The sequence below is a fragment of the Eleutherodactylus coqui genome, chromosome 6, assembly GCF_035609145.1.
Source record: "Eleutherodactylus coqui strain aEleCoq1 chromosome 6, aEleCoq1.hap1, whole genome shotgun sequence".
NCBI lineage: Eukaryota > Metazoa > Chordata > Amphibia > Anura > Eleutherodactylidae > Eleutherodactylus > Eleutherodactylus coqui.
The window spans coordinates 49,100,110-49,172,198 of NC_089842.1; the positions used below are offsets into that span (position 1 = coordinate 49,100,110).

A 72,089-nucleotide genomic window follows, 5' to 3' on the forward strand; every position below is an offset into this window, starting at 1 on the left:
CATTTTGCCAAAATTGCTACGCTCAGGCGGGTGCAAAGACTTCCTCTCGTGTGAAGGGGCCTTTCTGCAGACCATTTCCTCTCTCCCTGCTGTCACAATGCAGAACATAGGAACTTCCATGAACCTCTCCCCTCAGTCAGTGACTGCAGCCTCCACGGGTTAACTAGCAGCAGGTTACCATAACTACACACAACTGGTAGGCAACAGAAGCCCAGAAGCCCCCGCATAGCTAGTTACTCCGATTAGCAGAAGCTGTTTAACTGCGCATGCGCACCACATCTCCTCGTCGCCGTTCTGAAAGCCTGTTGCCCGCTGTAATAAAGTTCGCGCATTTTGAAGCGCGTAGCACGCCGGGAGTTGTAGTCTTCTGCATGTCTGCCTTTTGTTTCACTGTAGTCCAGTGCGCTGACAGGCTAATCCCAGGACGGGGGTGTCCTTCACAGCAGGAGCCCCTGGGCTGTCAGGCATAATCTAACAGCTGTACGGAGGGAAGGGTAAGTAGGACACTGGACATGCTGTCACTTCTCTCAGGGGTGCCCATGAATTGGGATTATTTATGGCAGGGGTGTCCTTGGCTTACATTACTGGAGATGACAGATATGGCCCAAGCAGTGGACTGACCTCTCAATGCCAGGACCAGATGAGATGGTCTGCAAGTCCTGATCCTCTGCACCGACTGCCCCTAAACTGGCCACAGTAGTGTTGGCATAGCCACAGGGTGCAGAGGCTGGCATCTGTCCCTGGTACTGGAAAGGGATCACAATGCCTGCTGCTGCATAAGAGGATGGGGTAGTATAAATGAGCTTTGTGGGGTCCCGCGCCCCTTTTTGTAGAGGACCCCGCAGGTTTAACTTTACACCGGACTAAAGAACGTTTTACAGGAAAAATAGAGACAAAAAGTTGAGAAACTTTGTAACTACTTGTAACACTGCTGTATTTGTGCACGCGCAACTGAACATACCTTGTGGGGGCAAACAGTACAGTGAACTACGCCAATATGTGCAGAAGAAAGCATTGTGCATTCCTGTAAAACGCAGTACTCAGGTGCGCGCAAATCTGCTTACACGGGCGTATACTCCTTTACACACATTTGCGCCACATATTTGCCCATCATGTGTTGTGTTTTTGCAAGTTTTTTTTCTGTCCTTTCCATGCAGGTTTTTGCATTTAAAAAACCATGCAACTGCGGTCCCCGCTATTTAAATGGCCAATTAGTGTAATTAGTTCCATATGTTCTATTTCCCTGCGCAAACGTGCAGAAAAAAATAGAGCATGCTGCATTTTTTTTTTTTGCACAACAGAATTGCGCGTGCACGCCGGTGTCCGAACCTATTGAAATCAATGGATCTATTGACCATCTATTGTACGCAAATACAGTTGTGTGAATCCGGCCTTAACTTGTGCTGCAGGTCGTTCTGCTCCATTCACTGCCAATGTGAGAACTCTGCAGGAAACCGTATGTGTTAGTGATGTGATCGCTCTGCTCTGACCGCGGCCCGGCCATCTGACCTCCCATAAGGCACTGCTGTGGGGAAACTGGAATCCAGCAGAATTCCCAATTTAGCTGTGTGTCTGATCAGAGACTTCAGATTATTACAAGTCTGTAAAGTATTTGCAAACATGTTGATCAAAGTGATAATACATTATGGCCGCCTGCAGACGAGCGGGTCGGATCCAGCAGCGAGAATTCTTGCCGCGGGACCTGACCCGAGAGCCTGCAGGGACGAGCGCGTACTCACCCGCGCCTGGCGGCCCCGGCTCTTTTATGTGCCGGCTGCCGCGCAGCCGGTGCATGCGCAGACCGGAGCCGGCGGCCGGGTGAGTGCGTGCCCCGCACAAAAATAGGACATGCCGCGGTTTGTTTGCCGCGCGAGATTTCGCACGGCCAAACCGCGGCCGTCTGCATAGGAGTGCGTATTGTAATGCACTCCTATGCAAACTTTCAGTGGCGGAAATCCCGCGGGAAATACCGCCGCGGGATTTCCGCCCGTGTGCAGGTGGCCTATGTAATACAGAACATTCACAGAAATGTACAGGAAAAACTGCATCTAAACACGTTTTTTAATCATATGTGCGGTATACATTTTAATACACTGATCCATTTTTGATATGAAAAATGTATGCGGAAACTTTTTTCCACTCCGCTTTCAAGAGTTGTAACTTCTTTACTTTTCCATCTATATAGCCACCTGTTTTTTTTTTCTCCCGCAGGACAAGTTGTATATTTTTCAATGATACTATTTAATGTACTGAAAAACTTTTTAAAATGTCTAATGTTTAAATGTCTGGGTTTTCACGCCAAGCCGATATACGGTGTCCTCAACTGCACGGGGGGGGGGGGGGGGAGGAGGATGGAAGAGCCAGGAGCAGGAACTGAGCTCCCGCCCCCTCTCTGCCTCCTCTCCGCCCCCTCTCTGCCCCTCTGCACTATTTGCAATGAAAGGAGGCAGGATGGGGTGGGGCTAGGTTTTGAGAATTAGCCCTGCCCCACCTCTCCTCATTGCAAATAGTGCAGAGGGGCGGAGAGGAGGCAGAGAGGGGGCGGGAGCTCAGAGCACTGCTCCTGGCTCTTCCAGGCATGAAAACCCAGCCGATATACGTTCGTCTGAATCCAGCCTTAGGGTGCATTCACACGAACGTATATCGGCTTGGTTTTCACGCTGAGCCGATATACGTCGTCTCTCTCTGCAGGGGGGGGGGAGCCTGGAAGAGCCGGAAGCAGTGCTCTGAGCTCCCGCCCCCTCTCTGCCTCCTCTCCGCCCCTCTGCACTATTTGCAATGGAGAGAGGCGGGATGGGGGCGGGGCTAATTGTCATCACTTAGTCCCACCCCCGTCCCACCCCTTTCATTGCAAATAGTGCAGAGGGGCAGAGAGGGGGTGGAGAGGAGGCAGAGAGGGGGCGGGAGCTCAGTTCCTGCTCCTGGCTCTTCCATCTCCCCCCTGCAGATGAGGACGACGTATATCGGCTCGGCGTGAAAACCCAGCCGATATACGGTCGTCTGAATCCAGCCTAAGGGTGACTACCCACCACAGTTTTTTTTTTTCACTGCGAAATTCGCAGCGTTTTTTTTTTCTGCAGGGGTCTATGGGACTTGTAATGTTAAAATCGCGATCGCGCAAAATCGCAATTTACCGCGATTTTAACAGTGAAAACGCAGTGAAAAAAACTTTAGTGGGTAGTCACCCTTAGGCGGGCTTCACAGGAGCGTACATATTTGTATTTGTGCACGCATAAGTGCGTTTTTTTTGCCGAATGTACAATGTTTTTTTTGCGTATGCAGCTTTGTGCCTCCCTTGTGACTTCTATGGGGACTGCAGGAAAATAGAGCATGTTTTTTTTGCAGGACCGTAATGCGCAGGAAGTTATGCACATATGAAAGACCCAATTAAAATCAATGGTTACTATTTTCTGTGTATTGCACATGCAAATTTTACGCACACAAATACGCCCCTGTGAATCTTACCTAAGTGGGGAGAAATGGGGAAAAAATGCAATTTTGCTATTTTTGGGGAGGTTTTGTTCTACAGCGTACAAAAGTTAACTTTATTCCGTGGCTCAGTAGGATTACGACCAAATCTATACATTTTTTCTTGTTGTACTACTTATTTTTAAATTGCTTTCTATCGCCATCTTATAACCACCATAGCCTTTTTATTTTTCCATAGATGAGCTTGTGCAGCCTTGTTTTTTGCGGGATGACTTGTAGTTTCTAGTGGCACCATTTGGAGTTACATACAACTTTGTTAGTTTTCTAATAAAAAAAAATGTTCTTAGAGATGGGGTGACCAAAAAAAAGCATAATTCTGGTGTGATGTATTGTTTTCTTTCTGAAAGTCTTCGCTGTGCAGGATAAATATGCAATTTAAATCGACTGAACTTTTACAGATATGGCGGTACTCATCATCCCTGCGATTGCTGCAGTATATTGTATTTCTGCAAGCACCTGCCACATATGAAGTAGGCTCATCTTCCCGGGCCTGATCCATACACCCTTTTGCCGCAGTAAAGCCTCTACTAACGTTGGTAATTCGCCTGAAAGGAATCAGCTTTACCTGAAACCGTTGCTACTCGAGGTAATTATTTCCTTAGGAATCAATGTAAATCCAATTAATTCGTTTCAGACCTTCCACAAAGCACACCAAACCACATTTAATGGAGAATAAATATGGTCTTTAATACCAAAAACAATAATAAATGAATATAAAAGACTGCTGTAAACAATAAATGAACATTTAATGTTATTGAACATGTTACTGCGTGTTATCTGTGGCGTTACATAGGACTGCAGGTCACATCTACTACATACATAACTCAACCGTAATGACACACCAGCAGAATTATTGATTGATTTTTCTCTAATACAGAATCCTGACCAGAGCTCAATGGCGCCAACAGTCGACAGTAGAGAAATCCAAACAAAAGAAGAAAAAAACATGGTAAATTCCATCCTACAATTAACATGCATACCAAAATATAGGTCTAAGGGTTCCCCCCCTCCATCCCGCTCCTCTCATTGCAAATAGTGACGTGGTGCGGAGATGGGGTGGGAGCTCAGTGCAATAGCTCCCGGCCCGGCCCGCCTCCTCCAATTGCAGAGAAGGGCAGCGTATATCGGTCGGGTTTTCATGATATATGCTCATCTGAATAAGCCCCAGTGGCGGTTGCGCACGGGTTCTTTTGCATGCGCATTTCTGAATGCGTAGGAAATAGAACCTATTGGTTCCAATGCGATTCTTCACACTTTTTTTTTTCCTGAGCGCATTTGGAGCACGGAGAAAAACATGTGACATGCTTTATTTTGGTGCTCACCGAAACCCCTGTCTACCCAAAATTGCGCACTGAACTGCTTGATTTCACTGGGTTAAATGAAAACATCTGGGCCTACCAAGTCAGCTGACCCACCTTACGAATTCAGCTGACCTGCCTACGCAAACATAGATAGAGGAAAACTGTATTAGAATTGCGCCTTGTGTATGTAATTGGATATAAAGGTGAAATCACACTCAACCGCTGCCTGGTGGGGTATCCCTGGTTAGGGGAATCCCACCTGCATCCAAGTTGGCGTTGAAGAGAGTCCTTATCCACAATCCAGCAAAAACCGGAGAAGTGTCTGGAGATGAAAAACCCGCTGGCACACCAGAAGCTTAGGATATAAGTCACCAAGAAGAAATGAAAAATAGCTCCGCACTCTTTTGTGCCAAGGTATGCTCCTTGTATGATGTGCAGTAAACCCGTACGTAGGTTTCCATCCTTTCATTACAGATACATATTGCTACGCGTTTCGGCACAGTAATGTGCTTTTTTCAAGCATCTTGGACCAAAAGAGCGCGGAGCTATTTTTCATTTCTTATTGGTGGCCTACTCTAACATGCCGCGGCCGGGACCGCGCCGATGTGAGCGATCCAGTCAGTGCAAGAAAGTAAAGAACATCGATATGGGCACTATAGCCTGCGATCGCGCACCCTGCATAGCACATATACGTCATGCGATAGCGAGCGTATATTTGCTTACACCCATGTGCAGCCGCCCTTAGGACTCCTTCAGGCGACTGTATTTGAGCGAGGAAAATTTGCTTGTGCAACACACAGAAAATAGAACCTATTGATTTCAATGGGTCGGCTACCATCCCCGTATTTTGATCATGTCGCCCTTGGAAAAAACGGACCAATAGAAATCTATGTAAGGTGCGCAAATGCACAATACGCTGCACAATTCCGTGAAGAAAAGAACACTACAGGACCTCATTAGGTTAAATAGCCTTTTAAATCACGGCAGGGGTTGGCGCACGTGCATATGAACAATATAGTATAGTACTATGTGCCAATACATGTGCACATCTGCCTCGGTCACTGCGCACATACGTTGCTCTGAAGCGCTTGCAATTGCGCTCGTTTTCATTTGAAGATGCCTAAGGGTGGTTTCACATCTGCGCACAGGGGTTCAGTTTTCCTGCTCTGTTCCGGGAAAGAAGAATCCCCTGGCTGAATGGCTCCATCTCATGACGGAACCAAACAGCGCTGAACGCACTTCATTGACAATGAAGTCCGTTCGCTTTTTGCTCAGCTATGAAAATCACTATGGAAAACCGCAGTGACCAAATCCACACCTAAATTGTTTTTGTAGCGGATCTGCTGCTTGATTTAACCCCTTTAGTGACACGCCCAGAAAATCTTCGGGGCTTGCTGCACTCGCTGGACCATGCAGTTAAACCCCGGAAGATTTCTGTGGACAGCTCCAGTGCTGAAATGCTGGCCAGATTACACAGTAATTGTGCCACTGTACACGTTTGCCACTTTGAATTATCTCAGAAAATCTCCAAGGCTTGCTGTGCTGACATGGTAATTATAAACCTGCCACTGAAAGGGATTAATGGGCCTCTCTCATCATTATTTGAGGTCTATAAACTACATTATGGGACTCAAAGGTGAAGGGCCAGGGAGTCCGGGGAGCTACTTTCTCTACTAGCCGTTCCTGCACTGTGCCCCAGAGAAATCAGCGCACGCTCATATGCTGACTTTTCACAAGGGTTCATGCGCTTGCTCTTCCGTTCACTTCTATGGGACTGCGCTACAATAGGGCACCTGATGAGTGTAAAAAAAAAACAGCTCCGGACCCCTTCCCCCTCATCTTTGAGCCCCATAACTTGGTTAATGGGGTTAAAAGGTGATGAGAGAGGCCCTTTAACCCTTTCATGTGAAGGGGTTAATTCTACAGCATAAATAGATATGGTGGGGATTTAGTATCTTCAGTGCTTTTCAAAATCGTTGCGGATTCATTGCGGTAAATTTCCGTACCATGTGAAGGAGTTTTAGGAAATCTCCTCCATGTGGCCATTTTTTAGGGCTATTTCACTTGGGCGTGTGTTAGTCCCGTTATGCAGCCATGATTATCATGGCTTCATAATGGGACGAAACGAAACCATTGATTTCATTGGTTTTGTTTTCACTATCGAGATTCTCGCCCGTTAATAGCGCAGGCAAAAAAAGATAGGACTTGCCCTATCTTTGCCGCACTTAGTAATACTACGTTTGGGCAGTGTAGGGTAGGACCTACCTTCCTGCAGGTTTTTTCAAACTCCTAGGCTATTGTGTGGAGTGTGAACGGTCCGAGAAAATAAAAAAAACGTTACTGCGCAACTACGCTCTGCTGCGACAAGTGTAGTTGCGCATACGGTCGTGTGAAGCCGCCCCTTAAGCTGTGGAGTTTCGCAGTAATTCTGGTAATTTAACTTAATCGCCCATTTGATATCAATGGGAGCGTGCTTGCAGGGTTTTTTTGCTCGCTCATGTTGTGCACATTTGCGAGGCGAGTGCAAAAACAACGCCCATCGCACAAATACGCAGTGCAAATGCGCTTACGCACACGCAGGATGCCGGCTTTATTTGTGTGAAAAAACGCAGGTGTGAGTAGCCCGATAGTAATCAACGAGCTTTTAGCACTGCGTAGTGCGCATGAAAATACAAGCATACTACGCGGAATACACACACCCTTCTGAATGAGTTCTAAGGCCATTGTCACACCGGCATAGGTGCGTTTACACGTTCATTTACGTTCTGTATTTCTGCAATGGGAATTGCGTTTTTGCACGTGCACATTGTACCCACATATGCTTGCGATAGCATGCTGTCATAGCGCTGTGAAGCGAGCACTATCGCCGGCTTTTCTACCCTGCCTGACCTGTTCACATCGGTGCGGCACACAGCCGCCTGATGAGTCCCCGATACTATCGACTAAGGCCTCATCCACACGAGCGTATACGATTTCACACTGGCCGCACGTGACTGAAAATTGCGACAGTGAAGAATAGCTGTGATCTAATTAATGTTTTTTCATCCATTCACCCGAGTGTATTGCGTGGAAAAGAAAAATCGCTGCAGCGCGGAATTCTGTCAGTCGGCTGATTGGCTGCTATTAGCTTTAAATAGTTTTAATAGAGCCGGCTGCCTTCTTTTCCGAACCTCGGACGCTGTTAAATTCCCTCCCTTTTTTTTGTGAGGAACCCATTGAAATAAATGGTCTCTATTCTCTGCGTTTTGCGCAAGTGATTTAGTTTAATATATGCTCTTCTCATGCGCAAATGCGCAGAAAAGTAGTGCGTGACGCTTATTCTTTGATGCAAAATACGCACGTGACTGGACCCACTGAAATCAATGGGGTCTATTTACGGCGTATTGCGCGTGCAGATCTGTTGGTGTGCCACAGTTACTTCTCTGGGTGCCCGGCTTCTACCACGGTGCCGTTGTTTCCTCCATTATTTCGTGTTTCCTTTCATTTCAGCCCTCTGTGAGGTTTAAGGAGGTCGCCGTGTACTTCTCGGAGGAGGAATGGAGCCGGCTGGATGCTTGGCAGAAGGAGCGCTACAGCAACGTGATGAGGGACATTCACACAACGCTACTCTCTGCAGGTAACCGAGCGGATGCGACGCCTCGCGATATAGTCGTCCTCCATATCAATAGGGGAGTTTATTAAGACCGGGACTTCAAATCAGTTTGAAAAATCGAAAACTCTCTGACTTCTCCTGTAGTTCATGTTGCCAATAGCAACCAATCACAGCTTTAATTTTTTTAGGCTGGGTTCACACGGGGTGTAATTGCTGCGGAATGTCCGTGCAGACTCTCTGCATGGAAATTCCGCCCGTGGCTTTTTAACCTGGGGTTAGCCAGCAAAGTGGACAAGATTTGCAAAAATCTCATCCACACGCCGTGGCTGATCCATTGCGGCCAAGCCGCGCTAAAATTGACACGCCGTGCCGAATTCAAAGACGCGGATGTCAATTCTTTCCCCATTTCAGTCTCTCTCTTCTCTATGGGGAGAGATGGCCGCAGCGGAATGCAGGTGGTGAAACCGCTCCAAAACCTGCAGAGAAAGGCCGCGGGATTTCTCCCACGGAAATCTCGCGGTACTTCTGTGTGGTCATTCAGTGAGATTTCTGCGGGATTTCAGTCCCTTGTGAACCCAGTGCTGAGGTAAAATGAAAGCTGTGCTATGATTGGTTGCCATTTCTTATACTGCTGAGGTAAAATGAAAGCTGCACTGTGATTGGTTGCTATATATCATACTGCTGAGGTAAAATAAAAGCTGCGCTGTTATTGGTTGCTATATATTATACTGCTGAGGTAAAATGAAAGCTGCTCTGCGATTGGTTGCTATTTCTTATACTGCTCAGGTAAAATAAAAGCTGCTCTGTGATTGGTTGCCATTTCTTATACAGCTGAGGTAAAATGAAAGCTGCGCTATGATTGGTTGCCATTTATACAGCTGAGGTAAAATGAAAACTGCGCTGTGATTGGTTGCTATATATTATACTGCTGAGGTAAAATAAAAGCTGCTCTGTGATTGGTTGCCATTTCTTATACTTCTGAGGTAAAATGACAGCTGCGCTGTGATTGGTTGCTATGGGCAACACAGATTTTCTTTTGGACAGCTTTCATAACAGTGCGGTGCGGGGCTCATTTTTGTGGCCCACTTTGTATATTCCAGGACTGATAGTCATAAAGTCGCCATGCAACGCACGGGTATATCAGCTAGTGTAATATATAAGCTTCACGGCTCTTAATATATTTTCGGCGCATTTCAACACCTCTGTGCGCCCCCACATAAATATACGCCATGTCCGACCTGCCGTGCATCCCTGGTATGGGTATAATGTCTGCCAGTTTCTAGTGTACATTATAGATCAACATGATGGTCTGAGGTGACTCCCAGGATTAGCCAGCAAACTGGACGAGATTTCACAAAAATTTTGTTCCCACTCTGCGGCCAAGCCGCGCGAAAATGGACATGCGGCGTGGAAAACAAAGACGCGGCATGTCAATTCTTTTTTTCATTTCCGCAGCAGCCTCTCTCTCGGAAATGCAGGCAGCCAAGCTGATGCCCCGGGTTTTGAAGCTGCGCTCATCCCACAGAAATCTTGCGTTTTTTCAGGGTGGTCATTCCGCGAGATTTCCATCCTGTGCGACCGCAGCATTAGGCTAATCTATGAATAGGCCCTGCATCCACAGTACAATGCGCCATTACATGCACAACAAAGCTTTGTACATAGTGCAAATTCAGTGCGCTGAGGCCCGCGTAATTCTGCATACGCTCGTGTGAAGCCACTCTTAAAGTGTGGTTTTGGCTCCTGCGGATTTGCTGCGTAATCGCGTCCTATTTTCAGCTGTGGGAAGTTGGCAGCGCATACTTCCCGTGTGAAGGCACCCGTAACGTTGGTCCACACTACCTCAAGTCATTAGAGTTTGTTATTGTGGATTAAGGGCTTCTTCAGATGGGCGTATGCACAACCACGCACGTGGCAAGCATAGTTGCGCATGAAGCAGGGTTTTTTTTCTTCCCAGACCATTCAAACTCCACACTATTGCGCACAAGTTAGAAAAAAAAAGGGGGGAAGATCGGTCCTGTCCAATCTTTCCCGCACGTAGTAGTAACGCCTGAGAATACCGCTAGTGAAAACGAAACCATTAAAATCAATGGTTTCGCCAGATAACGAACAAAATCACACTTACCTGTTTAAGCCCTAAGGCCGCACGTCCACGGGAACAGATCCGCAGTGGTTCACCCGCACGCGTGATCCGTGCCCCATAGGGATGCATTGGACACCCGCAGGTAATTAAATACCTGCGGATGTTATTTTCCCCTGAGGCACGGATTGCGAGTGTGGGAAAACAACCGGAGCATGCTCCATTTTAGTGTGGGTCTCCCGCGGGTACGGCTCCCGCAGGCTTCTATGGAAGCCGTCCGGATCCGCGGCACACCCGCAGCGGAATTCCTGCTCTCCGGCGTGGGAGCGCAGGAGTTCAAAAAATTAAGAGTGCACGGCACATGCGCGCAGCACGCTGCTGGCGTGCTGAGCACATCCGCCGGGCCGAAGAAAGAAGATGCGGTGGAGGGCAGATCCGCAGCATCCGGACAGGTAAGTAAATTCTTCTTTTTAGGTCTCATGTCCGCGGGAAACGAGAGACCCGCTGCGGGATTCTGCATGAAGAATCCGTGGCAGGCCTGATTTTCCACGTGGACATGAGGCCTTAGCCTAATGTCACATTTACGATGTCCGCGCGGATGCGAGGCGTTTTCTGTATTGAAAACACCTCGCATCTCTTCAGGGAAGTAGCAATCGCGGAGTGTTTCCCATTGTTTTCAATGGGAAACCTCGCATTGCACTCATGTGCACCTCGCAGCCCTGTGGCATGCTTTGCCGACCCCATTGAAAACAATGGACAATGCAATGCGAGATGTTCTCAGGGACTGCTCAGAGATGCCGCCATGTTTTCCCAGGCTGCAATGCAGGAGAAAAGAAAAAAAAAGTCTCATGTGCATAACCCCATTCAAAAGAATGAGGGCGAGATTTGTGCACCTTGAAACGCACAAATCTTGCTCGATTTTCTCAGACATGTGAAAGCGGCCCTGAGCGGTACTGAGCATAGCTGCACCTGAACAAGGGAAATTTCTTCCTCTTTGCTGGTCTTGATACACCGCGTCACAGTGCAGCAGTTTGAGAAAAAAAACGCGGAAACATAGGTCCTGCCCGATCCTCCCCGCACAGTTAATACTACAAGCGGGGAAGATATGGCAAGTCCTATCTTTTCGTGCCCATACAATTAACGGGCAAGAATCCCGACAGTGAAAACGAAACCACTGAAATGCATTGAAATCAGTAATTTCACTTTCTCCCGTTATGTAGCTGTGATTATCACGGCGACATAAGAGGGGAAAATTACGTTCGTCTGAAACTTCCCTTACACAGGTAAAATCCAAGGTGACGCACACTAATAGGCACATGGATGACATTTTACCAATCTCATTTACATGCTGCTGAGATTTCCATCATGGAAATTGACCTGTGATGCAGAAAGCGTACGATCTGCAGCACGTTAGATTCTGCATTAGGCTTAATTTACACAAGCGTTTATATGCGGCTAATTTAGCCGCATAAAAAAAAAAAATCGCGACCATCTGAAGCATTGGTTTCTAATGTATTCATTTAGATGAGCGAATAATAGGACTACGGCAACCGATTTTATACGCGGCCGGAGAAGATAGGTCTTGCCCTATCTTTTGGCTGAGATATGCTGGAGGCGCTGGGAAAAAAAAGGAGGGCGTTTATCTGCGTTCAACGATGGGAAATGAAGACAGCTGGCGCTATTAAGCCGTTAGAAGGCATTCCGAGCATTTATGCCAACTGTGGGTTTTCCGGTCTGTGGCGTATATTTTTAGCCGCCCATGTGAATGGATGAGAAAACATAAATAATGGCCACGACTTGATGCAGCTTTTTTCTCTTCACGGGATTTTTGGACGCAATGTGGCCGAACGTGAAAACGCATCGCTCGTGTGAAAGAGGCCTTATTCTCACAGCAGATTTTACTCCTTCCAGTGTAGATCAGTGAAATCATTTGTGAATCCCCACCAAAATCTGCATGTAAGGGTTCCCTCGCACAAGCAAATGCGCACGCTGCAGCACAACGTATTTGAGCTATTAACAAGGTTGATTTGCATGTATGTCTGCGCATTATACTGTACTCTTTTGCGCGTGCGGAGCTTGTTTATATGCGCACGCAATTCACCTCTGCCCTAATTTAAAAGGCTGATTAATTTAGCAAAATGAGGTCCAGATCTGTTTTTTTTTTTCCACAGAATTGCGCTGCGTATTGTGCATTGAGTGCACATGTGTGCACTTCCCATAGACTTCAGTGGAGATCTTTGCTGCGTAAATGCATAGGAAAATAGAGCAGGTCCTATTTTTGCACACTCAAAAGCGGGAAATGCGCACGTACCCATTGATATCAATGGGTTCTATTATTTGCTTATCGCACACGCAAATTTGTGCGCAAATACGCTCATGTGAAGGATCCCTATACCGTGAGATTTTGCTAACTATTCATCATGGATATTCGGCAGAGAAATCTGATGCATGTGGACCTCCCCTAAAGGTACTTTCATACGATAGACCGCCTGACTCACCGCAAGCTGCCGTAGATTCTACACAAAATTTTGGATGCAAAATTGATAATGGCTTAAAACCTGCCTGCAATTCGACATCAAAATCCGCAGTTAGACCTGCAGATGTTGGTGTAGAATTCTGCAGCTGCGGATTTGGCTGCGTAATTCCGTCCCATGTGAAAAGTCCCTTAAAGAACTCTTGTACTTTTGGGATATAAGGACATTCCCATCATGCATCTCTTCATATCTTCTACGTAACGCTATATCATTATCTCCTGTCGTCCACAGGATACACTATTCTCCACCCTGATGTCCTCTGTAGGATTAGACGGGATCACGAGCCGTACATCAGCAGCCTGGAGGAAGACCATAAAGGCCTTTGTTTTCCTTCTACCAGTAAGACGTCGCTCTTTATTTTATTGGGGCTTGTTTCTGCTTTTGCGCACAATATTGGTCTATACGTTCATCAGTCATATCAGGATAATAAGCAACAAAAACTCTTTTTTGACCAACAGGGGAACATTTAACAAATCTGTCTAGTAGAAGTGGCAACCAATCAGAGCTCAGCTTTCATTTCTTAAACTGCTCTGGAAAAATAAAAGCCGCGCTGTGATTGGTTGATATGGGTTTCTTGTCAGACAGAATCGATAAATGGGGCCCCGTGTATACATGATAATACATTGTATTACTGATATTATTCCCCTCACTGCAAGGAATTATTTTTGTATTCAATACTCAGTTTACGATCATGTAATCGGTCAGGTGAAACGCACTCAGTCCATGCGCTTCACCTGTACGAGCCGCTCGGATGAGAAGCACAGCGCAAAAAACGCATCGATCTGTGGTAAAATCACTTGTTGCCCATGTGGTACAAACATCTTCATGTGCAGGTGCTCTCTACCACCAAACACATTGATCCAGTATTTATGAATGCTTCCAACAATTTGTTCGACAATCATGAAATTGAACTGCAAGTGAAGAACAATCACTCTGTAACAGCACACAAACAACAGTTTTTCATGAAGTTTAGCAACTATTTTGGGTGACTATTCCATCAATAGTCATCCCTTGTACTATCCCATCCATGTTGTATCCATCCAATCTCCTTAACGTTGCCCAAAGCCGAGATCCCTTTTAATCATTGTTATCATGCTTACTACAATAGTCTTATTATAATTAGCAAATCCTTACAGGTTGCAAAAAGTTTAGCTCTGATTTTGTTTTCTGTGTTTCTTGTGTTATCAGGTGCTTCAGTTCTCAGTTCGGACATTATATTTAAAATGAAGCACGATGAGGAAGTTTGTGCTAATAAAGGAAATCGCACTGACAGCGGCACTAAACGTGAGTGTATTGCATCTATGTTAGGGCGTTATTACGCGCAGCGCTCATGAGGAATGTAGTGTAGCGTGCGGCCAACTACTGTGCGGCAAACCCAAAAATGGTGTTAGTCCTCATGTCCACGGGGAAAATCAGGCCCAGCCGCGGATTCTCCATGCAGAATCCCGCAGTGGGTCCCTCCTTTCCCGGGAACATGAGGCTACTGCGCCGGAGAGCAGAAATTCAGGAACAGGTGTTCTGCGGATCCGGACGGCTTCCATAGGCTTCAATAGAAGCCTGCAGGAGCCGTCCCCGCGGGAGACCCGCACTAAAATGGAGCATGCCGCGGGTGTTTTCCCGCAGACGCAATCCGCGTCTCAGGGGAAAATGACATACGCAGGTATTTAACTACCTGCGGGTGTCCAATGCATCCCTATCGGGCGCGGATCACGCATGCGGGACACCCGCAGCAGATTTTAAATCTTATTTTAGCCATGGACATGAAGCCTTAGGGCTCATGTCAACAGGGAAAATAAGAATTAAAATCCGCAGTGTTTTTCCTGCACGTGGATCCGCGCCCCATAGGAATGCATTGACCACCCGCGGGTAGATAAATACCTGCAGATGGTAATTAAAAAATTCCTGGAGCATGAAAAAAAACGGACATGCTGCATTTTAGTGCGGATCACGCATGCGGGAGCTCATAGAGCACATAGCTCAATTGATCTCCCGCATGAAAAATAAGACAATTACAGTGCATCCGCAGCCCAAATCCGCAGCGGATCTGATTTTCCCTGTGGACATGAGGCCTTAATGTATTGCTGCGGTTTGTGATGTAGTATTCAGTACTGCAGCTTGTTCAGGTGAAGCACATAGTTTGCCATAAAAAATGCATATAAAAACCATGACATTTGTGTTGCAACCATGTGTGATTCTCGAACATGACCACTAATCGCTCAAAGCCCCTGTGTGCAGTAGCTCCCCTATAGCTAGGACTGAAGCAGGGACGTCACTATAATAGATGCGGGTGCACTTGGGTCCAGGAGTTTTAAGGGGTCCCTTAGATCTCTTATGAGGGGGCCAGTACTATAAATAAAGTAGTGTAGTTGCAGATTTTGCATTGGGGCCGAGAAGCTACACTTTACACCCCTGGGTTGAAGTATGTGAATCTGCAGGGTCACCTTTGGCCAATAAAATATTGTAGACTTTGTTATGTAGTATTTTTTTCAGTGTTTTTTTTTTATATATGGAAAAATGACAGCATAAACATTCACTACATCTCTCGTCTCTTTACGCTATACTAGGTGCCTCGGTCCTCACCCCAGATATCATATTCAGAATCAAGCATGATGAGGACATCTTCTCTGATGAAGCAGACGGTCAACATGGGTCTATAAAAGCAGAGTTGGGTATGGCACCATTGTCACTACTTGCTGTATAAGGCTCTTTAAAACATGTTATAGTTGATGTGAAGTACTTGTACATGAGACAGCAAAGAAGCTACATGTGGCTCTCCAGTACAGGCATGCATTGCTTTCATGAAACTTCTGCAGTACACCAGGGGGCGCTGCTGCCTGTTTTACTTAATAGAGGGGATGCCGATTAAAGTGGTTGTTCAGCTGTAAACTATTAAAGCCCATCCTCAGGGTAGGCAATCAATAGTAGATCAGCAGAGGTCCGCAGCTCGGGATCCCTAGCGATCAGCTGTGCATTAGACCAGCGCACTACTGACTGGAGAGGATTTGTCACTTAAACACAAAAGTCTCACTGAAGTGAAATGTAAGAGTTGGACTCTGTAAGAGGCGGCAATCCTGATATAGACGATATGAACTGTGGAAGTGCTTTAACCCTCTCCAATCCACTGTCTGATGTCTGAAGACATTATGATTTAAGGCTGTACAGCTCCGATGTTGGAAGACGTCCGTTGGAGTTCTCTTACTGTATATTGCCTCTCTGCTGTCGGAGCCTATCCAACGTGTCACCTCATGCAGTACTGGCTTTAGCCAGCATATAACGCTGTTGTATAACAGCAGAAAGAGTAAGCCACCTAGGAAAACCAGAATACAAATTGGATTGGAAAGGGTTAAAGAAGTTGTGCCAATTTATAAAATTATTCTCTATACATTGGATAGGTAATAACTAGAGATGAGCGAACGTACTCGGATAAGCACTACTCGTCCGAGTAATGTGCTTTATCCGAGTATCTCTCCGCTCGTCCTGAAAGATTCGGGGCGCTCCGCTGCTGACAGGTGAGTCGCAGCGGGAGCGGGGCAGAGCGGGCGGGAGAGAAGGAGAGAAAGATCTCCCCTCCGTTCCTCCCCGCTCTCCCCTGCAGCTCCCCGCTCCGCAGCGCGTCCCGAATCTTTCAGGACGAGCGGGGAGGTACTCGGATAAAGCACATTACTCGGACGAGTAGTGCTTATCCGAGTACGTTCGCTCATCTCTAGTAATAACTTTATGATCTGTGGGGGGTCCAACCGCTGGTATCCTCACTGATCCCGAGAAGGGGGATCCGATCCATTCCGGAGTGAATGGAAGCAGAGGCTGCACAGGCGCGTCACTACTCCATGCACTTCAATGACAGCGTCGTTGATTACCGAGTTTAAGCGCTTCACCAATCTCCAGCACTGCCAGTAAAGTGAATAGAGCAGCAATGCTCTGGGACCAAGCAGACCCTTGTTCTTAGGATTGGTGGAAGTCCCTATGGTTGGACCCCACTGATCATAAAGTTATCCCCTAACCTGTAGATGGGGATAACTTTATTATTTGGCATAACCCCTTTAAAGGGGCCACACTGTGGTTAATTAAAAATGTTAAGGCCCTTACACACAATGTATATGTAGCATGTGTTGGGCAAGGTGGTTCTGGGAATAGGTAATGCTGTATCTGGCTAGCTGGCACATAAGTTCCTAGGCATCATGGCCTATGGTAGTGTTAACTTCTTTTGGGCCCATAGCAGCATCAAAGCTTCAAGTAGGAGCTATCTACCAACTTGGGCATGACCTGACCTCTAGGCCATATTGAGAGATTGCACAAGTTTGTGGCATGTATTCTGCTGTTTATCAGACTGTGCCCACCAAGAGGCTTTATTCACACAAGCGCGTATACTGCGCTTTTTGATGGCTGACCGATATACATGACCATCTGAGGCATTGGACTCCAATGCATTCATTCACATGAGCAAATATATGGCGCGTAAAAACGTTGCATCGTAAAAAATGGAATATAGACGACTGAAATACGGGCCGGCGATTATACGAAATACAGCGGCGGCTCTTCCAATAGACTCCTATGAAAGCTGGAAAAAGAAATGGAGGGGGAGACATTTTAGCAGCATCCAACACTGCGAAAAGCTTAAAGGTGCCTCCATGTAGGCATTGGAAGGCAATATGAGGATTTATGCCGAGCGAAGGCTTTCTGGGGTGCAACATATTTTTTTGCTATAAACGACGCTCCCGGTCATGTGAATGGACGAGAAAATGCTAATTAAGCATGGAAGTTGATTGCGGAATATCGGCTGGTTATGCGAATATACAGCGTGGCTGAGAGAACGTAAAGACGCATACGCTTATGTGGAAGAGCCCAAGGGTGTGAGAAACCATTCAAACTGTGTACCTCTTCTACAGACTGTAACCATTAGGCTTATAAACCACTTAAAGGGTTTCTCTGGGACTTTTAGTATTCAATTTTATCTATCCTCAGGATAGGTCATCAGTAGTTTGATCGACAGGGGTTCGCCGCTCAGGAGCTGCACCAATCAGCTGACCAGGCCTGCTGTCAATGTGGTCAGCGCTGGAAGCAGATAGCGCTGTCATCATTGAAGGGGCCTGGTTTGATACTACAGGCTCAGCTCCCATTGAATTCATTAGGAGCTGTGCCTGCAGTACTAAACTGGGCTGTTGCAATACTGACAATGCTGTCTGCTTCAAGCACTGTTTGTACTGACAACGGTGTCGGGAATCAGCTAATTGGTATGGCATCCTGAGCGGCAGACCCTTACCCATCAACTATTGATACCTATTCTGGGGATAGGTTATCAATAGAAAAAGTTCTGCACAATCCCTTTAAAGTGACAGTAACCACTAATGGAACATTTAGACACAATGATTATCGCTCCAAAGATGTTTTTTGAGCGACTTTTGAGCAATAATCATTGTGTGCATCTTCAGCGGAAGGTGATCAAACGTTGAGCGATCACCTTGCGCTCCGAACGGGGGATGCAGAAGACAAACAGGGCCACCTGTCTTCTGCATCCAGCTGTTCTCTGCTCAGGGCGCCTGGCCGTTATACAGCCTAGCACTCCGAGCTGGGTATAAAGAACTCAGCTGGACCGCTGCGTTCTTCATAGCCCGCCTGTGTTCAGGGAGCAGGATACAGCTGAAACAATAGTATCAGCTGTATCCCGCTGTGAATTCCTGATAACTGATCGCTGATCTTTCAGCATGCTGAAAGACAACGATCAGCGACGGCTTAACGAAAACTGCACGATGTCAGTGCAGTTAGACCCAACGATTATTGCTCAAAAGACGGCTTTTGAGCGAATTTTGAGCAATAATCGTGCCTAAATGGGCCTAAGGGCTTATTCAGACAACCGTATATCGGCTGGGTATTCACGTCGTCCGATATATGGCCTCCCTTTCTGCAGGGGGAGGAGGCTGGAAGAGCCGGGAGCAGTGCCCTGAGCTCCCGCCCCCTCTCCGCCTCCTCTCCGCCCCTCGGCACTATTTGCAATGGGAGGGGGTGAGATGGGGCAGAGCTAAGTCCCTGAAAAATAAACATTTTTGTCTGCGCCAAAAAGTGTCTATAACATTTCTAGGGGAGCGTAGTACCACTTTCACACAGGTTTTGTTGTCTTTTACCATGAAGACACATGGGCCTGCATTATGTGAACTGTAAGCACATAAAACCTTCTCCAAAGTTGTTTCATTCTGCATGCAATAAAACAATTGATGGTGTATGTGGACATCACCTTTAACCTCATTTGATCTGATTTGGGGGGTTTAGGTGCCAAGACCCTCATGAACTTCCATTTACGAGCACCATTACAACCACTTCGGCTTCCATTGGCTAAACTTGAGTGAAGCTCACTAATAATACAGTAATGCCCCATAGGCTTCAATTCAGTGGAACTGTGAAGGGGCACAGGGCTCATTAGACAGCTTCAGCCTGTTACCTCTAGTAAACAGTGTGGTTCTTGGCTCACAGACCCCATAACATTATCTGGTGAGCAGTTTATAAGGGTGCTTTTACATGGGATGATCTGTCGGGCAACGGATGCCCAACAGGCCGTCCAGAGATGCTCCTTCCTGTGCTTTTACACAGAAATGAGCATCACTAATGAATGGAGACGGAGCAGCCGGGGATCATTCTGGCATACCCGCCTCCATTGACAGTAAGCAGGCAGTCGTTCAGATTCTCGCTGGATCACAGGAATCCGAACGATAATCGTTTTGTGTAAAAGCACCTTAAGGAGGGGAGATAAGGGGGGACAAAGTGCCTTAATAAGTGCTAAATGTTTGTATTACAGGATTTCCAGCTGATGCACTTCTTAACGAAGAAGGAAAGTCTGGTGGAATACAGAAGGAGGAGCAGAAGGATATCCATAGTAATGAAGATCTGACCTCTGAGACGAGTGAAGGTCATTATTTTACACGAACTGACAAGATATTATGTGACGTGGAAAGCTTAGAGTGCCTTCACATGCAGGACACTGCAGAATGTTCCGTTCTTTAATTCCGCATGCCTAAATACAGATTTTGCTGCAAAATTGCTGGCAGAATTAAGCTGTTTTCAATTCCGCGTCAAAATCTGCATGTTAGACGTACAGATTTTGGTGTGGAATGTTCTGATATGTGTGACGGCACCCTAATGATCAGAGGGCTTATTCACACGAGTGATATTCTCGTACCAGTTTTGTGCGATGAGATGCGCACGAAACCCGCACAAATATGTAATCCATTCTTGTGAATGGATTCATTCACACGAGCGATTTTTGTTTCCTCGCAGAATTGCCTTACCCTTTGTTTTCAATAAGTGCAGGAGCATTGTAGCTATTGGCATCATCCCAGAGGCGTCCCCGACGCGTCATCAGCGGGAGTCCGGTGAATCTCGCGATATGTGCCATCACAGAGAATGACCAGATAGCAATGTGTGCGGATATCTGCATGCAAAAAAATGCCATTTAAAGCAAATCCGCGGCAGCTTCTGCACGGATTGTGTTTTTCAAGTGGACATGAGGCCTTAGGGCTTATTTAGACAACCATATATCGGCTCAGTTTGCACGCCAAGCCGATATATGGTGTCCTTGTCTGCGGGGGGGGGGGGAGGGAGTGAGCTCCTGCCCCTTCCCTGCCCCGCACCACTATTTGCAATGGGAGGGCAGGACGGGGGCCGAGCTAAGCGCTGGGACTTCCAGCTAGTGGACATGAGGCCTAAGTAAGAGAAGATATCTGCAAAAAGCAGATCTCCCTCCGGGGGGTATCTGGCTCATGCATTCCTTACAAGAATGTCTTATGGATTTCAGTAGATGCAATGTAATGCAGTGACCCGCCTGAAAAGCGTATTATTGGGTCTTTATACAAAGTTTAGAGTTATTGTACTAGAAAACTCAGTGATGACGAATGTAGTTAGTTGTGACACCCGATCAGCATTGTCCCGCTGCCAGTGAACCTGTTTGTGTTTGTTTGTAGCCAGTCAGCTGGTTTTCAATCCCAAATTTTCCATTTGGATCAAGCAGGTGGATGAAGTGTCTGAAGTAACTTCTGAGGTCTTACCAGCTGCATGTACAGGTAAAGGGCTGCATTTAAAGCATTTCTAATGGTTTTGCATAAATCACTAGTATAAACGAAAATATATTCTCAGGGAGATATATCATCTTCTTCACCTTAAAGGCTCATTCACACAAGCGTAGCGATTTTCGGTCGGCTGTGTCATGGCCACAGCACGACTGAAAATCGTGTGAACGGGCGCACAAATCTGCCGTTAGTGCGCCCGTTTAGACGGCCCAGGTCCGGCGCATATATGCCGAGCCCAGATTGCAGTCGAACGGAGAAAGACAATTTAGCTCTGCTAAACTGTCTCCCCCTTTCTGCCGCCTCGCCAACTCTCTGCAAGGGAAGGGGGCGGGGCAAAAGCTGGTGTGCTAAGCTCCCGCCCCCCTCTCACCGCCCATTGTCAGGCTGCCAGCAATAGGAGGGGTGGGATGGGGAAGGTGCTTAGCAACTAGCTCCTGCCCTGTCCTGCCCCCGCCCATTGCAAACACTCTGCTAAACTCCCTCCCACCTCCCTTCTCTGGCAGCTACCATAGATCCCATAGAAGTCTATGGAGCCGCCGACTTATTCTGGCCAGGAAGATAGTTCCTGAACTTTCTTTTCTGCCCAACGTAAAAGCGTCTGACAGGAATGCGCTCCTATACGCTATTTTGGCTGGCCGGGTACTTTTACGCCACGGGAATACGCCCATCTGAACTGATGCATTGTAAACCAGTGCATCAGATGGGCAGCATATATCGGCCAGGCGTGAAGGCACGGTAGATATATACTCAAGCCTAAGGCGTACCTAAGGTTTTTGCATAAATCAGTAGTATAAGTGAACATATATTCTCAGGGAGATAAAGCATCCTCCTCACCTCGTTATCTGTTACCTTTCACTGCTTGCATTCTCTCTGTAAATGTTGAGAAATCTCATCTGTCATGAAAAAACCTGTCTAGAGTAAAACAGTGACAGGGGGTAGGAGGGGGATGCAGCTGCAGTGCATCTTCCTCAGTGCTGCTGTGAGAGGGGAGGAAGCTGCAGTGGTGACACATCAGATTGATTCGGAGGACACAGCACAATTCTTGCATCAGATTGGATACAGCCCACCCACACAGCAAACAGAGAGAGAGAGAAAATGTGCATTTTCAGAAACCAGGAGGAAGAAGGTTAGTGTAAAGGCCCATTTAGACACAACAATATTTTCTCAAAAGCAGTCTTTTGAGCGATAGTGGTTTTGTGTAACTGCACTGACATCGTGCAGTTTTTGTTAAGCCATCACTGATGATTGTGTTTCAGCATGCTAAAAAGACAACAATGAGCCTTATCAGGGATTCACAGTGGGATACAGCTGATACTATTGTCTCAGCTGTATCCCGCTTCCAGATCGCAGGCTGGGTATGAAGAACAGAGCGGTCCAGCTCTGTTGTCCATACCTGGCACGGAATGCCTAGCTGCGCTCCGTGCAGAAAACATCTGGATGCAGAAGACAAGACACCCCGCTTGTCTTCTGCATCCTCCGCTTGCAGCGCAAGGTGATCACTCATTTTGCGCTGTAAATGACACAACGATTGTCACTCAAAAGACATCTTTTGAGCGATAATCGTTGTGTGTAAATGGGCCTTAAGTTGTGTCAGGATCAGCAGATGTGGATCCACCAAGCCACAGACTGGTTTGGCTTTGGACCAAATGCTGAGGTACACTGGTCTTCTCTTCACCCTTTAACTCCACCAGTTTGGGTGTGGGTTTTGCTGTGGAGTTCCCGGACCATTACTTAGTAAGCAGTCCCGGTACTGTGGCAGTTGATGCCACTTTAGACCTAGGTGCGGTACCTGAGGGCGTGAACAGGAGTCAGACAATCTGGGTTGGGGTAGGTGGCACACTTCAGCATAACGAAGAAGCCAGAGGTCGGGTCATGGAGAATAGGTTGAACACTGAATCAGGCTAGAAGTCAAGAGAGGCAGCAGACAGTAGAGTAGTCAGCATAACATGCAGGGATTGGGAATGGAAATGGTAATGTAGTCAGGAATATCCAGTGTCAGGAAACTAGAGAATCAGAACAAACTTATTAGCACCTTGAGTGAGACCAAAATGACTACAATACTCAGGAACCCTTCACTGGGGAAAGATGCCTGATATAACCAGATATCAAATATGACTGGTGGAGGGAGAACACTAATTTGGGCGCATTAGCCCTTTAATAGCATGGCCAGATGAGCATGCACACCTTCTGTGCTGTTGTCATGGCCAGTAGGAATGCCAAAGCCAGGCATCTGCCAGGAAGGGGAGATGACTACACACCATGCCTACCAGGAGGGGGTAAGTCGATGGCTCGACAACATTTCTAGTGATATATGCAAAATGCACATCTACAGCTATCTAAGGAGGGATTGTGATGCTGGAACACGTCCACCATCACAGCTATTTTCTCTATTGCTTCAGTGCATCGAAAATAAAAAAAATAGAGCAACTTTTCAATCCTGAACTCCTACTACCTTCCAATTTTACCTTTTTTTTGTAAGCATGCTTTCGATAGGTTTGCAAGGAGTCGGAACAAATGGGAGGGAATGTGAGTGCAGCATCAGACTACACAGTGTTTGTTTGTAGTCTGTTACCATGGAGATGTATAGGTCTACCTAGATGCTGATATTTTTAATCAGTTGTATCCTTCCAATAAGCTAGATCTTTTTGCCTTGTTTCTCCCTGCAGATGAAAATGTTACTGAAATCAAAACTGAGATGGACTTCACGCCTGATAGTAATAAGTCACTACAGGAGCTCACCGAAACCGCTCCAGACAGGAACACTACTCTAGAAAACTACCAAATACAGGAAAAAAACCCGAAAGAGGAGCATGCTGGGAAAGAAGAGGAAAGTCTTCTATCCATTGTCCTTAGAAGAGCAAATGCAGGGAGTCTATATATACCAAATTACAAGTATTCAAGCAGCTGCAAAGACGTGGACTACTCCCACGGTGTCCCCGGGATGGTGCAGAAGGAGACGCGCTATCCACCAAAACTTTCCTTCTTCCAGAGCCCAAATAGCAATGCCTTACTGAGCAGCTTCTGTGCCCACACAGCGCCACTCCAGCACTGTACCCATCCAGTGGACAAGCCATTCAGATGCCGTATATGTAACAAGTGTTTTAAGACCCTCGGAATACTGAACGTCCATATGAAAACACACAGTGGGGTCCGACCCTATCAGTGCAGCGAATGTGGGAAAAGCTTTAGGGACAACTGGAATCTTAAAGTGCACCAGAAGATACACACAGGGGAGACTCCATACAGGTGCACTATATGTGATAAAGGATTTATTCAGTATGCCACGTATATGAAGCACCAGCGTATACACACGGGCGAGAAGCCGTATTCTTGTTGTTACTGCGATAAGAGCTTCACTAATAGCTCCAACCTGGTGAGACATTACAGAACGCACACGGGCGAGAAGCCGTATGTCTGTATGGAGTGCGGGAAAAGCTTCAGCTACAACACAAGTCTTATACAGCATAAAAGGATCCATAAGGTGGAACCTGCTGAGAATGGGAGCAACAAGCGACCAACAGGAACTGGACCACCAAAACTCTCTGCTTAACACTTTCTGGGGTCTTCTAGGATATAACTATTTGTACATTAGTCATGCACTTTATGATTTATTTAGCTTTATCCCCCCCACTCTTGTTCTGGATCAACAAGGGGGGTGGACACAGGCTGAACCAGATGGACGTTGTCTTCTTTCAGCCTAACATACTATGTTACTATCACTATAATATGCTTACCTTTTTTTAAATTATTATTGTGATGTTCCAAAAAGAGCAAGAAAGTACTATTTTGTTTAAAGTAACATTTGATGTGTGGTTGCATTATATTCTATTGTTTTCTGTTATCGGCCATTTTTAAGCTGGGGTATGGTAGAATAGTTTTCTTTTAATGGGATTACTGACCCAGAGTCATGATCAGGACATCCAACTTTTCTGATTAGACTTACTGCGAGCGCGATCTCAGGCCGTGAAACTTAGCCCGATATCGTGCACATGCGATGTCCCTGCGGGTGCGAGGCGTTTTTAGGTCAGAAACGCCTACCATCACTTCAGTACAGTTGCGATCCTCTGCTGTGTCTGAAAGCAAGTGTTTGCCGTTATTTTCAATGGGAGACCTTACATCACATGTCGTAGGATGTGTTTTACTGCCCCATTGAAAACAATGGGTGTTGCGTTCTGAGGAACGCCCAAAGATGGGACATTCTGCATTTTTCCCCCCGATGCAGTAAAAAATCTTTTCCCTGCACCCTCCTGAACTGAGTTCAGGAGGGTGCAGGGAGGGACCTGCTTACCTGTCCGGCGTCTTCCGCTTTCTCCTTCTGCCTCCCGCCTCGGCGATCATGTGACTGCTGGGGTCAGGTGGCACCTGACGGTCACATGATCGCCGGCTCGGGAGGAAGAAGGAGAATGCGCAAAACACCAGGCAGGTAAGCAGGTCCTCCCACGGTGCAGGCTCTCGGCTCGGCCTTCATGTGACCGTTGGGGGTCAGGTAACACCGACGGTCACATGATCGCCGGCCGGAATCCCTATGCATTACATAGCGCTAATTGAGCGCTATGTAATGTGTAAAGGAGAAGGCAGAAAGGGTTAAAAACTAGAGATGAGCGAACGTACTCGGTAAGGCCGATTTCGCAATCGAGCACCGCGATTTTCGAGTACTTCACTACTCGGGTGAAAAGTACCTGGGGGCGCTGTGGGTGAGTGGGGGGTTGCAGAGGGGAGTGGGGGGGAGAGAGAGAGCTCCCACCTGTTCCGCGCTGCTACCCCCCCCCCCCCGCTCCACCACACCACGCCCCGCCCCACAGCGCCCCCGAGTACTTTTCACCCGAGTAGTGAAGTACTTGAAAATCGCGGTGCTCGATTGCGAAATCGGCCCTACCCAGTACGTTCGCTCATCTCTATTAAAAACCCTTACTGCCTTCTCCTCGGGGGTCCTCGATGAGGACCAGTGCAGGAGTGTATCTGCACCCGATGTGTCTGATGATCGGGTGCAGATGCACTCCCGCACTGCAGTGTTGGGCCTGTCCCGACATCGGAGCTGTGGAGGGAAATGATGATGTCGGGGCAGGCCCGACATTGGATTGGAAAGGGTTAATCTGTAATGCGAGGCATTTTTCTGTCAAAACCGTTTCCTATCAGTTCTAAAATGTATGCAGCTTTCAGCCGCGTTGGAGGATTGTCAAGTGTTTCCCATTGTTTTCGATGGTAAATCCCACATCGCACGCCATGTGGTGTGTTTTCCTGTCCTATTGAAAACCATGGGCGATGCGTTCCAAAGAACACGAAAAGTAAGGACTGTTGCAGTGCAGCGGTTATTTGTATTTAAGGAATAAAATCGCTTATGTGTATGACCCCATTAAAAAAAAAAGGGGGTTCATATTTGTGCATCTAGCAACACACAAATCTCACACGACTTTCTTGGCCATGTGAACGCAGTTTATGGGTATGATCGCACATCTCTCTCTACACAATTTCTCCTTGTAGGAACTAGCGGTCCTTTTTAGACCAGCCGATTATTGTTTGAACAAGTGAGTGGAGTCGCCCCTAGCCATTTGCTTTCTTGGCACCTGTTTAGACAGACAGATACTTTGTTGGCTCGTTCAAATGACAATTGTTCAGAATTATTCAGTATACATCCACTACGCGTGTTTGCGCTATGTATGAGGCTTTTTATGCGCATATTACTGTATTTTTTGCGCACACAGGGCATGTTCATTTGCGTGCAGCAGAGGAACGCGCTCTTATTTAAATGGTTATTTAGCTTTATGAGTAGCAGATGTGATCTTTTTTTTCATGGACTTATGCAGCATATTGAGCGTCTGCGCATGCCTTTGTGCCCTTCCCATAGCCTTTCTGTGCAAACATGGAAAACATGTATAAATCCATTGATATCAATGGGTTTTATGCTCTGCATATTGCGCACACAAATACACCCATGTGAAGGAGTCCTAAGCGAGAGGAACTGAGCGATTGCTGTTTAACCCTTGCCAATCCACTGTCTGACCTCTGAAGACATTATGATTTAAGACTGTACAGCTCCGATGTTGGAAGACGTCCGTCGGGGTTCTCTTACTGTATATTGCCAACCTCTCTGCTGTTGGAGCCTATCCAACATGTCACCTCATGCAGTACTGGCTTTAGCCAGCAGATAGCACCATTGTATAATGGCAGAAAAAGAGTAAGCCCCCTAGGAAAACCAGAATACAAATTGGATTGGAAAGGGTTAAATCAACAATAAGTGAACGAGCCAACGATGGTTTTTATGCCTGCATAATATAAGCGATGAACAAAAAGTGAACCATTATTGTTTCCCCCAAAATAAGACTGTCTTATATTAACTTTCGCCCAAAAAGAGCCGCTGGGTCTTATTTTCAGGGGATGTCTTATTATACTTAGAAGAGTCGGTCCAGGTCCCTCCCGACGCTCCCTGGAGCTCCGGCATGCTTCTTGCAGTCCTTCTTGGCCCACAGACGATCACTTCCTAGTTACGGGATTCATAAATCCTGCCTTCAGGAAGTGATGGCTCTGATTGGCTGAGCAGGGTTTGAGAACCAATTAATGCAGTGCTTGATGAACCAATGCGATGGCTGTGATTGGTTCTTCGACTGCTGCTCGGCTAATCAATGCAGCACTCGTTGAACCAATCCCAGCCATCGCATTGTGGAGGCGGAATTTATGAATTGGCTGAGCCGCGGCATTGACTGACCAATTCAGAAATCCCGCCTCCACAACGCGATGGTTGTGATTGGTTCTTCGACTGCTGCTCAGCCAATCAGAGCCATCGCTTCCTAGAGGTAGGATTTATGAATCCCGTATCCAGGAGGTGATCTTCAGTGGGCTGCAAGAAGTGCGTCAGAGCTCTGGAGAGCAGTAGGAGGGACTTGCACTGAGCCTACTAGGTAATGTATTGCATTTCTTTTTTTATGTAATGCATCTATGGTTTATTTTCGGGGTAGGGTTTATATTTCATGCCTCCCCGAAAATCCTGAAAAATCAGGGTAGGGCTTAATTTCAGGGTATGTCTTATTTTGGGGAAACAGGGTATTATCGTTCACTTTCACTTGTTTGAACATTTTTTGTCTAAAAGCACCTTTAAAAGGCCATGCCTTCTTCTCTGGGAAATTTAGACCCCTCCCAACACACATCGAAGACCTCTCACCCAGCAACCTACTGTACACTGATGAGGGGCAAAACAGTCTGTCTGTACACGGGTATCGCTTCCTTCTGGAGAAGACTCTGGTTTTGGCTTATATTCCCAGTCATGTTACAAGGCCTGTTAAAAGCTCTGACAATGGCCTGCAGGAATGCTCCCTTCTAATGGTGGCGCCCCAGAGGCATTATACACTCTCCCATTTGCACAACAAACGGCACATGCGGTGGATGTGAAAATCCGCATCACCCCTATCCTGCGCTGTGGATTCTTTCCACTGTAAGTGAATGGAGTTTGTTAAATGAACACTATAAGAATGAGCCGGGACGGGTTCTTACCTCTCACCCTTTAGAACCCCAATCATTCCGATATTCTTAAGGTGATACAGATAGCTGGAGGCCAAACGCTCAATCAGCCAACAACCAATCTTCCCAGCTTCCACATATCTATGCACACAGCAGCACAGGGTCCGTGTGTTCCCAGTGGGATGAGGGGAATAAGTGACCGCCACCCTCCTCTTATGGCAGCTATCTCCTATAAGAACAAAAGTTCTGACATGTTAAAAATCCTAAATGTCCCATCCTTCTTTACCCGATATCTGCCACTGTGGGAGTCGTCTCTCCTATAGATAGTAACTGGTCGGCCTGTCCTGCTAGAATCTGCAGGTGCAGCCGATGGTCGTCCTTTGTGCTTCAGACTTTGTAGAGTGTTCCTAATGCATCATTATTCTTTGCAATCTATTATTAAGTAGGTTAGTGCAACAAGTACCAGATGTAGCAGAGCTAATGTATGGAACTCTATAAACAACACATTGTAAAAGGATACTGTCATCACCTTTGAGCCCCATAAATTACACTATGGCAGTGATGGGGAACCTATGGCACGCATGCCAGAGGCGGCACGCAGAGCCCTCCCTGCTGGCACGTGCCGCCATCGGCCACTCACCACTTGTGAATACTGGCAGGGGCAGCGGCTCCCCTGCCGGCATTCACTCAGCTGCGCTGCTAGCAGCGCTGATCCCGGCGCACACTGTGACGTCAGTGTGCAGCCGGTATCCTCCTTCTCCCTCCCCCGACGTCTCCTACTACTTGGTTCTGCGAGAGCAGGGGGAGGAGGCGTCCAGCAGTACACTGACGTCACAGTGTGCACCAGGATCAGTGCCAGCAGCAACGCCGTGCAGAGGAGGAGCAGGTAAGTATATGGGTCACGGGGAAGGGGCGTGTCACTATTATGCTGGGGGCTGCTGTGGGGTGTCAGTATTACACTAGGGGCCGCTGTGGGGTGTCGCTATTACTTTGGGGGCCGCTGCGAGGTGTCGCAATTACTCCGGGGGCCGTTGCGGGGTGTCGCTATTACTCCGGGGGCTGTTGCGGGGTGTCGCTATTACTTCTGGGGCCGTTGCAGGGTGTTGCTATTACTACGGTGGCTGCTGCGGGATGTTGCTATTACTCTGGGGGCCACTGTGGGGTGTCGCTATTACACTGGAGTACACTGTGGGGTGTCGCTATTACACTGGGGTACACTGTGGGGTGTCGCTATTATTCTGGGGGCTGCTACTATACTGGGGTACACTGTGTGGTGTCGCTATTACTCTTGGGGCCGCTGTCGGTATCGCTGTTATACTTTGGGCCACTGTGGGATGTTGCCTATTGAGCTCACCTCTGACTCCGGAGTGACAATGAGGCAGAGAGTGGTGGTGGTGGTTGGAAGATGAAACCTGGGATTTCCTATTCTAGCTGCGCCAGAAGCCACATCTGTAGCGCCCAGGTATGAAATCCCCAGATTGTTTCCTCATGGATAAAGAAGGGTTTGTACACTTTTCCGGTACTGGTGTATCTTATCTCCACCGGAAGAAAGGGTGGAGACCTGCTTTGGGCAAGGGGAGGGGGCAGGTCACGCACCCAACAATGGATTGGCTGTTCCCCTGATACAATGTCCTGGCTGTCTTTCCTCATAAACCCCGACGATTGACAGCATGGGACCGCATAGAAGAAACATTTCAGTGAATGAGGGACGTCAGTAGTAAGACTATCAGCAGCGGGGGAACAGGAGCGGAGTTGCTCCCGCCCTTCTACTCAGGCATGGTGACAGCAGGACCCTGTTAAGTGTCGCTGGAGGAGGAATGTAGCACAGCAGACCACATACTGACAGCGCAGGAGCGCCCATCAGACAAGAGAGAGAGCGGGGGTGAGTGCCAGCAGCCAAGAGTGCAAAAGATGGCAGTGTGCCTCAGGGTCGGCACCACGGCCGATTAACAGCTGGCACCTGACATGCTGTCTTCAGAAGGTAACACAGCCATTAGGAGTACAAAATGCAGCAGCTCACAAATTGTCACCCTGGACCTGATATCCTCTCTGTAGTGGAGGGGTGCAGCGCCAAGGGTTAGGGTAAGGACTGTGGGTTAGGGTGAGGGTTACGTTTATGACTGTGAGCCAGGAAACCTCACATGCTGACATGCTGAACAGCCAGAACGTTAAAAGCTGTGTGCGGGAAACAGCCAATCCACTGTTGGGGGCGTGACCTGCCCCCTCCCCTTGGCCAAAGCAGGTCTCCACCCTTTCTTCCGGTGGAGATAAGATACACCAGTACCCCCTTTTCCTACAGAATATAGCGCAGAACACATCACTTTGGGGGTGTCACTCATACGCTCCACGTAGACGGGTGAGTTTTCCCTCCTCCAGATTCTGACATTACGTTTGTTGCCCGAAAGTTGGAAGGCAGCTTCATCACTAAACACTAAAGATTCCATGAAACCGTCACTTTCCGTTACAGTTTGCAGACTCTCGCAAAAAAACGTCACTGCGCTCTGTCGTCCGGTTTCGGGGCCGGTAACAACTGCAGTTGGTAGGGATAACCTCACAAACGTTTGCGCAAACCCGGAAGATCATTTGTAATAACCTATATTTATATTTTATTTATGTCACTATAATTAATATATATATACAGGGTTATTTGTGAGTCACTATAATAATCACCAAAACCTCTCCCTCCTATTCTGTACTATTACTATCATATATGTTGATATGCTGAGATGAGGAGAAATAACGATCAGCAGTCTCAGGACATTACTGCCTCGCAGCAAAAGATGATGTCAGAAGTGGGATTCGAACCCACGCCTCCAGAGGAGACTGCGACCTGAACGCAGCGCCTTAGACCGCTCGGCCATCCTGACTGTATAAGTGTTGCAAACGGGTAGGCTTCAGTAGGAGGGTCGCCGCTGCTTCCGCCCTCTGCCTCCTCCTTACAGCCGTGTGCGGGTATGACTGCAGATTCCACAGTGTACTAAAGTCTGCTAGAAGGTATGAAACACAACCTACAACATGAAGATCGGCACTAGGGTTATTGATAGATCTATTGCTGCTTCTCCCCAGCAATCTCCATCAGCCCCAGTGGCCTAATGGATAAGGCACTGGCCTCCTAAGCCAGGGATTGTGGGTTCGAGTCCCATCTGGGGTGACTGCAATGTTTTTACACTCCCTCAATCGTTTTAATTTGTGTTTTAACCAGATTGCACAGTGTTTTATGTAAATGAATGACTAATATCACTTGATGGGATGTAGTTAGTAATTCAACCCCGCCCATTAGATGATTAATGATGGGTTATCAGTGGGGCTGCTGCTCTCTAGTGTTAAAAAAGCAAACTGCATGTGATTGGAAAGTGGAATATAATAAGCAGATTGTATCCAAGTGTGTTTTGTGTGTTATAGGGAAAATAAGGGCTTACACAGGGTTTATAAGGGCTTAAACAGATGGAGGCATGCTCTAATACTCCCGCCGCTACAGAGCGTATTAACACATTAACAGTTTTTTTTATTATTCAAAGTCTGCGCTTTTGCGGTAAGTTTGAAAAAATAAGCAGTGAGGTAGGTCCTGCACTCTTTCTTGCTGGTAGAAAAACTTAGGGTGAATACCCACTTGCGTTTTTCTTGCAGGTTTTTTTTTTATGCGATATCGCTGCGTTTTTTTAACGCGATTGTCAATAGGACTTTCTAATGTTAAAAATGCATCGCACAAAAATCGTAAAAAAGCACAAACTTGCGATGATTTTTTAACATTGGAAAATGCCACTGTGAGAAATATAGAGCAAGTCCTATCTGTTCGCATAGTATTAACGGGCGAGAATCCCGATAGTAAAAACGAAACCATTGAACTCAATGGTTTCGTTTCGTCCTGTTTTGGGGCCATGAAAACGGCACAAAATCACGCTCATCTGAAGAAGCCCTGAGGATAGTTCTGGGGGCTTATTTACAGAAACGCATTTGCGCTAAGGATTAGGCATGAAAAACTTGTGCGTGCAATACGCTGTGAATAGAACCCTTTGATGTCAGTGGATGTGGTCAGGTGTTGTTGTGTGCCCATGTCCTTATTTTGGTGCGTATTATGCACCAGTTAGCCCATACTGTTATTTTGTATAGCGCCAACTTATTCCGCAGCTTAAATATTCCATATTAAACTTAATTGGCTATTGAAACCAATGGGAGCGCGCTGCATGTTTTTAACGCTCACAAATATACATGGAATGCACACGCAAAAAATGCATGCATATTGTTAGGGGAGCATTTCTGCAAGCGTACCGTTAGGTGGGTTAGGGCGCCCACACATTTGCGTTTTTTTAACATTGCGTTTTTTTCACACGAATGTCAATGGGACTTTTTAATGTTAAAAACGCATCACACAAGCTCACACGGGCAGATATGTCCCACGTTATTTCACGCCCATAATACGCAGTGCTAAAAGCCCATTTATTTCTATTGGGCATTTACACCTGCGTTTTTTTCCTCACTTTTTATGCACGTGAAGGAAAGCGCAGCATGTCCTGTTTTGGTGCATATTACACGCGTAATATACACCAATATAGACTATGGAGATTTAACATAAACAGCAAATACAGATTTACAGGCATATTTGCTATGTTTTGTGTATTTTACATACATGAAAAAGACGTGAGTAAGGACTTGAGCCTCATGTCCACGGCATAAGTAGAATTGAAAAAAGCATGGGACTCTGGTGAGATCCGCGCCCCATAGGGAATCATTGGGCAACATCAGGTAATTAAATACCTGCGGATGTCATTTTTCCCCGGCGTGCAGACAGCACACGCGGGAAAACAACCACAGCATGCTCCATTTTTGTGTGGCTTTCCCACACGGACGGCTCCCGTGGCTTCCATTGAAGCCAATGTAAGCCGCCGGATCTGCAGCACGCACGCAGCTGTTTTGCGCTGTGCCATGGGACCGCGGCAAACAGGAGTTTAAAAAAAATAAAAATTATGCACGATGCATGCGTGCGGCACACTCTTGGCGTGCCAGGTACATCCGCCGGGCAGAAGAAACAAGATCCGGCCGCGACAGAGGGGAGACCCGCAGCGTCCCAACAGGTAAGTGTAATCTATTTCTTGGCCTCATGTCTGCGGGTCAAGAGGGAAGTGCTGCAGGATTCTGCACGGGGAATCCGCGTGGGTCCGAATTTCCCCGTGGACATGAGGCCTTATTCAGAAAACAATACGCGCAAATACACTCGCGTCAGCACAATGTATTGGCGCAGTGAATGAGGTTGATTTTATGCGCATATCAGCACATAGTGCTGTACTTTTTGTGCACACAGGGCTGGTTCACATACATGCGCAAAATACTCCCGACCTAATTTAAAAGGCAATTTAGCTTAATGAGGTATAGATGTTTGCTGCTTTTCAGCGAATTGTGTTGCGTAATATCACATTTGCGCACCTGGCATAGACTGCGCATATACAGTCATCTGAAGAAGCGCTAAGGACTCACTCACACAGGCGTATTGTCATTGTGTATTATGCATATATTTGTTACAGTACACAGCAAACATGCATATTTGCTGCGTATCTTAAAGGGGTTTTCCAGAATAATACTCGCTCATCTCGAGTAACTGCCTTCTCCTCCGAGCGTGCTCGGGGGAGCAGCGGGCGTTAGCGCGGGGGGGGGGGAGATCTCTCCCCCCCCCCCCCATTCCTCTCCGCTCTCCCCCGCTGACCCCCCCCCCCTGAGCACTTACCAAGCGTGCTCGCTCATCTCTACTTGACCTATTCTCAGGATAGGCCATCAATAGTTGTTCGGCCGGGGTTCGTCGCTTGAGACTCCAACAGATCAGCTGAGCAGGCGCATGTTGTCAGCACCGCAAATACACAGAGGTCGGAGTTGAAGCAGCGGAAGTCGGTATTAGTGTATCTTGACGCCACCCGAACCAAGGGGTTTGACAGGGGGAATGCCCCTGTCACACCCCTAGCTGCCGATTGGGTCAAGATCTGAAGGTCCTACAAGGTGGTGTTAGGTCTCCCTGTGCTGCACCACAGCCGCTGTGTTGGCTGTGCTCCCGAGCACCTTCTACCAAAGTGAGATGCCGTTGCTTCACCTCGCTCTGGACTCCCTAATGCCGAGGCCGCTCTGCGCGTTAAGACAGAGGAGTGTAGTGGTGCCAGGGAACCCCCTTCCCGATGTGCCAATGTGCACCTGGAGCGGGGGACCTGCATGCCAACTAAGACATGTGAGTGCAATGTCCAGTGAGGCTGCTGCGGGCTCCGTGCTGCAGCAGTGCTAGGGAAGCCGCTTCACGTAGCTGCTGATGCTCCCCCCTCTGTGGTGAATGGCCTAGCAGGCTGGGAAGGAGCAGTATGATTTTCTTATAACTCGTTCTGGCCGGCCAGCGGGTAAATAACTAGCAGCTGCGGATGGCTGGCTGTAGCGGTGGACGCTGTATCCTTTCACCTACAATGTTTAGTGGGCTGCCAGAACCTACATCCCATCGAACTCGGCAGCCAATGACGTACAGTGGGCGTAACTCCCCTGTCAAACCTGACTCCACCAGTACTTCCTGGTGGCGTCAAGATACACTAATACTGCGGAAGTCTCCACGCCGACCTCTGTGTAGCGGCCGGCGCTTGTAACTGCAGGCTGAGGTCTCATTGACATCAACGCGAGCAGTACCTGCAGTTACAAGCGCCGGCCACTACACAGAGGTCGGCGTGGAGACTTCTGCTGCTTCAGCTCTGACCTCTGTGTATTTGCAGCGCTAACAGCACAGAGAAGAGCTCATAATAGTATTTCCCTGGAAAACCCCTTTAAGGGTAAACACCCACTTGCGTGTTTTTAACGCTGCGATATTGCTACGTTTTTTTTAACGCGATTGACAATCGGACTTTATAATGTTAAAAACGCATCGCAAGTTTGTACTTTACAATTTTTGTGCGATGCGGTTTTAACATTAGAAAGTCCCATTGGCAATCGCATGAAAGAAACGCAGCGATATCGCAGCGTAAAAAACGCAAATGGGTGTTCACCCTAAGGCCTCATGTCCACGGGCAAAAGAAGAATTAAAATCCGCGGCGGATTTTAACTCTTCTCCCGCACGCGGATCTGCACCCCATAGGGATGCATTGACCACCCGCGGGTAGATAAATACCCGCGGATGGTCAATAAAAGTGATTTTTAAAAAAAAGGAGCATGAAAAAATCTGGACCATGCTCCATTTTCGTTCTAAAATAAGAATTAACTCACCCGCAGCGGGCCGGGAGGGTCTTCTCTTCATCACGGCCGGATCTTTCTTGCTTCGGCTCGGCGGATGTGCCCGGCGCATGCGCGCGGCATGCCGGCGTGCCGAGTTCATCCGCCGGCCGAAAAAGAAGATCCGGCCGTGAGGAAGAGAACACCTTCCCGGTCCGCTGCGGGTGAGTTAATTCTTTTAAATTCCTATTTTAAGCGCTCATGTCTGCGGGGCAGGAGGGACCCGCTGCAGATTCTCCATGTAGAATCCGTAGCGGGCCTGATTTTCCCCGTGGACATGAGGCCTTAGGCTGGTGTCACATGGGCATAAGAGTATTCGCACAATGGTCGTTGTGCAATTGCGCGTGCATGTGTATATTTTACTGTAACCATGCTCCCATTCATTGAAATAGGTAATTAAGGTATTTAGTTCAATATGTGCTATTTTCGTGCTCAGGAAGAATTATTCATTCCTGTATGAATGAATGAACTGTAAATTAATAATCACCGGTGTCCACAGCCATCCAGATTGTCGGAGTCAGGTACCGATGCTCACCTGTTCCCAGCACCAATGCCACCACTGCCAGGTTTGGACTTCCCTGACATGGCTGTTGCCGAATTGTTTGGTCATGTGTCCAGTTCCCACATCCAGTAAAGAACCAAGCTGGCAGATTACCGAGCCCTGTATCAACCTTCTGAAACCTGCATCCAACTGGCCCCCGGTTACTATGTGGGCATTTGAGACTGGCACATGGTATTATGGGGAATCTGTGGCTGGTGCATGCCGTTACATGGACATTTTTGGCTAGTGCACACTGTCATGGGAGCATCTGGTGTGTGAGGCTACAGGGGCAACTGAAGGCGACTCACAGTGTTACTGCTTGATCTAAGGGTAAGAAAAAACACTCTGCCCTCTGGATGCCACATGATGCTCTCTCTGCAATGGCATCTCCATTCTTTCACTCTAGGTCTATTTGTCAATGCCTGCAGTAACATAACATCAAGTTCTCAGTGTCGGACTGGGATGCCTAGGGCCCACCAGTAAAACTTACTCTTACCCCCCCCCTGTTACATGAAAATATTAACTGATCATTTTTAGGCCTTCAGGATGTAGCAACTAGTCTTAGTTTTTCCATTGTCGCATTCCAACAGCCATACGTTTTTCCCATTTATGTAGCCAAATGAGAGTTTGTTTTTTTTCCAAGGGCAATTAGGGGTACATATCATATAACTTTAGGAACGCCTACCACCTGACCACTACAGCGAATCTGAGGCCGCAGTAGTCAGGTGTCATTCTCCTGCTCTCATGTCACCCAGCATCTGAGTGGTGATGCCAGAAGAAAGGCACCTGTCTGCTGCAACCTCTGATTGGTTGCAGTGGTCAGGTGATAGCCAAAACCAAAGATTGGGAGGGTCGTGGGAGCTGCAGCCCTGGATCACCAAGGGAAAGGATGAGTACATATCCCTCCTTTTATTATTTTGGATTCATTAAAAAAAAAAAGCCCCACACCTTGATAGTCCCTTTAATGCTAAAGGGTTCTTTTGGAAATAAAGACCCTCAGAGCCCATTTACATTTGTGCCAGAGGCTCAGCTCATTGCCTTCAGCACAGTTCAGGTACGAAATCCCGGACAAAATAGCCCTGCATGCTGCACTATGTCACCTGGTATGACTGGATGGAGATGGTTATAGTCAATAAGTTTGTTTGCCTCCTTTTTAGTATTGAATCCAGCAGTCCCAGTAATTTTTTGTTCAGCTCCAAGGACCTAATTCTGGAAGGGACCTTTCATGTGTTTTGTACATCACGGATGATAATTGCTTTTCTTTTGATAATATATGTTCTATCTACACACTTCCATTAAGACAAATGTTTTTACTATGTTCAATTACAAAAAAAAAACAAAAACATTTTCACATTTGTTCTGAGCAACTGATTTATTTTATGGTAACACATCACTTAAAATGGGTTTATTTACATGGTCTATAAAATATCACTAAAAAGATGGTCTCAGACTCTTGTCTTCACAAGTGAAATGACAATTGAAAGATGGTGTAGCCTTGAGGGATGATTGGCCTCAAGTTTCTTCTTCTGTTAAGATCTTATTGATCAATGTATGCCATTTCTGATCGCTCATAGGCTGTATTATTCACCAAAACGTTTTTGTTGTATTGCTAATAAAAGTACTGTTTTTACCCCAAGTGCTAGGGTTTCCAGGAAGACTGGACCCATCATTTGTGGGACTGTCAAAAGTTGTCTAAATATTTAGAAGAGGTTACTAGTTTTCTTTCCAATATTTATGATATGTCCATTCCAAATTATCTCCAATTATGTATTTTCTCATATCTCTTGCAGGATCTAGGGGGGTAGAGGATGAGCAGATGTTCCACTAATTATTAGTGCCAGTTATCCGCAATCTATGACCAAAACTGCTCAATTTATTAATCAGATTTTATTTTTAAAGCCATGCAAATCTCTACTATATAATCAAATACTTTATCTATGGAGAAACATCATGGAGTCCCTCTGAATTTCTCTTGCTGCCCTCAAACCAGTCTTAGCGGCAGTGTCAATCCAGCCATGAGGAGATGATACGTGCTCCCCAGCAAAGTAAATTCTGCCTTCTGGTTTGGATAAGTCTTCATACATATCTCCAAGCTGATATGGTGTGAAATAAGCAAATGCTCCCATGGAATATGGATCCAAACTCCATTTCTTCACCACATACTTTGGGCAGAGTTTCTTCAGCTCCTCCTTTGGTATTCTATGAATGATAGACAAGTCTTTCAAAACGATATCAACACAATCCTCATCACTGAGCGATGCAAAGAACAGTGAATCATCTTCTAAAACGTATGCCCCCAGGATAACACCTCTTCCATTGGTGGAGTTACGACTTGGGTAGTAGATATTACGAGATGGTCGATCTGTAATACTTGTTCCACCGACAATACCGTCCTTCTCCCAAAATCTCTCATTGCAGCTCAGGTGAATCTTTGTGGCACTTGCATAGTGAACGAAACTCAGAGCATTGTATTTCTGATTACTCAGTGGAGGACTGAAGTCTATACGTCTGGCGGCCTTGGCGGTGGTGGTGATGATGGCATAGTCTGCAGATATGCTTGTGAGAACGGAGGAATTAGATTTACGGTAATGGACAATCACAGATTTGTGCCTCTGCATAACTTTGACTACAGGGGAATTTAGTTTGATGGCACTTCCCAGTTGTCTGGCCAATGCTGAGGGCAACAGGTCGAAGCCACCAACAATCTGATCCATCCTGGTGGGAAAAAAAATAGGGTTTTGAACTTTGGACAACACATTCAGCTAAGGATATTACAAACATGGTCGGTCTCTCTGTCTTTCCCAAAATTGTGTGCATCCAAATTACATGTTCACATTTTTAGCGCTCAATAGAATAACTACCATGGAGTGTCCGAAGCAAGAACCAATAGACCCAGACAGAACCAAATAGTGGTATAGTAGAGCAGAAGTCTAATATTGAATGCAAGGTGGCAGATTTATCATAATTGTCCCAGGAACAAGTACACTAAATAAAGTATGACTAGCAAGTCACATCCTACCGTTGCCATAAAAATTCTGCAAGCTGAAGTTCAAAAGTTTCTTAGAAGTTGCAAGCAGTTACAAAAATATCTAAACTTTCTAACAAATATGTGATAATTCAGCCATGACCGTTTTTAGGACGTTCTTATTCAAGCACATTTATGGAGACATTCTAGCTTTTTTTTGTGGCTTGTTAGATGGATCTAAGACGAATGCTATTTCCCAATTTCCACAATCCTTGCATATTAGAAGGTTCTTTCAGGAATGGCATCATACCAGGACTAGGCTCTGGCACTTTATTTTGTCTGGCAAGGCACAATGGGACGCTCTTGAAGAGTTCCCCCTGTGTCCTGACAAACTTAATTGTTTCCACATAGACAAGGATACAGTTGAAGACTATGGAGGAGCAGAAAACTATCAACTCCTTGTGCTACTATTCTCTCTGGTAGGCCACAGTCCATTTCAGGACTGTCGATTATGAGGTCCTGGGACCTTGATACAGGCTGGTGTAATGCAGTAATGTCCTCACATTGACCTGCGCTGTGTCACTGATAATGTGGACCACATGTAATGGGGATGGAAAAGTTAACCCTACAAACTTAGGAAATGATGTTCAATAGGTTCTTGTTTGGTAAAATGGATAAAGTGTTAACTGTGGATAGGAAAATGTCACAATGTTAGTGTGAGAAAGCCTGTAATGCTATTAATCGCTAGGGGTAATACTGTAGTTTTTGGAGTGTATACCAGTAAACTATTCGATATGTGTAGGGTTAGCTATACAGTGTTTATATAGACTAGCGGAGTATAGATATACATGTTCCCAAACGGTGTTAGGATACAGGCCATATACGTAGAGTTTATTATGCAGACATTATAGCATAATCGGATAGGTACTACAGTGCTAAATATTGTCTATTGTAGAACTGCCAAGAGAGAGTTGAGACAGAGCAAACTCAGCGGTTTTGCCATTGTGCGGATATGCAAAATCGCTCCGTGTGAACCCAGCCTTATAGGGTATGGGGAACTGGTCTAGCTAAACTGGGCAGCCCCTTTAAATATTATTTTGTGGCAACCATATAATCATAGCTGGAGGGATACACCGGCATTGTTAAAGGCCTTGAACAAACTCATAGACTGTACCTTTTGTTGTTCATCAAAGTAAGTCCTGATTCATAAAGTGATATGAAGTAATTGCCATTGGCATTTTTGTAGTGTCCAAGCATTTGAATAGCTCCGGCACTTAGATGTCCTTCGTCAACCAGGAAAGACTGTTTCAAAGAAGCAAAAACAAGTAAATTACTATCGTACTGTCTATATCTGTCTGTCTATCTATCATATCTATATATCATTTCATATTTATATTTAGCTATGTATCATCTATTTACAGAGCACTTTTGATAGTTGATGGCGTGTAATATGTATCTGTGATGAATGACTGGTAATACCTGTTTGGAAGCGCTGTCAAGTTCGTCCAGAAGTGCAGAGCAATTTCCATGAGCTTTTTCGACGAGCTGAAAATAACAGAAGTGATCAGTTTGGAAATAGAGCAGGTCTGCACCCTAATGTAAAACTTCTGTGCATCCCCAGACAGTATGTTCGCATGATTGACCTGCACATCAACAGGTCAAATGTGTTAATTCTGTATAGTAGATTATACTGGATGGTACCATGAGCAGTAACCAGAGTGGATAACTTCTCTATAATGTCCAGGATAGATATATCCACTCTGTGGTGTACAAAAAAGACAGAAGGAGCCATAGCAAGGATAAAAGTGATGCCCCTTTCAATAGCTGCTAGATAGCGCCCCCTACTTCTAACTACCCACAACAGGAGGTCTTGGTGCACCTCATAGTTCCATAACTAAATACATTTTCCACTTTTATGCTTGATAACATTGCAGCATCTGAAGAGCCCACATCCCTGTGTAGGTGTTACACCAAACACCTCGTCCGAGTCGGATGTAATAGTTGTCCTAAAAAGGACGAATATACACGATAAGTAACGCAGAGCAAAACTATTTAGAATGAAAGTGAAAGGGGGAGGAAAGGGAAATCTCATTCTATCACACTATTGCAAGGTAACCTTGCCTAGAAACAGGGTGATCGTCCTGACAAGGGTAACCCAAGTCCAAAACCTGAAGGCACCTAGACTGTCCATATGAGATGACAGGGGGTTGGCGGGGTGACAATCAAAAGATGTAATTAGCAATTGATACAACAGTACTAGGAAGCAGATGATACTAAACCAAGGAATTTGTATAAGGAAATCTGAAAGTGTGATGATATCAGGAGGACAAGAACTGGACCAGAACTCCACCATGAAGGTGAATAACAGTTGCCCTCTGAGAGGAGGGGTTGGAATGAATACACTGCAACAGCAATTGATTTTCTACATTTAACCACTGGTAAGAAGTTTTTTGTATTTGTCTCTACATGGTTGCTAGCACTTGGGAAACGCACAAAACATCCATATGACCACTTTAATTGCCTGGAAAAGGTCAAGCTATCTCTACGTAGGTCCATGAATGAGCGGACATCTCCCTACTTATGATGACCACCCTATTAAGAAAGATGGAAATACCTTGTTTAACAGGCTATTGTATAACTCAGAAACTGATTTCCCTTTTTCTTCTGGTTGTAGATTAAATGTAAACAGATTTGGGTCCTTCATCACTTCTTTATAAACTTGTCGGATATTGTTGAAGAAATAAAAATTATCTTCGTCATATATAATAAAAGGCTCCAGTTTCAGATCGAGCTGTTTACAGTATTCACGTACAATCCTGTAAGAAGTAACAGAAGTGTCAGTAATGTAGAACACATAGTATTTGGGACCATATGGGATGGCTCTACAAATATTCACCACTTTCATCATAGAAAGACAATTCCACAGTTTTCCATCATGTGGCCAAAATAAAAGGGTTTTCTAGTTTAGAAAACCCATTGTCGTATACCATATAAGGGCCTTCTGAGTTAATGGAGGATGGATCCCCTATTCAGGATCCTCATCTCTTAGCCAGAGTTGAGAACAGTTGCAAAGAGTGTGTGAAAGTAATCAGAAGTAATGTAGTATTACATTATTCCTTCTCATCACAGTTTGCAAGGTACCCAACAGCCGACCCATCCATTATCTCTCCTCTGCTTTCACATAGGAGCAATAGTCATACAGAGAATGGAGGCGAAGTGCGCGGGAATCTCTTTCAGCTGCTTGCCTACATTCACTGAACGACTGCCTGTTTACACAGGTTGATAGTTGCTTGGTTTATAGGTAAGGTTGAAAAACCAGTTACCATATATACTCGAGTATAAGCCCAGTCAATAAGTTTTATCACAAAAAACTGGTAAAACATATTGACTGGAGTATAAGCCGAGCTATACTCAAGTATATACCGGGTTAAAAAAAACCTCCATGCTCACCTCCCAGCCGACGTCTGTGTCCCAGGCGGCAGTACGGAAAGCAGCTTCAATTTCTGTGTTCCCGGCGCGGTGCGGCAAGCTGCTTGAATTCTCCCCACTGTCTTCCCCCGCAGTCCTCTCTGCTCGGCTCTGTCATCCTCCGGCATAAGCGCTGTGATTGGATCAAGCGCCAGCTGCAATTGGCCGGCACTCAATCCAATCACAGAGCTTACTTCCACAGCGCTGACGGCGGGGGATTTGAAATCTGAGCAGGGAGACGACAGCGGGCAGAATTCTAAAGGTGTTTTTCGCATGCTCTCAACGCCCTCTTACTGCCGGATAGTACGGGATCTTTTCTGATCTCGCGATATCCTCTGGGCGTAACTGTACGCCCTGTTGCACTAAGTACCTCCCTGCCAGGACGTGCCGTTACGTGGGAAGGGCTTAAGGAACCCTTCTACCAAATAGATAATCCCTTTAAGTATTGTGTAAATGTTATTAAAGACAACAGAAAGTCATCAGGCATTGTACAACACATGACGTATAATGTACCATCCAATCCAAAAAATGTAAAAGGACTTGGCTGCTTGCTGAGTGGCCATGCCTTCCCTGATCCGATGTAAGACCTCTTCTGAGTGTCTTGAGCCAACAGAATATGCCCCTGCTGCTCTCCCTTCCCATCATGCTGTTTCATTGAAATACTGCAGCTGCATCCCCCACCTCCCCCTCCTCTCTATTTTGTATCTAGGGCACCTTCACACGGGCATGTGGTACGTATTACATGTGTGCTTTTTGAGCACGTAATAAGATATACCAATCTGCTATAGGTTATCATGTTGCTGCTCATACATATTGCGCGAAATTCGTGTGCAGGAAAGATCACAGCATGTTCTATCTTGGCGAGTATTACGCATGCAGCCAGTACGCAGTGCATGGCGATTGGCGGCACGCAGTTAGTATGCAATGTCAGTGAATTACACTCGTTTGAAGCCGCCCTTACTGTTTCACACTAGATAGATATTTTTGGTGTCTGAAGCCGCTTGGAGATCACACTTTCTCCTATATTACAAAATGTTCCCATATACTATATACAATCACATGTACTACTGATATATGGAGGGTATTTTGACAATAGATACATTTTTACTTTAAAATCCTCCAAAAATATTTAAAATGTTATGTTGGAAAATCAGGTGCGATATATTCTTCATATATCACGACTTTTGGTGCATAAGTTTCATAAAAGACGAATTTACTCTATTTAATAGCACAAAAGAAAGTTTTGTGCCCAAGATTTGGCATATTTGGCAACTTTTTAGCCACTAATAATGTGTCATATCTTGTCTATGTGTACTCTGCTTACAGTACCCAATCAAATAATCTGGGGTCCATGTCTGTACAATTACTAATCTCCAAATGAATCTGCAGTACTGATACCTGTGAGACTCCGGCAGTCGCATTGGTCCCAAGTCTGCATACCAGCCCTCTGGATCTCTATATGTTCTCACACGGCCTCCTACTCTGTTGTCAGCTTCCAGCACAGTCACCTGCCATGTAAAATATAAAGCATGATGCATATGACATTGGCATGATGTCACCCTTATATTGTAACTGTATGGTGTATTTGGCGTAAGTATGAAGTAACAGCAATCATCTTAATTAATATCCAACTTACCTTATGTCCAGCATCTTGCAATGTTTTGGCTGCAGCGAGTCCGGACATTCCAGCACCAACAATTACAATGTGTTTGCGATGAGCCATCTTGGTAGATGATAGTTTTGGTAGCCCATTTTTGGCTATATCTAGTAACTCATCATATTCGGGGTCTTGAAGGCATTCTTGCAAAACGTTCAGATCAGTTTTAACCGTTCCAGCCAATAGCCAGAGTACCAGGGGAAGAAATACTGTGGATGATGGAGATGGAGACGATAATGCAGTTTATTAAGTATCTTAGGATAAGAAAACCACCAATTTGCTGTATCATTTTTTAAAGTGGATGTGTGAATCAATTAAAGGGGTTGTCCCAAGACGACAATCCCTACTGATATGGCTCATTAGGGTATGTGGACATTATAGATCGTCTATGAACTAGAACTAAGACTCGTTCTGGTGGCCTTATGGGCCTTTTTGCAAATCCGACAGTCATCCCAGCCATGATCGTTCCATATATCTGCCCTTGTGTGTGTGTATTTTTAATTCTGCATCAAAATCTACAATTGGTCTGCGGATTTTGGTGTGGGCTTTACTGCGGCTTATGGTGCATTGTGCAGTGTATTGCATGATATGTAATCTCCTGAATGTAGTAATTTTACTACAGTTTATAAGCTGCATTCTTTCCTGTAAAGGAAGAGTTAATAGCAACCACCGCCTTAGACTATTTATCATCTATGCAGTTGCACCTTACAGCTGAATGCAATCTGTAGGACATCTGATCACACAGAACAAGGACGGAAGGGCTATAAGAAGACCAACGACCAGGTAACTGCCATGTGGGAATTGGTGGCATATTGGGGGTAGCCTTATTAATATTATCTCATAGCTTTTGCCAAGTAAAGTTGATTTACTATATTCTGGGGTTTTATATGAAATGTTTTGAAGGTGGCATAGGAAGTGATCAACCTTTCTAACTCTCAATTAATGGACCACACAGCTTTGATGTATTTTTTCGTCACCGTGTGGAAGGACGAGAAAAAGCTAATTAAGCTCGGGGCTTGATCGCGTCTTTTTTTCACACAATTTAACGGTGCATGCGGGCGACCGTAAAAACACATACACTCGTGTGAAGGAGGCTGGTTTCAGATGAGCGTATTGCAGGCACATTTCTGTATCAGTAATACAGACATGTGTCCTGGCCTGACCACTAGGTTGACTGACCCAAACTCGGAACATATTGAAATGCGCTCGTCTGAAACCTAAGGGCTTATTCACACTGGCGTGACTCACACCTGTGTGCTGTCCTTGTGTGCACCAGACGGCACATGGACAGTATACGGACCCGTTATAGTCAATAGTGCTCTGTGTAAAAAAGTTGCAACATGTTCTATTCTAGTTCCGTTTCATGGATGACTATTGCTCATCCAAATCAATGGATGCAAAAAAAATGGAGTGCACATGAATTGGCAAGCAGCACTGGATCGCTAAACTATACTAGAAAAAATATTGTCCCCCCTTTCATTTTTTGTGTGTGAGAAAATCGCATCACACATAGCTGTAAAAATCAGACGGATGCAACACGATTAAACGCAGTCTGCTTTCTACAGACCAAGATCGGACATTGTCATCCGGATAAGGCTTTTGGGTACCTTGCGGTGAATTAGCTGTGGGCTTTCCGCAGTGGGAAAACTGCAGCAAATACGCTGGAAATCCACAGTGGCTAAATCTGCACCTAAATAATGCGAATTAGTTCATTGTTTCTGTAGCAGATGGGCTGTGGATTTTAACCCTTGTATTTCAAGGCTTGATATCCCCTGCACAGATCTGCAGCATCAGTAGGCATGCTGTGGATTTAGAAGCCGTAGAGTTTTTCAAAAGTTTTCCGCTCCATGTCAAGTAGACTTTAGAAATCTCCTCCACACGGCTTGTACTGTAAGGGCTCCCACACACTTGCGATTGCGTTTTTTGTTAACGCGATTGTCAATGGGACTTTCTAATGTTAAGAACGCAACGCAATGCACCAAAAACGCAGTTGCGTGCGTTGCGTTTTTTTACAATAGAAAGTCCCATTCACAATCGCGTTAACAAAAAACGCAATCGCAAGTGTGTGGGAGGCCTTAATGTTGCAGCATTTCCATCCTAAGAGTAGCTTCACACCTACAGTATAAATGCTGTGGCATTTCCGTAGCAGTTGTGCTGTGGAAATACTGCAACATTCACAGTACAAGCCATGTGGAGGAGAATTCTAAAATGTACTGCACATGGAGAGGAAAAGTTCTAGAATGGAAAAACTTTCTGCTGCAGAATTAAGGACGTCTTGTGGAATTGTTGTTGTGGATTTCTAACATACCGGAGATGTAATTCCGCAATTAAAGTCTAGGTAAAAAAAAGTAAGGAATTCCGCAAGACGTTTCCGCAGAACACATTCCGCAGTTAAAAACGTGACAATTCTGTGAAAGGTCCCTACCAGTCACACTTTATCCAAGGTAGCCACTTCCCTACACATTCAGAAGATAGCAAAATGTCCCTGACATGAGGCTCCTTACAAGGTATCATTCATAAAGCAAGTCAAATCTGATAAAGAACCTGCCGAGAGGTTGGATATTTGCATCGATGGTTCTATTATTATAGTTAGGAAACGTTATATAATATAAGCCAATGTATAAAATAGAGTATTGGAAAATACAATACATACCCAACTTGTCCATATCTTCCTCCAATGTAATTTTCCAATAAGATGTCCATCGGGTAACAGTACTTATATACCTTTGCTGGCCAGGAATCCAAGGAGGGACTTTGCTGCTTTGCATAATTTGATGGCAGGTACTGAACATCTTGTTATGTTGGCATGACAATTATATTATATATCACTTGTTACAACATGTACTTTGCCTCCAGCACAGTTCGTATTCTACCTATTTCTGGTTCTGACTTTTTCTGGGTCAATTGAGGAACATTTAGATGACCGCATACAGTGATGGCTTCATCAGTATATATATAAATATATATATACAGTATACTGTGCTAGGTAGGCTGACAGTATTGTCATACGTAATCATGTAACATATATTTGTCAGCAACCTGAACACTTCCTGCCAAAATTGAGAGATCCTCGGACACTTCCACCCCATGTCCACCATTTCTCCAACAATTCAAGGGACATTTGTTGTAATCCAACTGCCCAATCCTTATCGCTCCCCGATATCTGCTGATAGGGTAGAGTTGGGAGGTCCTCATATACGTTCCATTTTGGACCCTTCCCCTGAAAGCTGAGGATTCGGCTGATGTATGTCTAATATGTATGGCCACTCTTAGGCTAAGGCCTCAGTCACACGGGCATTTTTTCGCGCAATTTGCGTATGCGATTCGCGTATATATAGACCCAATGCTTCGCAATGGGATCGGTCACATGTCCGTTTTTTATGCGGATGTGCGATAAATTATAGGACACAACGATTCGCAGAACGCGCCTATCTGCGTTCTGCATTTAATTGTGCGCACAAAAGGCATGTACTGCAACTAGCTGCAATTTTTCGCTGGCGAGCACGCCGCACCGTACTCCCATCATCTGCACGAGTGCATAGTCTTCTAGGAAGTGATTACTTGAATAAAATGAAAGGCGGACAAGGTGGTCGTAATATGGGGGCAACAGGTTATCTTATCAAATCTCCAGTAGTGCCACGCACATCCAGGTCGGACCAGAAGCAGAATGAAGAACAGGCCTCATTAGCAGTTATTTATGACACCTTGTAGTGGGCTGCAGCATGATTACATGCACGACGAAAAAGTTCCGAAAAAGTTTTGGCCGATCCAAGATTCATGCGCATTTTGATGCGCATGGCGATTTTACTCAGGTCAGACAGCCATTTTGCTGCAACGATAAACGCGGCTAGGTGCAGATTTTTTGGTGAATCGTCAGCCCTGGTCACGCGATTTGCGGATGCGCATCCGTTATGTGATCCGCAAATCGCGCGAAAAAATATGCCCGTGTGACTGAGGCCTAAGGATCTTCCTGGGGATCCTCATAGGAACTCACCACAACTTACTATATAGAGCCCTATATAGTACTATATAGGGATGGAACAATAGGCTTCCATTACTCACATGAAGACCAATAAGGGTTCTTTCATACGTAGCATAATCGCTGAAAAACTCACAGCAATTAAGGCTCGTGCAGACGGGTGATTTTGTGTGCGTTTTTGCACGCGCAAAATCGCTTGCGCAAAATGCAGAGAATAAAGCTCATTGATTTCAATGGGTTCCCTAATATTTTGCGTTTTCCCGCTTAATTTTCACACATGTGAAAATATACGCATCATGCTCTATTTTTGTCAACCCAAGGCACCTTAGGAGTCTATGGGGGTGCGCAAATGCAGGAGCCCTATCACTGGAAAACGGCAGCGGCCAAATCCACACTTAAATGGTTCGATTTGGGCAGCGTTTTTTTCCTGCAGATTTGCTGCAGGATTTAACCCTTGTATATCAAGGGTGGAAGTCCACAGCAGAAATATACACACTGCAGATTCATTGCACCAAAAGTTGCTGCACCATGTGAAGGGGATTTCTGAAATCTCTTCCCCCATGGCTTGTACTATAAAAGCTGCTGAATTTTCATTCCGATTCCTGCAATGGAAATTCCGCAGCATTTCCAGCCTGTGTGAAGGTGTCCTCAGGGTTCCTCATTTCCAGCATCCCGACTTCACTATTCTCTCCGGCAACCCCAGAATGGAACCCATGGATATAGGCCTGACTGTGAACCGGACTTTGTAGCCAGGTTTTCCCACAGATTACAACTGATCCCCGGGATCTCAGCAGGGGGACACTTTGTGATCAACTTATTGTCAAGGAATTTTTTTTATCAAGTAACAATTGTCCGAAGTGGACAACGCCTTTAAATTTATACTGCAGCATTCCATTCTTCCTGGTTCTGTACATATAATTATACAGACAGCCATATATAGGTCAGGGATATGTGTATATATATATTTATTGTCTGATAAAACAGCTCTGATTCATAGGTGAATAGTATTTCCTTGTGTTGGTTTCTAGGACATTTAGAATTACATCACTGTCTAATTAGCCTTGCAGATACAGTACAGTACAAAACATATTCCAGAAGGTGGTGATGAAGATTACATAATTAAACATATTTCTAGGTATTTAATTTAAAACAATCTAAAAATAATCGCCTTTATTTAGAGCACATATCATGCAGCGCTGTACATCACTACGTATTATGGGCTTTGTCCCAATTAGGGCTCACAATTTTTGAGCGTATGCTTATTCCTGCTAAAGTTATTAACAATTTTTCCATGACATGGAACACAACAATGATAGTAGTAGAGCGTCTACATATATCGTCAAACACCCACTTCCGGTAAAGTGGCAGGTGCCCGGCCACTTTTATAGCATGATAGACACGCCCCCTGCCCCTTTTATAGTTGAATTACTCACCCCATTCCCTGGTGATAACCCCTCCTTATGACGTATTATGATACTCTGGAGTTATTTGGCCCACCCCAACCCTCGTGTTTTGCTTTTATTGGAGTTATCTATCTCAAAGCCTTACTATAAAAATTCACACATCAGAATAATGCAAAGTTTCAAAGGTTTATTGAACACTCAGATCAGTACAGAATGGTTCAATCTGTATGGTGCACTACATATATTAGAATGATCTGGCACTTTGTATCTACTCTGTGTGGGAGTATACACCAAGCAGCCATCCCCCTCTATATTAGGAGGTTGTGTGAGTGGCTGTCTCATCGGTGTCCCTCACAGGTCTAATTAGCTCCCTCATTTGGCAGTTTGCTAACTGCATGCTGAGGTGGTGCTGAGTCAGTAAGTATATGGTCGTTTTCAGTGATTGTTTGTTTGTCAATGTAATGTCATCAATCAGTATTGTGTGCGTATTGATGTGCATATACGATAGGCTGCTGATAAGTCTTTGGCTTTACCCTGAAAGAAACGAGATAGGAAGATAAAACTTTACATTTATTCCACATACTCTCCACTGATGGCAACACACTTCTTACATCGGTATTCCAAGTTCTGTAAGCCTTGCAAAAAGAAGGATTTCGGTTGTGCCTCAAACCAGTCCTCCATAGCAGAAATGGTGTGAAATTTAGTACCCTTGAGGTGTTTCTTCAGGTTTGGAAACAGATGATAGTCGGAGGGAGCTAGATCTGGTGAATAAGGTGGGTGGTCAACCAGCTGGAAGCCTAGCTCCACCAGTTTTGCCGTGGTCTCTTGTGCAGTGTGAGCAGAGGCGTTGTCTTGTAGGAACAAGGTTCCTTTGGACAGCTTGCCGTGCCTTTTGGCCTTCAGAGCTGCCTTCATTTGGTCCAAAAGTTCAATGTAATACCTTGCATTGATGGTGGAACCATTTTGAAGGTAGTCCACTAGCAGTACATCCTCCTTATCCCAGAACACAGACGCCATCCCCTTAGTAGCTGATGCACCCTGAACGTCTTTGGGCGAGGAGAACCCTTGTGCCTCCACTCTTTTGACTGCTCCTTGGTTTCAGGGTCATACAAATAAATCCAGGTCTCATCCATAGTGATCAGTCGATCCAGGAAGTTCTTATCAGTCTGGAAACGCTGACAAATGGACCGGAAAGTATTCACTCGCATGCTTTTCTGATCTGTTGTCAAACATTTGGGGACCCACTTTGCAGATAGTTTCTTCATGTTCAAATGTTCATGGATAATGACACAAACACATTCAGGAGAAATCTCCATGATGTTGGCTATTCCTTTAGCTGAAATTAGCCGATTCTCCAATATGAGGTTGTGCACAGCATCGACGATCTCCGGAACAACAACCTCTCTCGGTCGTCCAGGACGTTCCTCATCATTGGTGCTGAAGTGGCCCATTTTAAATTTGGCAACCCAATTCTTAACTGTAGAATATGAAGGGCATTGATCCCCAAATGTCTGCGACATATCACCATGAATATCCTTCGCGGACTTTCCTTGCAGAAACAAGACTTTTATCACTCCTCTGCTCTCATTTGCTGTGAATATCGCCTTAGGCCTCCTTCCCACGAACGGATTTCCGCCGCGTAATTCGCGGCGAAAATCCGCTGCGTTGCACGCAGCTATTAGGTTCTATTGAACCTAATAGCTCCATGCTCACGATGCGTAATTCCACCGCGGAATTACGCACCGCGATTTCTCCCGTCCTCACCCGCAGCATGCTCTATTTTCTGCGGGTGAGGACGGGCTGTACGCACTGACGGCTTCCATTGCAGTCAATGGAAGCCGTCCATTCACGCTATCTCCCGCTGTAACCAGCGGGAGATAGCGTGAAAAAACGCTTTCCCGCCCACCGCCGAGCGTCATATGACGCCAAATGACGCGGTCCGGCCGCGTCACGTGACACGGCTGGTGACGCGAGAGCGGTGGGCGGTGACGAGCGGTGACGAGCGGTGACGCGGCGGTGGTGGGCGGGGAAGCGATTTCACGCTATCTCCCGCAGGTAAGTATAGGGGCTCTGGGGGGCGCCGTGACGGGCTTCACAGCGGAATATTACGCTGCGGAGCCCGTCACGCTCGTGGGAAGGAGGCCTTAGACTCCGCCATTTTGTTTTTCCGTGTGCCTAGATCACTGTTGCCTTAAGCTACAAACACAACAATTTGAAAACATATATTAGATACATAAGGCTTTCATGTGATGTAAAATTCGTTGCCATAGAAGCAAGAAAAGAACACAAAGCCAAAGACTTCTCAGCAGCAACTTGTACACATTAAAACATAAGCCTGGATGGCTAACTTCCAAAAGCCTAAGTAGAAATTCGTAGGTCACTGCCACCAAAATGTCTATCCTATATATGGCGTCCTCAGGGGGAACAACAATTAGGGCTATATAGGATTTGGAAGTTGACCACAGGCCTATCTTTAAGTGTGTATATGCACAATTACAAACACGTTACTGATTGATGACTGTTGTCACACCATATTGTGACCACCATTTGCCTCTTTATTTTATAATATTTTTTGATGTTGTTCTTGTTTATTTTTGAATAATAAAGCATTTATATTTTAGGGGATATTACCTACGGGTAGTTTTTGCCTTTGACAATTAGAATTATGTTTATATAACGCGGAGTACTCCTAGGGCAATCTTAGAATATATTCTTAATATAGTTTATAGACACACCATGCAAATATTTACATTTTTAGTATATTTTTACATTTTAGTACAAATTACAATGTGAGGGCTCAGTCACACGAGCGTTTTTTGGTCCGATCTGCAGACGCGCTTGCGATCTGCAGATCTATAGACCCAATGCATCCCAATGGGAGCAGGCACATGTCCGTTTTTTATGCGGATGTGCGATAAATTATAGGACACAACGATTCGCAGAACACGCCTATCTGCGTTCTGTGAATCGTTGTGTTCTATATATGCGCTCAATGGGGCCGGCAGCAGCAGCGCCGACCCCATTGAGAACATATACTAAGATTGTTCTCCTCTGCCACAGCTGTGCCACAACTGTGGCAGAGAAGAACAATGTTCTCCCATTGAAGTCAATGGAGCCGGCAATACAGCCGGCACCATTGAAAGCAATGGGCTGCCGGCAAGCGCTGGATGAATTTTCGGGGAAGGGCTTAAAATATAAGCCCTTCCCTGAAAACCATCCTGAAAATGTGTAAAAATAAAAAAAAAGTATACTCACCTTTTCCCTGCAGCGGAGTTCAGCCGCGTCCGTCCGGCAGTTCTCCTGAACTGCTCTCTGTAGTATTCAGCAGGCGGGGATTTAAAATCCCCGCCTGCTGAATGGGCTGCCAGCTGTTGAATGACAGCTGAGAGCTGCTTCTGATTGGTCCCTGCGCTCAGCCAATCAGAGGCAGCACTCACTCACCCATTCATTTATTCATGAATGGGTGAGTGAGAGCTGTCTCTGATTGGTGAGGGCTGTGACTAATCAGAGGCAGCCCATTCAGCAGGCGGGGATCTTAAATCCCCGCCTGCTGAATACTACAGAGAGCAGTTCAGGAGAACTGCCGGCCGGACGCTGCTAAACTCCGGCTGAGGAAAAAGGTGAGTATACTTTTTTTTTTATTTTTACACATTTTCAGGATGGTTTTCAGGGAAGGGCTTATATTTTAAGCCCTTCCCCGAAAATTCATCCAGCGCTTGCTAGCAGCCCATTGCTTTCAATGGAGCCGGCTGTTCTCCTCTGCCACAGCTGTGGCAGAGGTCAGCGGGCAGCGCTGGGCTGTTTCGCTGAAAACGCTGCTAGGTGCAGATTTTTCCGCGAATTGTCGGCCCCTGTCATGCAATTTGCGAGTGCGCATCCATTATGCGATCCGCAAATCGCACGAAAAAACGCCCACGTGACTGAGGCCTAAACCAGGCGATTTGAAGCAGTGGTAGAGTTGTTTTTTAGGCAGTAAACTGACCCACGTTATTCCGGAAGATGCAGATGGAAAAGTTTGGGTTGTGCGCTGTGAAGTAGTAAATTCAGAAACACAATTCAAGTTCATTTTCAGGCAGTGAGGAATTTTGCAGTGTCCAGTAGGGTGACTCCAGACACAGGGCATACCTTAAGGAGCTGGGAGGGTAGAGTGGACACTTGTCATGGTGGCACTTACCAGGCTCCCTCCCGGACGGACACACGTAGCCTCCGCCACAGCAGCGCTGCGTCTCTTCTGGACACCCCTAGGAAAGGGATGGCCAATAAACATGAGAACAGGATGCAAGGTTGTCAGGGGTGATGCTACTGTTCTGTTACCCACCGTTTACTCTCAGTGCTAAATAAATGAGCCGCAGACTTGTGTAACATACCTTAGGTCCCTGGGAATGGTCCGGACCCAGCAAAACTTTACTTGACATGAACTCAGTGCAAGGCACAAGGATACGAGATGGCTGTGCAGGCAAAACAGTAGACTTAAGATCTGGGAGGAAAACACAGGATGACACCGGTTCTGCAGGCCAAGGTATCTGACAGGCACCGCTGCTGGATGAGGAAAATCTCCAGAGAAGGATAAGTGTAAGGACACGCCACAGACACTTTTGGTTATACTACCTCTGCAATGTGATCTCAACCTGGTCTCTCCGCTCTCTCTTCTCCGGCTCTCACTCCTTCGTATTTACTGGCATATAGATCCTCAGAAACTGCTCTTCCTCTTCCATTCTTAACCACATGAGGGTTGAAGATACCCCATGTGGCTGGCATTCTTACTCAAGGAACCCAGAAGAAATGGAAGACTCCAAATCTAACTGACTACCACACCCAAAACACTTATACTTATAAGCTTTCACATACCAGTGAACTAGACAAATACCAGTGACTAGACAAATATTGATACATTGCAAGCATCTCCCAATCTCATGCAAACATTAAAGGGGTTGTCTCGCGGCAGCAAGTGGGGTATACACTTCTGTATGGCCATATTAATGCACTTTGTAATATACATCGTGCATTAAATATGAGCCATACAGAAGTTATTCACTTACCTGCTCCGTTGCTAGCGTCCCCGTCGCCATGGTTCCGTCTAATTTCGGTGTCTTCTTGCTTTTTTAGACGCGCTTGCGCAGTCCGGTCTTCTCCCTTCGGCTCTGCTCGGCAGCATCGGCGTTTTGGCTCCGCCCCTTGTACGCATCATTGCGTAGCTCCGCCCCATGACGTGTGCCGGTTCCAGCCTCCTGATTGGCTGGAATCGGCACGTGACGGGGGCGGAGCTACGCAATGATCCTGTGATGAGGAGATTTTGCTAGCAATTATCTATCAATAGCATGAAATCACTCCATGTTATGTCAAGACACCTCCATGAGAATCAATGAATTCTACTTTATTGTGAACATTGCCAATTCTTATACAAGAAGAAGAAGGCGTATCCAAATGTTGCCTGGTACAAAGATTAGTGTTACGTAACTTACTGTTACAAAAGTGAAAATACTTAGGACTTATTGACATCTACCAAATAGTCTCAAAGCTCAAACACACAAAATTACCCAAGTCAGGATATTGCTGGTGCATTAGACAATAGTTATGCAATAATTGTGTGTCTTCTCTGTTAACATAGCTTAATTTGTCTGTTGACTTCTTATCTTAAAATCCTAGTTCCCGGCACTATAAAGCATAGGTTTTAGTCTTCTATTTAAGGGTCAATAGTCCAATACAAGGTAAGAAACATACACTTATTGCATTCTGAAACTTAACACTTTATATTCCATGACAATACGTAGTCATTACTCTACTAAAGGACCATAAATCAGCCAATGATCTCTCCTTAAGGGTGGATTCACACGACCGTATATCAGCTGGGTTTTCACGCCGAGCCGATATACGTCATCCTCATCTGCATGGGGGGGAATGGAAGAGCCAGGAGCAGGAACTGAGCTCCCGCCCCCTCTCTGCCTCCTCTCCGCCCCTCTGCACTATTTGCAATGAAGGGGGCGGGACGAGGCTAAGTTCTGATAATTAGCCCCGTTCTCATCCCGCCTCTTCCCATTGCAAATAGTGCAAAGGGGTGGAGAGGAGGCAGAGAGGGGGCGGGAGCTCAGTTCCTGCTCCTGGCTCTTCCATTCTCCTCCCCCTGCAGATGAGGACGACGTATATCGGCTCGGTGTGAAAACCGAGCCGATATACGTTCGTGTGAATGCACCCTAAGATCCACAACCCAGGTTCTTAATTTGGGTGACCTTGTGGAAGGAGGAAAGTAATCCTATTCAATTCTGACTGGTTGTAAGTGGACCTTGAAACAGTATATATAATGAAAATCAGCCCACCTAGATGGAACTATCCGAGCTAATCTGAGCTAATAGTTATGCAATAATTGTGTGTCTTCTCTGTTAACATAGCTTAATTTGTCTGTTGAATTCTTATCTTAAAATCCTAGTTCCTGGCACTACAAAGCATAGGTTTTAGTCTTCTATTTAAGGGTCAATAGTCCAATACAAGGTAAGAAACATACACTTATTTCATTCTGAAACTTAACACTTTATATTCCATGACAATACGTAGTCATTACTCTACTAAAGGACCATAAATCAGCCAATGATCTCTCCTTAAGATCCACAACCCAGGTTCTTAATTTGGGTGACCTTGTGGAAGGAGGAAAGTAATCCTATTCAATTCTGACTGGTTGTAAGCGGACCTTGAAACAGTATACATAATGAAAATCAGCCCACCTAGATGGAACTATCTGAGCTAATCTGTTTGAGATATTTAACAGAACTAGCACTAGCTTAACAATGCAAAATCATGACCTGATGCAAACGAATGCAGATACAGCTTGGTTTAATGATCTCTTCCTCGTGGGAGAAACCAACCAAACTGTATTCAAAATGAGAGGATGATTGATTTCAGAACAGGTTCAATGCATCTCAGTTGGACCTGCAACTCTTCAGGAACCAGGTGGTCAAAATATATACAAAGGAGAAGCGTAATATCACTTCAACCCAATTAGACACCCCAGACAAAATCATAAGTCTGGAGAAGACTGTCAGGTTATAAAGACAGCATAGATTTTTTTGCAATATTGAGCATCAGGACAAGCGCTCAGATTGAAACGCGACAGCTTTAGAGTCTTGATAGACCAATGAGTGTGGTTATACTGTTACTAAGAGGGTCATGGAACAGCCATCAGTAAAATGACACTGATGAGTACTGGTGGTAAATAGAGATGAGCAAGCACCAAAATGCTTTCCGCGATGCTTGAGAGTTCGTTTCGAGTAGCGAACCCCATTGAAGTCAATGGGCGACTCGAGCATTTTTGTATATGACCCATGTTCGCTAAGGTTTTCATTTGTGAAAATCTGCAAAACCTACGAAAGTGATGGAAACGACACAGGAACGGATAGGGCAGGCGAGGGGCAACATGCAGGGCTGCATCTCAGGTTCCCAGGTCTCACTATAAAGCCACAATAGCGGCAAGAGTGGGCCTCCCCCCCCCTAACAATTTTTACTTCGGTCAAACCCTCATTAGTAAGCTACACCTTAGCTAAGCACCACACTACCTGCAACCAAGCACAATCACTGCCTGTGGGACACACCGCTGCCTCTTCTCCTGGGTCACATGCTGCCCAACCCCCACACACACACACACACACACACGACCCAGTGTCCACAGCGCACACCAAAGTGTCCCTGCGCAGCCTTCAGCTGCCCTCATGCCACGCCACCCTCATGTCTATTTATAAGTGTGTCTGCAATGAGGAGGAACCGGAGGCACACACTGCAGAGGGTTGGCAGGGCCAGGCAGCGACCCTCTTTGAAAGGGGGGGGGGGGCGATAGCCCACAATGCTGTTGAGAATTGATAATGGATAGACGTTCGATCTTCATTCCAATCTTGGGCCACCTCCGTCAGGAGCTGCAAACGTGGGCATAAAGGGGACTCAACTGTCAGCCCAGCACTTCTACACATCTCCACAATGCAGCAATACTCGGTGTGGGAAGTATGTGAGCGGGCCTTGGGTCAGCCTCTGTCCCAGCAAACACCTTGTGTGGCCCAAGGTGCTGCGAGTCACACACTACTCATTCTGTTTGGGTGTCGGATACCTCATCGACAACGCAAGGGGTAAACCATCTGCACTCTGTACCCTGCCCAAGTCTGTCAGTGTTTTGGGGGCAGACAGGTAAAACACCTCTATGGGAAGTCTGTGTGCACCCACAGCATAGGTGGCTCCCAGGAACCCACAGACGGTACATAAAGAAATCCCATTGCAGTGCCCCGGATAGCTGAGGTTATGTGAGAGAAAATACATGTTGGCTTCTGCCCACACTCCATGCCCTAGTCAGTCTTTTTTTTTTTTTTAAAGTGCCAGGCAGGTACAACTCCGCTATGGCAAGTCTGTGTGCACCCACAGCATGGGTGGCTAGCAGGAACCCACAGACGGTACATAAAGAAATCCCATTACAGTGCCCCGGATAGCTGAGGTAACGTGACAGAAAATACGAGTTGGCTTCGGCCCACACTCCATGCCCTAGTCAGTCTGGTTTTTTTGGGGGGCCAGATAGGTAGAACACCGCGATTGGAAGACTTTGTGCACCCATAGTATACCCCTGTAATATTCCTGTAGCAAAGGTATAAGCTGACCCCAGTAACAGTTATGTTGCTGAAGTCTAGGGAGACCCCAGTAACATTTCTGTAGTAGCAGTATAGACAGACCCCAGCAACATTTCTGTAGTAACAGTATAGACAGAGCCGAGTAACATTTCTGTAGTAACAGTATAGGCAGACCCCAGTAACATTTATGTAGCAGCAGTATAGGCAGACCCCTGTAACATCTCAGTAGCAGCAGTATAAGCAGACCCCTGAAACATTTATGTAGCAGAAGCATAGGCAGACCCCGGTACCATTTTTGTAGCAGCAGTATAGGCAGACCCCAGTACCATTTCTGTAGAAGTAAAGCCAGACCCCAGTAACATTTGTGTAGCAGCAGTATATGAAGACCCCTGTAACATTTCAGTAGCAGCAGTACAGGCAGAGGCCAGTATTTGTAACATTTCAGTAGTAACAGTATAGACAGACCCCAGCATCATGTCTGTAGTAACAGTATAGACAGAGCCGAGTAACATTTCTGTAGTAACAGTATAGGCAGACCCCAGTAACATTTATGTAGCAGCAGTATAGGCAGACCCCTGTAACATTTCAGTAGCAGCAGTATAAGCAGACCCCTGAAACATTTATGTTGCAGAAGCATAGGCAAAACCCAGTACCATTTTTGTAGTAGCAGTATAGGCAGACTCCAGTAGCATTTCTGTAGAAGTAAAGGCAGACCCCAGTAACATTTTTTGTAGCAGAAGTATACGCAGACCCCTGGAACATTTCTGTAGTAACATAGACAGATCCCAGTAACATTTCTGTAGCAGAAGTGTAGGCAGACCTCAGTAACATCCTTGTGGCAGCAGTATAGGCAGAGCCCTGCAAAATGTACATAGCAGCAGTATAGGCAGACCCCAGTAACGTTTTTGTAGCAGAGGCATACGCAGACCCCTGTAACTTTCTGTAGTAACACTATAGACAGATCCCAGTAGCATTTCTGTAGCAGAAGTATAGGCAGACCCCTGTAACATTTACGTGGCAGCAGTATTGGCAGACCCCAGTAACATCCTTGTGGCGGCAGTATAGGCAAACCCCTGTAAAATTAACGTGGCAGCAGTATTGGCAGACCCCAGTAACATCCTTGTGGTGGCAGTATAGGCAAACCCCTGTAAAATTAACGTGGCAGCAGTATAGGCAGACCCCAGTAACATCTTTGTGGCAGCAGTATAGGAAGACCCCTGCAACATTTACGTGGCAGCAGTATTGGCAGACCCCAGTAGCATCCTTGTGGCGGCAGTATAGGCAAACCCCTGTAAAATTAACGTGGCACCAGTATAGGCAGACCCCAGCAACATCCTTGAGGCAGCAGTATAGGCAGACCCCTGTAACATTTACGTGGCAGAAGTATAGGCAGACCCCTGTAACATTCAAGTGGCAGCAGTATAGGCAGACCCCAGTAACATTCTTGTAGCAGCAGTATAGGCAGACGCCTGTAACATTTACGTGGCAGAAGTATAGGCAGACCCCTGTAACATTCAAGTGGCAGCAGTATAGGCAGACCCCTGTAACATTCAAGTGGCAGCAGTATAGGCAGACCCCAGTAACATTCTTGTAGCAGCAGTATTGGAAGACCCCTGTAACATTTACGTGGCAGAAGTATAAGCAAGCATACCCCAGTAAAATTTCTATAGTAATAGTGTAGGCCAACCTCTGAAACATTGGGATACCATGAGCGTAGGCGAAGGCCAGAAAAATTAGTTGGATAAGAGTGTAGGCATGGGCCCCAAAAATTAGTGTACCAAGAGTACAAGTGTACCTCTGAAAAATGTATCAACCGAGAGGGCAGGTGAAACCCATAAACATTTTTTTAAAGATACAGCTCACTGTTGCTTAATTTGTAACAGAGCCTCTAGGCGGCCCTGTTGAAAAAATTGGTTCATGTTACAGTCTCAATACCTTTGAAACTTTGAAAAATTGTAAAAACATTGGTAGATGTAGATGAGCCTTTTGGGCCGCAGAAAAATTGGCCGTTCAGCGCGATGACATGTTGTTTCTGGAGGAGGAGTAGCAGGAGGAGGAGTAATGTCAGAGACAGATTGTCAAAGATAATTGCCCCGTTTTCCCGGTGATAGAGAAGAGTGCTTTTATCTGCGGTTGCAGCGAAAAGAATCTTTAGGTTCCGCTGCTCTCCGCCGGTGGAGAAGAGAAGTCTGGGGAAATCCAGGCTTTGTTCATCTTTATGAGTGTAAGCATGGCAGCACTGGCAGTTGACAGGCGGGTACGCTTGTCTGTGATGATTCCCCCAGCTGCACTAAACACCCTCTCTGACAAGACTAGCGGCAGGGCAAGCAAGCACCTCCAGGGCATACAGCGCAAGTTCGTGCCACGTGTCCGGCTTTGACACCCATTAGTTGTATGGAGCAGAGGTATCACGAAGGACAGTGGTATGATCGGCTACGTACTCCCTCACCATCTTTTTACAGTGCTCCCTCTGACTCAGCTTTGACTGGGGAGTGGTGACGCAGTCTTGCTGGGGAGCCATAAAGCTGGCAAACACCTTGGAAAGTGTTCCCCTGCCTGCGCTGTACATGCTGCCTGATCTCCATGCCTCCCCTGCTACTTGGCATTCGGAACTGCGCCTTCTGCCGCTAGTGCTGTCAGATGGGAAGTTTACCATCAGTTTGTCCACCAGGGCCCTGTGGTATTGCATCACTCTCGAACCCCTTTCCTCTTCGGGAATGAGAGTGGAAAGGTTCTCCTTATACCGTGGGTCGAGAAGGGCGTACACCCAGTAATCCGTAGTGGCCAGAATGCATCTAACGCGAGGGTCACGAGAAAGGCAGCCTAACATGAAGTCAGCCATGTGTGCCAGGGTACCAGTACGCAACACATCGCTGTCCTCACTAGGAAGATCACTTTCAGGATCCTCCTCCTCGTCCACAGGCCATACACGCTGAACAGATGGGAGGCAAGCAGTATGGGTACCCTCTGCAGTGGGCCCTGCTGTCTCTTCCCCCTCCTCCTCCTGCTCTTCCCCCTCCTCCTCCAAAATGTGCTGAGATATAGACATGAGGGTGCTCTGACTATCAAGCGACATACTCTCTTCCCCCGACTCTTGTTCCGACGGCAAAGCGTCAGCCTTTATGCTTTGCAGCGAACTTCTCAGCAGGCATAGTAGAGGAATGGTGACGCTAATGATTGCAGCATCGCGGCTCACCATCTGGGTAGACTCCTCAAAGTTTCCAAGGACCTGTCAGATGTCTGCCATCCAGGCCCACTTCTCGGTAAAGAATTGGAGAGGCTGACTCCCACTACGCCACCCATGTTGGAGTTGGTATTCCACTATTGCTCTACGTTGCTCATACAGCCTGGCCAACATGTGGAGTGTAGAATTCCACCGTGTGGGCACGTCGCACAGCAGCCGGTGCACTGGCAGATTAAACCGATGTTGCAGGGTCCGCAGGGTGGCAGCGTCCGTCTTGGACTTGCGGAAATGTGCGCAGACGCGACGCACCTTGCCGAGCAGGTCAGATAAGTGCGGGTAGTTTTTCAGAAACCACTGAACCACCAGATTGAAGACGTGGGCCAGGCATGGCCCATGTGTGAGGCTGCCGAGGTGCAGAGCCGCCACCAGGTTATGGCCGTTGTCACAAACGACCATGCCCGGTTGGAGGCTCAGCGGTAAAAGCCAGAGGTCGGTCTGCTCTGTCAGACCCTGCAACAGCTCGGGGGCCGTGTGCCTCTTGTCACCTAGGCTGAGTAGTTTCAGCACGGCCTGCTGACGCTTGCCCACCGCTGTGCTGCCGCGCCACACCAACTGCTGGCGACGTGCTGCTCAAGCTTCTTAATTGAGAGGTAGAGGTTGCGTAGGAGGAGGAGGAGGGGGAGGGTTTAGAGGAGGTGGCATAGACCGCCGCAGATACCAGAACCGAGGAAGGACCCACTATTCTGGGTGTGGGTAGGACGTGTGCAGTTCTAAGCTCTGACTCGGTCCCAGCCTCCACCAAATTCACCCAATGTGCCGTCAGGGAGATATAGTGGCCCTGCCCGCCAGTACTTGTCCACGTGTCCGTGGTTAAGTGGACCTTCCCAGTAACCGCGTTGGTGAGGGCACGATTGATGTTGCGGGAGACGTGCTGGTGTAGGGCTGGGACGGCACACCGGGAAAAATAGTGGCGACTGGGTACCGAGTAGCGTGGGACCACCGCCGCCATCATGTTTTTGAAAGCTTCCGTTTCCACAAGCCTGTATGGCAGCATCTCCAGGCTGATCAATTTGGCAATGTGCACGTTTAATGCTTGAGCATGCAGGTGCGTGGCGGTGTATTTGCGCTTGCGCTCCAACGCTTGCGCTAGCGACAGCTGGACGCTGCACTGTGAGACATTGCTGGATGGGGCCCGAGGACAGCGGAGGTGAGGGTGTGGGTGCAGGCCGGGAGGCGCTCGTGCCTGTGTCCTGAGAGGGGGGTTGGATCTGAGTGGCAGGTTGGGGCACAGGGGGAGAGGCAGTGGTGCGACCCAGAGGTGGTGAACGGCATTCGTCCCACCTTGTGGGGTGCTTGGCCATCATATGCCTGCGCATGCTGGTGGTGGTGAGGCTGGTACTGGTGGCTCCCCGGCTGATCTTGGCACGACACAGGTTGCACACCACTGTGTGTCGGTCGTCCGCGCTCTCACTGAAAAACATCCACACCTTTGAACACCTAGGCCTCTGCAGGGTGGCTTGGTGCGAGGGGGTGCTTTGGGAAACAGTTGGTGGAGTATTCGCTCTGGCCCTGCCTCTACCCCTGGCCACCCCACTGCCTCTTCCAAGCTGTCCTGTTGCTGCACTTGCCTCCCCCTCTGAAGACCTGTCCTCAGTTGGCTTAGCGAACCTGGTGGGGTCAGTCACCTTATCGTCCAGCGGCTCTTCCTCTGAATCCTTTGTGCGCTCCTCCCTCGGACTTACTGCCCTTACTACTACCTCACAGATAGACAACTGTGTCTCATCCTCATTGTCCTCCTGACCCACTGAAAGCTCTTGAGACAGTTGCCGGAAGTCCCCAGCCTCATCACCTGGACCCCGGGAACTTTCCAAAGGTTGGGCATCGGTCACGACAAACTCCTCAGGTGAGAGAGGAACCATTTTTTCCCAATCAAGGTAGGGGCCCGAGTACAGTTCCTTGGAGTCTGTCTGCTGATCAGAATGTGTCATTTTCATGGAGTGAGAGGGTGGGAGGAAGGAGGAGCAGCAGCGAGAGGATTCAAAGTTGCAGCAGTGGACGGCGTAGAAGACTGGGTGGTCGATACATCGCTGGATGCATTTTCTGCCATCCACGACAGGACCTGCTCACACTGCTCTGTTTGTAATAGAGGTCTACCACGTGGACCCAAAAATTGTGATATGAAGCTGGGGACCCCAGAAACGTGCCTCTCTCCTAATTCCGCAGCAGCCGGCTGCAATTCATCTGGACCAGGAACTCGGCCTGTGCCCACACCCTCACTTGGACCTCCGCGTCCACGTCCTCGCCCGCGTCCACGTCCACGTCCTATAGCCCTACCCCTACCCCTTAGCATGGTGTATTACGAATAGAGCAGACACAGAGCGGTGTAAATAATTATGGAATTATTGGCGTACAGTTGGCGGCTGACAGCGGTATTGTAACGCTAACTCCAGGCAGAAACAACGAATAAGGAAGGCTGCAAACAGGCCTAGCCGCACAATAGCGATTCACTACAACTCCCAGCAGCCAGGCAATAAAATGCACACGGTCAGAGGTAGCCCAACGAAGGAGCTTTTTTTAAAATTTTTTTTAAAAAGAATACAGGCTATATAGCGTCTATATGACTTTCCCTCTCTCAGAGGCTGTTGCCGTACGCTGTGTGTGAAGTTGACGGCAGACACAGAGCGGTGTGAATAATTATGGAATTATTGGCGTACACTTTCACGCTGACAGCGGTTATGTTACGCTAACTGCACGCAGAAACAACGAATAAGGAAGGCTGCAAGCAGGCCTAGCCGTGCATTAGTGATTCACTAAAACTTCCAGCAACCAGGCAGTAAAATGCACACAGTCTGAGGTAGCCCAAAAATTTTTTGAAAACGAATGCAGGCTATATAGCGCCTATATGACTTTCCCTTTATCAGGGGCTGTCGCCGCACGCTGTGCGTGAAGTTGACAGCACACACAGAGCGGTGTAAAAAATTATGGAATTATTGGCGTGCAGTTGGAGGCTGACAGCGCTTATGTAACGCAAACTGCAGCCAGAAAAAAATTATACGCAAGGCTGCAAAAAGGCCTAGCTGGGTAACAGTCAGGCACTACAACTCCCAGCAGCCAGGCAGTAAAATGCACACGGTCACAGGTAGCCCAACGAAGGAGCTTTAATTTAAATTTTTTTTGAAAAAAAATACAGGCTATATAGCGCCTATATGACTTTCCCTTTATCAGGGGCTGTCGCCGCACGCTGTGCGTGAAGTTGACGGCATGCACAGAGCGGTGTAAAAAATTATGGAATTATTGGCGTACAGTTGGAGGCTGACAGCGCTTATGTAACGTAAACTGCAGCCAGAAAAAAATTATACGCAAGGCTGCAAAAAGGCCTAGCTGGGTAATAGTCAGGCACTACAACTCCCAGCAGCAAGGCAGTAAAATGCACACGGTCACAGGTAGCCCAACGAAGGACCATTGGGGTTCTTTTAGATAGGATTCTACGCTAGCACTGTCCCTGCCTCACCAGTACTGCCCCTATACTCTGTATAATTGACTGCAGACTGAGAACGCTATAGCTTGCACAGCCCGAGATGAAAAAAAAAAATTTTTTTGTGCAAAACTGCTCCCAGCAGCTACAACAGTAATGCACACGGTCAGATGTGGCCCTAAGAAGGACCGTTGGGGTTCTTGGAGACGCCAACACTCTCACTATTGCACCAGCAGCACCCTCCCTAATCTCTGCCAGCGTGTGTCTGAGGTGAGCAGCGGGTGGGACTGCTTTAAATACTCGGCGGTCACTTGATCTCGCCAGCCACTCACTGCAGGGGGGTGGCATAGGGCTGGCACGTCACAGGAGGAAGTGGTAATGCCTTTCCTGCATGTCTATTGCCCAGAAAATGGCGCTAAATATGCAGGGAAGGAAATGGAATTGACTCGAGTACCGCGTGGTGCTCGTCTCGAGTAACGAGCATCTCGAGTACCCTAATGCTCGAGCAAGCATCAAGCTCGGACGAGTACGTTCGCTCATCTCTAGTGGTAAATTAACCTGAGGCCCTAGATACTCTAATTCCAACCACACACATAGGATTGATAGCGTGAACCTAGATATTTCTATCCCTGGAATGCCAAATGACTCCTAATAAGTAGTTCTATATGGCTAACTACAACTGCCCTACACCTGGGATCACTCTTAGCTTCTGGTATCACAGACTTCTAGTAAGAACTAAATAGCTCAGAGATAATTCACTGTCTAAGCCCTAAACCTCCAAAAACAAACAGAGTAAAGGCTACCTAGAGCTGTAAGGCTCATCTATAGCTAGTATAGGGGACAATACCCCACTAGGCTTAGTTAAAAGATAAAAAGAAAAAGATGTAGCATGGCCATCAGCCCTGGTGGTAGAGTGGTGCCATATTACTAGACTGCAGACACTTCTGTCTTATATAGCCCTGAAGTGCCTTATCCAACCCAAGGGGGTGTGAGCTCTCCAATCATGTTGAGCCACCCTCCCACAGATATCAGCAAATAGGGATAGAGTACTTGTATATACTCAGACCCTTCTTGTTGTGCATGGGGAGACATACTAATTAGCATAATTAGCTATGCTGACCACAAGGCATACTTCACCCTGATATCTGCCATTAGGGTAGAGTTGGGAGATCCTCATACAAATTCCATTTTGGACCCTTGCCCTGAAAGTTGAGGATTCGGCTGATATACAGCTAATGTGTATGGCCACTCTTAGGCTAAGGGTGTTCCTGGGGATCCTCATGGGAACTCACCACAACTTACCATATAGAGTCCTATAATAAACCTCACAAGTTGCAATGAAAGTTGAATATTCAGATATAAAACTATAGTGTTCAAGTCCCTTGTATCTTAAAGGTGCGCTCTGGTTTAGAAAAGATCTTTTAATAATATATTATCAGAAGAATCTAATTTATTACAAAATTCCCTATTCTGGACCCTTCTCTCTTGGAGTGAAGAGCAGCTGCAAGGATTGTCTGTTCGTCCAGGAACGTCCGTCCTGTCCTGCATTGTATAAACGCCCCTGATTTGAATAGTCACTGTGTAATGATTAATTTCCCCTGTGGTGGCGCTACAGAGGTTGGTCTGTTCACATCCAGTTCAGGCCTCCATTTCTGGCATCCATTCTGGAGTTTCATCTGGATTGCGGCATTCGGACAGTAACGTATCATGCTCTATTTTTGTCCACCCAGGAGTCTATTGGCAGTGTGCAAAAGCAGGACCTGTTAGACTGGAAAACGGCAGCGGCCAAATCCACACCTAAATGGTTCGATTTGGGCAGCATTTTTTTCTGCGGATTTGCTGCAGGATTTAACCCTTGTATATCAAGAGTTGAAGTCCACAGCAGAAATATAAACGCTGCAGATTCGTTGCGCCAAAAATTGCTGCACCATGTGAGGGGGATTTCTGAAATCTCTTCCTCCATGGCTTGTACTGTAAAAGCTGCGTAATTTCCACTGCGATTCCTGAAATGGAAATTATGCAGCATTTCCAGCTTGTGTGAAGGCAGCCTACGGCTGGGTTTCCACGGGACGAAAATCCTGCGGAAATTTCGCGGCTTGGCCGTACCAAAAATACACGAGATTTCCGCTTGAGAGCTGCAGCTTCAAAACCCACTGCATTTCGCTGCGGGTTTTGGAGCGGTTCGTCCGCCGGCATTCCGTTGTGGGTTTCTCTCCCCATAGAGAGGAGTGAGGCCACAACGGAAAAAAAAAAAGAATTGACATGCTGTGGTTGTCAATTCCACGCCACATCGCCAGTTCCGTCCGGCTTCGCCGCAACGGATTAGCCGCCCCGTGTGGACGAGAGTTTTGCAAAATCTCGGGCACATGGCTGGCTAATTCCGGAATTAGGAGCCACAGGCGGATTCACCGCACAGAAATTCCGTACGCAAGTTCCAAGGCAAATCCGTCCCGTGTGAACGCAGCCTAGGGATTCCTTATCCCCAGCATCCCGACTTCACTATTCTCTCCGCCAACCCCGGAATGGAACCCATGGATATAGGCCAGAATGTGTACAGGACTTTCTTGCCAGGTTTTCCCACAGATTACAACTAGAGATGAGCGAGTATACTTGCTAAGGCACATTATTTGAGCGAGTAGTGCCTTAACCGAGTATCTCCCCGCTCGTCTCTAAAGATTCGGGGGCCGGCGGGGGGTGGGGAGCGGCGGGGGAGAGCGGGGAGGAACGGAGGGGAGATCTCTCTCTCTCCCTCTCTTCCCCCGGCTCCCCGCTGCAACTCACCTGTCACCCGCGCCGGCCCCCGAATCTTTAGAGACGAGCGGGGAGATACTCGGCTAAGGCACTACTCGCTCGAATAATGTGCCTTTGCGAGAATACTCGCTCATCTCTAATTACAACTGATCCCCGGGATCTCAGCAGGGGACAATTTGTAATCAAGTTATTGTCAAGGAATTTTTTTATCAAGTAACAATTGTCAGAAGTGGACAACGCCTTTAAATTTATACTGCAGCATTCCATTCTTCCTGGTTCTGTATATATAATTATATATATGTATATATATATATATTTATTGTCTGATAAAACAGCTCTGATTCATAGGTGAATAGTATTTCCTTGTGTCGGTTTCTAGGACATTTAGAATTACATCACTGTCTAATTAGCCTTGCAGATACAGTACAGTACAAAACATATTCCAGAAGGTGGTGAGGAAGATTACATAATTAAACATATTTCTAGGTATTCAATTTAAAATCATCTAAAAATAATCACCTTTATTTAGAACACATATCATGCAGCGCTGTACATCACAAGGTATAATGGGCTTTGTCCCCATTTTTGAATTCATCTATTAGCATGTTTTCTTTGGGAGTGTGGGAGGAAACCCAGACAAACACATGGTCCATGCAGATGTTGTCCTTAGGCCCAATGTCCACGGGCGGATCGGATTCTGTATGTGGAATCTGACCCTGCCCGGGGCCGAGGACACTGCATTACCTGTCCGGGTCTTTTGAGTGCCTGTCCAGATCTTCTATTTCCTGGTCTGCAGATGCGTGCGGAAGTGTCAGCCAGGATGCCGGCGCATCTGCAGTACATTTTATTTTTAAACTCCTGCTTTCTGGCGGAATCCACAGCCCATCCGCACTTCAATTGGAAGTGCGAATTGGACCACAAGGCCGGCAAAACAAATCCACATGCTTTAATTCATTTTATTGGCATTATCTATCTTCAAGCCTTACTATAAAAATTCACACATCAGAGTAATGCAAAGTTTCAAAGGTTTATTGAACACTCAGATGAGACAGAATGAAACACTTGTAAATGCAGTACGTGTGATAGAGTTTATAGAATTCTAATTGCCAAAGGCAAACAATACCCATGGGTAATAATATCCCCTAAAATATAAATGCTTTATTATTCAATAATACATAGACAACATCAAAAAATATTATAAAGTAAAGGGGCAAATGGTGGTAATAATATAGTGTGACCAACAGTTATAAATCAGTATTGTGTGTGTAATTGTGCATATACACACTTAAACATAAGCCTGGATGGCCAACTTCCAAAAGCCTATGTAGAAATAATTAGGTCAGTGCAGCCACCCCGACATATTTCACCTTACGGCGCCCCGAGGGGGAGCAACAACTAGCGCTATATAGGCTTTTGGAAGTTGGCCATCCAGGCCTATGTTTAAGGGTGCATTCCCACGAACGTATATCGGCTCGGTTTTCACGCCAAGCCGATATACGTCGTCCTCGTGTGCAGGGGGGGAGGATGGAAGAGCCAGGAGCAGGAACTGAGCTTCCGCCCCCTCTCTGCCTCCTCTCCACCCCTCTGCACTATTTGCAATGAAAGGAGGTGTGACGGGGGCGTGACTAAGTTCCGAGAATTAGCCCCGCCCCCACCCTGCCTCTCCCCATTGCAAATAGTGCAGAGGGGCGGAGAGGAGGCAGAGAGGGTACGGGAGCACAGTTCCTGCCCCTGGCTCTTCCATCCTCCCTCCCCCTGCACACGAGGACGACGTATATCGGCTCGGCGTGAAAACCAAGCCAATATACGTTCGTGGGAATGCAGCCTAAGTGTGTATATGCACAATTACAAACACATTACTGATTGATGACTGTTGTCACACCATATTGGGACCACCATTTGCCCCTTTATTTTATAATATTTGTTGATGTTGTCCTTGTTTATTTTTGAATAATAAAGCATTTATATTTTAGGGGATATCACCTACGGGTAGTTATTGCCTTTGGCAATTAGAATTATGTTTATATAACTCGAAGTATTCTTACGGCAATCTTACAATATGTTCTTGATATAGTTTATAGACACTGACACTACGCAAATATTTGCATTTTTAGTATATTTACGTTTTAGTATAAGATACAATGTTAACCAGGCGGTTTGAAGCAGCGATTAAGTCCTTTTTTAGGCGGTAAACTGGCCCACGTTATTCCGGGAGACGCAGATGGAAAAGTTTGGGTTTAGCGCTGTCGAGTAGTAAGTTCAGAAGTAGAATTCAAGCTCATTTTCAGACAGTGAGGAATTTCTCTAGTAGTGGGGTTACCCACAACAGTAGAGGGCACATTTATTTCAACCATTGCCTGCATAAATGTGCTCCAGCAGTAAAATCTTCTTGGCCGTACTGTGGCTTTGCGTTGTATGACGTACCACGTCCAGCATGTTAGATCCAAGTAAAATAGCTCCCTTGAAAATAAATTTGCTTTTATCTTTCCTTGCTCTAAGGGCCCATTTAGACACAACGGTTATCGCTCAAAAGATGTCGCTCAAGCGACTTTTGAGCGATAATCGCTGTGTCATTTACAGCGCAGCCAGCGGAGAATGCAGAAGACAAGTGGGTTGTCCCCGCTTGTCTTCTGCATCCAGATGTTTTCTGTACGGAGCACCCGGCTGTTATACAGCCGAGCGCTCGGAACGGAGGATACAGACGACAAGCGGGGTGTCCCCGCTTGTCTTCTACATCCAGATGTTTTCTGCACAGAGCGCCCGGCTGTTATACAGCTGAGCGCTCTGTGTCGGGTATGGAGAACATGGCTGGACCGCTCTGTTCTTCATTCCCAGCTGTCATCAGGGAGCGGGATACAGCTGAAATAATAGTATCAGCTGTATCCCGCTGTGAATCCCTGATAAGGCTCATCGTCATCTTTCAGCACGAAAACTGCACGATATCAGTGCAGTTACACCCAACGATTATCGCTCAAAAGACGATAATCGTTGTGTCTAAATGGGCCCTAATATGTCTGTTCTCCAACAGTTTGTAAACTGAGTAAAAACTCAGAATTTTGTTTGACATGACTTACAATTTGGCAGATATCGGTATTTTTATCAGGTTCGGTATTTGACATTTGTTGATGACCAGAATCAGCCAGACTAACAATGTTTATAGTTGCTAGTTCTTTTGCATCCTGTTTAGCATGAACCAAGCATCTTTGCAACACATCGGTGTATCTTTTCCTTTTCACGTCATCTGGTAGGTCGCCGCATTGTAAAATCTCACTAATTTCATCATTAAGATGATAAACAGCAGACTGACGTATCTTAGGAGTGGTTGTAAGAATGGGTCATAACTTGTTAAACTCGTGTTTTGGAACCAAGTACATTTTCTCTGTATGCCCCATTATTGGCCAGCGAGCTGACTCATTATTGGATTCGCAAAGTCATCATCCGCTTCTTTTTCTTTATGGCAAGAGTTTTATCACCAAGGCTTCTACTTTAGTATATTTTTTGCAGCTTTTTTTGAGATATTTGCACTTTTAAGATATTTAAAGTGATTTCCCCTATGATTGTGATTAAATCATTGCTCGCATTGCGCAAAATAGACTTTGGTGTTGCTTTCACAAACTTTTTTTAGAGGTCCCTATTGCAGTGTAGTCTTTCAGGCATCTTGTCAGCACGATGTATGGAAATAGTTAGTGTGATAATAAACTCACTTTTTAGAGGCAATACCTGTGTGGTTTCCCCAAAAGCTTTAGAAGAAGAAGCGTGTCTTCCTGGGGTACATTCGTCTTGCCAGCGTAACAATTTGCAGCTTTTCACGAGGGTTGTTATATAAGCCCGTGTACTCGGTGTTTACGTTTATCGTTCTAGTTTTTTTTCCTGACAAAATATGTTCTTTACCAGATAGAGAACGCTGAGATCTCTGTGATGCACATACTTGGGAAATTCTTTTTCTGTTTCACAATGTTCACTAGCGCTCTCCATGAGATCATCAACAAATTGACCTTGTCAGGAGGAAATAACTCATCATCTATAAATGTCTGTGGAAGTCCTTCCATAAACCTGATGTTAGGAAAAACATGAGACAACTTGTCATAAAGTTTCTGCCAACATGCATAAAACCAAACAATATTGTCGGATTGGTGTAATAAATGAGTTTTGGCGTTATATAACAATTGTTTTACAAAGTAGCTTTTTCCAGAGTTAGAGGGTCCTGCCAGAAAACATGATCAGGAATGCTGTAAACATGTGTCCATTATTGTAGTGCTAATAACCGAAAGACAAAGTTGTAAATGCGTCTAATAATCGCCTCTTTACGTGGTTTGTGCTTTGCGTAGCGGTGCTGAATCAGTATTCCA

At 46.3% G+C, this 72,089-nt stretch overlaps 2 protein-coding genes and 2 non-coding genes across 7 annotated transcripts; 2 read left to right on the forward strand and 2 right to left on the reverse strand.

Annotated features, from left to right (window-relative positions):
- The first annotated feature begins 385 nt into the window (after positions 1-385).
- Positions 386-24,848, forward strand: LOC136632124 (zinc finger protein 566-like). Of its 4 annotated transcripts, XM_066606756.1 has the most exons (10): positions 386-494; positions 3,888-4,075; positions 4,367-4,438; positions 8,280-8,406; positions 13,225-13,332; positions 14,182-14,277; positions 15,558-15,662; positions 19,781-19,891; positions 20,943-21,041; positions 23,714-24,848. In XM_066606756.1, the coding sequence occupies exons 3-10, from the start codon at positions 4,385-4,387 to the stop codon at positions 24,595-24,597; spliced, it is 1,584 nt and encodes a 527-aa protein (XP_066462853.1). In that variant the 5' UTR covers positions 386-494; positions 3,888-4,075; positions 4,367-4,384; the 3' UTR covers positions 24,598-24,848. The 4 variants fall into 4 exon arrangements, with proteins under 4 accessions (XP_066462853.1, XP_066462854.1, XP_066462855.1 ...); XM_066606757.1 differs by lacking the exon at positions 14,182-14,277; XM_066606758.1 differs by lacking the exon at positions 13,225-13,332.
- Positions 24,849-31,283: 6,435 nt separating this feature from the next.
- Positions 31,284-31,366, reverse strand: TRNAL-CAG (transfer RNA leucine (anticodon CAG)). The gene has a single exon. It is a non-coding gene; the product is annotated as a tRNA-Leu (tRNA).
- A 211-nt stretch (positions 31,367-31,577) lies between these two features.
- Positions 31,578-31,650, forward strand: TRNAR-CCU (transfer RNA arginine (anticodon CCU)). Its single transcript has one exon. It is a non-coding gene; the product is annotated as a tRNA-Arg (tRNA).
- Positions 31,651-38,132: 6,482 nt separating this feature from the next.
- Positions 38,133-47,038, reverse strand: LOC136632126 (L-amino-acid oxidase-like). The gene is made up of 7 exons (XM_066606760.1): positions 47,008-47,038; positions 44,334-44,563; positions 44,096-44,205; positions 41,844-42,045; positions 40,709-40,774; positions 40,404-40,531; positions 38,133-38,979 (listed from the first exon to the last, which is right to left on the reverse strand). The coding sequence occupies exons 1-7, from the start codon at positions 47,018-47,020 to the stop codon at positions 38,196-38,198; spliced, it is 1,533 nt and encodes a 510-aa protein (XP_066462857.1). The 5' UTR covers positions 47,021-47,038; the 3' UTR covers positions 38,133-38,195.
- Positions 47,039-72,089: the final 25,051 nt, after the last annotated feature.

Coding starts and splice junctions, on each gene's coding strand:
- LOC136632124 (XM_066606756.1), top strand. CDS start 4,385: ATGGCGCCAACAGTCGACAGTAGAGAAATCCAAACAAAAGAAGAAAAA. Junction 4,439..8,279: donor CAAAAGAAGAAAAAAACATG/GTAAATTCCATC, acceptor CTTTCATTTCAG/CCCTCTGTGAGGTTTAAGGA. Junction 19,892..20,942: donor GACCTCTGAGACGAGTGAAG/GTCATTATTTTA, acceptor GTTTGTTTGTAG/CCAGTCAGCTGGTTTTCAAT.
- LOC136632126 (XM_066606760.1), bottom strand. Junction 44,206..44,333: donor TGCAAGATGCTGGACATAAG/GTAAGTTGGATA, acceptor TTTACATGGCAG/GTGACTGTGCTGGAAGCTGA. Junction 42,046..44,095: donor CGACTGCCGGAGTCTCACAG/GTATCAGTACTG, acceptor TACTTCTTACAG/GATTGTACGTGAATACTGTA.